This window comes from Pinus tabuliformis, chromosome 6 (assembly GCF_031772625.1).
Source record: "Pinus tabuliformis cultivar Carrire ecotype Pingquan chromosome 6, CPIR1, whole genome shotgun sequence".
In the NCBI taxonomy this organism is placed as follows: Eukaryota; Viridiplantae; Streptophyta; class Pinopsida; order Pinales; family Pinaceae; genus Pinus; species Pinus tabuliformis.
In genome coordinates, this window is record NC_142292.1 from 707,123,145 (window position 1) to 707,195,233 (window position 72,089).

The 72,089-nt window shown below is 38.5% G+C and overlaps 1 protein-coding gene and 1 pseudogene across 1 annotated transcript; both read left to right on the forward strand.

Annotated features, from left to right (window-relative positions):
• Positions 1-41,548: 41,548 nt before the first annotated feature.
• Positions 41,549-45,859, forward strand: LOC149260640 (disease resistance protein RML1A-like). Its single transcript, XM_089420924.1, has 4 exons — positions 41,549-42,147; positions 42,241-43,330; positions 43,437-43,709; positions 43,822-45,859. The coding sequence occupies exons 1-4, from the start codon at positions 41,549-41,551 to the stop codon at positions 45,442-45,444; spliced, it is 3,585 nt and encodes a 1,194-aa protein (XP_089277050.1). The 3' UTR covers positions 45,445-45,859.
• Positions 45,860-48,064: 2,205 nt separating this feature from the next.
• On the forward strand, positions 48,065-48,963 carry LOC149260641 (transcription factor MYC2-like; annotated as a pseudogene).
• The last annotated feature ends 23,126 nt before the right edge of the window (positions 48,964-72,089 follow it).

The following is a 72,089-nucleotide window of genomic DNA, read 5'->3' on the forward strand; positions in this document are numbered from 1 at the left end:
TGACTTACTGCAACTGTCACACCCTTGCTACCAACATGGACATCTTACATGCCTCTGTGCGAATCCACGGTCAAGGCGACACTACACAACCCATTATTGGGACTCCTACACCAAACAATCTGAGGTCTAATTGGGACTTCTTACCAGGGAGATCCCCTGACATGTTGTAGGGTCCAACATCGTCAACATTTTGGTGCTAGAAGGGGGGCCAGATGACAAACTAAGTCCTCGCATCTATTTTGAATCTCCACATGTCTATCATGACTAACTACAAAGTTTCTCTTCTAGAATGTATGTCTTATGGAAATGATTTCATTATCTCGGAAAATCTCTCGCATAACTTGTCACATAAAACATACGATGGTGGAGGTTAGGCACACGGTCAACATTTTAGACTCATGCGAAAGACATGGAATCTTTGAAGATTACATTACCTGCGCATTGTTTGTCTACACGCTTTGAGGGAACCCAATGCAATGGTGTGCCACACTACCCAAAAAATCTATTCATTCTCTTTCTCATCTGGTTGCAGAGATAGACCATGCTTTCAATCACTTTGACTGTAAAGCACTCAACAAAGAAATTCTGAAATTACAAAAAGCGCTCGATGAATCTATTGAACAGTTTCACACGCTTTTGTAATCTTACATACCGATTCCCTGAAGATGATATTGATTGGGAATTTCTTGATGGAAGATTTGAGTATCTTCTTCACATATCCGAACCTCGCTCAACACACTTCGGTGATGGAGCTGCGCAATCATAGGCAGGCACAGTTGTTGTCACAAGTGACTATCCACCTTCACCTCATCAAACAACTCCACCACCGTAGAGTGATGTGGGAGATTATGCACGCACATCTGTTGAACTGTCACATCCTCCCACCCCACCTGCTCTTGATATCTATGCAAATTTGGCTTGCAAGCCTATTTGCTATGACTTGGATTCGTTCCCTCAACCTTTGTCCCTATGTTCTGTTGATCCTCTGGATTGTATTTTCTTGTGTTCTTCCATTCCAGACTCCTCACCTGCTGTGAACAAGGATCAAGTGGTTGACGGAGTTGGTGTTATGCAACCAAGATACGCCATAATTCATGATGAGTGTGTGCGAGAGTATAAAGAAGAACTCACAGTGAAGGATGACTCCCTTCAAGACGTGCCTCACCTGCTTTATCTTGACGTCTCTTTTGATTTTTCCACTACTGATTTCCCCAGTGAAAACTTATTTCTGAATGTTTCTACTTCCGATCATTCACAGGAGACGTCGGATGTTAGTCTGTAATTACATTGTGGAGAGGACACATCTTCCTCTGAAAATCCATCCAATCTGTCATCTGCCATTTTTGAAAACACATAGGGTGAACATCCTTGCTTCTCATCTACCCCTCTTCATGGTTCATCAAATCATGAGGATGCCGACAAACATCTTGAATTTTTTGATCTTGGTTGTTGTGATCTCTCTACTTCTTCATCCGATCATGATGTTGATTCAATCGTTGTTAATCCATCTAAGACACTGGTCTACGATGATCTATCTCTCGAAGAATTTGAAACCCCACAGACTGTCGAGGCATTTCAGCTCGAGCTGATGGTTATGTCAAGCCCTCGTTGTCCCGAGGTTGGTTTCACTTTCGATTAGGAAATTGTTGAAACATGTAAGGCTCCTCATCACTCTCTGCTTTGCATTGATGATCAACCAAAAACCCATATTTCTCCTCCTCCACTCGAACTACACGACCCCATCACTCACACATTGGAGGAATCTTACACAACAAGAACACTTGCACAACGTAAGTGGTTTACCTTTCTCACATTTTCTTGCATGTCACAGTCAAGAGAATGCATACACTCAACATCTGCACGCAGTGTCATTAGGGGATTTTTGAGGTCTAAAATGGGCCTCCTAAGGAAATGATAAAATAATAGTGGAAATAATAAAATAAGATTAGATTACATCATCAAATTTTAGAGGCAAAAAAGACAACTACTTTTTCAACTCTTATTTTCAACTTATCTCCCTAAGTAATCACGATTTTCATGTATTTCTCATTTTTCATGTAGCAGGGTGCATCGAAAGTATGCAACATGGGTACTCCTTGGATGAGGAATTAATTTTTTCATCCAACGAGTACTCCCGCTCGAAATTTGAGTAAAAACGTAGGGAGATAAGTTGAAAATAAGAGTTGAAAACATAATTTTATTGTTTTATTATTTTTTAATCTTTGTACTTTTTTACTCCAAAAATGGTGAATCATCCCCCATGGTTGACATCATCATCTTGAATCTAGTTGGTTCTTATAAAATTTATTTTGGTTGTACATTTTTCTTAGGAGGCCCATTTTAGACCTCGAAAATCCCCTAATGAGCACAACACCATGGCAAGTCCACAAAGTGCTTGTCATGCACTTTCACTCATTTTTGTTATGTGGATGCTTGTAAACTCAGAGTGTGTTTGTCTTCTTTGTTATATATTTCATTCTTTCTTGTTTGTGCAACTATGAGGTTCGTGAACCATGCCTTCACCAACATGGGTCGACCAATGCGCCGGTGGCTGCATTAGAAGTATCACTTCACATGAGACGGCCCATGCACTGTTAGCTTATAAGCAAGAGTATTATTTGCTTCTTGAGTTGTTTTCTTGCATGCATGTTTACTTCTTTATTTGTGTGTTTGTTTGCTTACTCGCTTCTCTTTCGCATTTGCTTCTGCTTCTTGCTTTTCTTTTTGGATTGTTGCTTGTTTATGTCCGTAGGTTAGTTTTTCATGGACCGTGTGCGACTCTTAAAACAAGTTGGGTAGAGTACAATAGGACTTGTACAACTATCAACATTTGGTTATTTGTTGTCTGCTCCCTTATTTAAGAACTTTTTGTCTTCAGTCCATGATACATCAATGGAAAATACTTATTGTTCGAAGTGAACCTTGGTGAAAACACAACGCTTGCACGCTAACTAGTATCACCTACTCTAGTCCGTTGTTTTTGGGTTAATCCCTGTCATCTCGGTCAAGTAGAGAAAGATGAGGGGGAAAACCTTAACAAGCATGTTAGAGGTATACAATACACTACTTCTCTGAAGGAACAACCTCTTCTACTCTCAATAAATCGGGATCCCTCTTTCACCTCTGAAATGAATAACTGTTATGCACAGTTATGAAAATGAAAAAGTGAAAAATTTCTAGAAAATGAAAAATGAATAAGGTGAAAGAAGAGAAAGGCTTCCTGCACAGAGAGGTGATGCAAGTAACTCTGCTGGAGTATTGACTAGGCTCACTGGCAGCAGAGCAATACTTGTGTTCCTGCATGACTATGACGGGGTACTGTCTAGGCCTACCTGCAACTAAGCAACACCAGAGATGAAACTAAAACTCTAATGACTATAGTTCTTGTGCACCAATATACCCCTCATCCCTAATCGAAACAACTATGTTGGCTTGGCTTGGAATGTGTGTCGACTAACCAAGAGCTTGGCAAGATGCTACATCTTACAATCAAGCAAGTGTGGAAACCAATATGAACAGAGAACTCAACAATGTTTACGGAGGTGTTAGACTTGCTTTTCACGAACAAGGTCCATTCAAAGAGCTAGAGTTCTACCAGTGTGTCGCCAAGTGTTGTAGCGACTACAACTACCCTCCAAAAATTTTCCTTAGCTTTGTTTTGGAGGTTCCTTACCAACCGTCCTCAACAACATGTCTTGCACTATCAAGTACACAAGCTTCAGTGATTTTCTTGCAGATTGACAGCTTGTGCATGATCGCTTGTTACACCCCCCTCACAGATTATTTCTCCAGACTTGGTCCAGCTACAGGATGAGCAGCTCCCTCAAGAAATTGCACAATTCTGGAGGGTAACTAGTCTTCCCTCCATAAATTACACAATATTGTTTGGCAGTCTACTAGGCTCCAAAATTACGCAAATCTTCCTGTTAAGCTTCATTGGGAAAATTGCACAATTCCTCCCAGCAGGGCTGCTCAGCCCAGAAATTGCGTAATTCTGGGCAGTAGTCGGTTGCTCAGCCCAAAAATTGCACAAACCTTCTGGGAAGTCAACCCAGCTCCCTCCCAGAAATGTGCATTTTTTCCTCCCATTCAAGCTGGTTGTTGCATGTGCCATTGGTTTGACCGGTTGCCTTCGGGGTGGAGCAAAAATGATTTGCGTGCATGGATTGCTTCTCCCAAGGCAACATGCAAAGGAATCCCTTGATTCAAGGATCTATTTTTAGTAGCTGGAGGTTACATGCAAGGATCATTTCAGAAACCTCCCGCCAAGTTTCTCTTTCCCTAGATTTGTGGCATGTGCGTCACAACCTCGATTTTATCGAAACTCACCAATCAAACGCTATAGAGATCATTCCTCACATCGACCTTGTAGCTCTCACATCCCACATTTTATCTAGGATTCATTGGCGCATTCAACTCAGCTGTTTTGGGGTAAGCCCGCTTTTCATGTCTTGCATTGCATTTCTATCGCTTTTTGTGTTTCACTTTCTGTGTGATTTCAGTGAGTGCTTCCTGTCGTTTTGATGTTTGTTAGCTTACAGAAGCACCGTTTTAGTTTCATTCGCATCTCACTGTAGTCGCACACATGACAATGTTTTGCATGGACGGTCGTCATTGCGGCAACTCGCTTCACACACATGCATGCTTACCCATTTCCAAATCTTGCACTTGTTGTTTGCATGTATGATCATTCACTCTTGTTTGCACTCATCTCACTATGCATTCATACTTCTCATGTTTTCAGTCACTCGTCGGCCGGTCTGGACTGCCTTGGCCCGGATCGTGCCTTTCCATGCTAGCACTACACATTTATGGAAGTGAAGGCTCTGCCTTCCTTCCAAAAATTGCACAATTATATCCCATCACTGACCTCCATGCTTGCATTGCGCAATTCCTAGAGGCAATGTCCTGCTGGCCCTAGAAACTGTGCAATGCAGTTTGCTAGTTGCATGTCACTGCTGACTAAAATTGTGCATTGTGCAGTTTCAGTCCTTAGCGGGCTAGGATGGATTGTGCATTGCATAGTTCCAGCAATCATTCAGCCTCCTGACAACCTGAACTGTGCCTTGCGCAGTTTTGGCAATTAGCCTCCCAACCTCCCGACAGAAATTGCGCAACCTTCACATTCAATCACATAGGTATGTTGCTAGTCAATCTTCAAGTTTCTTTTGGTTTTTGACTAACAGATTTCTTGCCATGAATTTTTTTGTCTCCAGGCATCACAGGTAGTCATCTATCTCTTAGCAGCATAAGTACAACAGCTTCCAGGAGAGCAGAGTCAAAGACACTGTTAAGAGTGCAACTGGGGATGCAGTCAATCAAGTGTCTATGAACTTGCCTATCCACGAAGACATCAAGTTGTTCGTAGGCAAGGAGATCAAGATAATATGGCAGCGACATCACAACGAAAAGCACCATCAACAATAGCAGAAGGCAGCACACCCGCATGTGGCGAGTGCAAGAGGAAGGTTGTTGATACCATAGAGGTGAAGCAAAGTTGCAAGTTCAAAGTAGATCCACTCATGACGAAAGCAGCTTTGGAGATTGAGGCTAAGGTGATGGCGCGACATAGATATCACGTGAAGGCAGAGAGAGAAACAGAGAAAGAGTTTCATGTGCCCAAGTAGCAACTCAAGGAAGAACAGGAGTTGCATAGACGAGAAAATGAGTTGCAACAAGAACAGGTACAGCTAGGGGCGCACATGCCCAAACTGATGAATCTGCACCCATACAAGTTATTGATCCATCCTAGTAGCTGACACGAAGTAGAAAATGTGAGCAGTGTTTTTGATCACATGCAAGGGAATTCAATAACATGCATGTGATCCCACCCATTTGGCACACTCACCGATGCGAAGACAAGAAGCAAGTCTGACTGGAGCTAAACATGTATCTTGAAAAGTTGATGCACATGGTCACCAACACACACTTGAAGATCAACACAGACACTATGCATCAGTATGTTGCTGGTCTAGTTGCACTACAGACGATGATGTGCATGTTGTCGGATGAGTTGGATAGAGGAGCCATATCAGTGTACCTAGATGCAACGGAGGCAAGATTTTGCTTTTAGTAAGATGTCACCATTGAGAGCATGGACACCATCACGGATGACCAAGCTTGGCATCAGTTCGCCACCATCGACCATCATGAGGATGTCAAAGAGTTGGTCTCACCACAATGGTCTGAGTGTTAGTGATGTCTTGCATGGCTTGCTCAAGCCATTTTGTCTCACATGGGTGCATGTGCATTGTAATGTAATGTCTTTTCAAGTGGAAGTTCAAGTGTCAATAGTTGAATGTAATAGTCATAGAATAGTTGAAGAGCCATGAGGATAGATGAACGGTCACAAAGGGGAATGTCAAGGGTCACCCCACCCTTTTCTATAAATAGTCCCTCATAACTCATTGTAAAGGATTTTGGTTAGCCAAGTTTTCGATAGGACTATCTTAGAGAGAGCTTGGACAGTATTGTAATGAGCCTTGGTTTCTCCACTGCGCAGAGCTAGTATATCTCTTTGGAGGAATAGGCAGTTGTGGCTGTAACGTTCTACTATCTGAACTAGTGGTTGGACATGGATGTATTGTATGACTGTAATTTACACATGTTAATATAACAGAGCCATCACATTTCATGCACATTTCATATGTTGTATTGTATTTCAACTATCTTGAGTACTCTAAATGATATATGTATATGTTTGCTTACGCATGCATGTGTAGCTATTTCTGTATATGTATGTATGAATCTTTCTGAAATGTGTTGTTGGTTTAACCATCACTTTGGATTGTTAGCTAACTTTCCTTCCATGTTATGATGAATCTTTGCTCGTGTGTTCCCTTCTTAACTCCATTCTATCACAGATTTCCAAGGGGTGCACTCACTTCACCCTCCATGTGTTAGAACCGCTCATGCACCTTCCTTGACTTATAGCAACTGTCACACCCTTGCTACCAACAGGGGCATCTTACTTGCATCTGTGCGAAACCAAATGGTCTGAGGTCTAATTGGGACTTCTTACTAGGAAGATCCCCTGACATGTTGGCGGGTCTAGCACCGTCAAAACTTATGCATATGTGTGACCATATGGTTTCCTATGATGCCAAAGGGAGTCTAGTGTTTGAGTGAGAATGCAAATGCAAGATTAGAAATGAGTAATTATTTTAATAGTTATTCTAGTAGCCATTGTAGTTGTAATTAGAAAAGAGTAGCCATTGTAGTATGACCTTGTGGTATGGTATTAGTAGTAGAACCCTGTGGGGCTATGTTGGTGTTACCCTGAGGGTTGGTGCTAGTGGTACCTTGAGAGGAAATACTTCCTAAAAAATTAGCACCAAGGATGGATGTGCCTATCAAAGTAGCTAGATGTTGTCATCTACGGTGAGATGGCGAGAAACCAAGTACTCCTCTTAGTAAGGGTAGGAGGTCTTGTAGGAAATTATAGCGGCTAGAAACCCTTGGGTCCCCTATTGTGCCCTAGTAATTGTGTGAAGGATACTGTGAGGGGGGATGATAAGGAAACCAAATTATACATACATAAGACAAAGAGAAAAACAAAATGGTTAATTTTCCTTTAAAATATTAATGTGTGAAACAATAAAAGGAGAAAAAATTGACAATAGGTTTTTGTGTGTGAACAAAAGTCCTAATGGCCTAACCTCCTTCCAGTCAATCAATAATTGTGCCTTGCGAAGGTTGTTACAAGGGTACCAAGGCCATATTTTGAAATTGTTGGTGACATTTCCAGTAGCCAAAAAAAATCCAAGGTATGGAAGAGGGTTATAACAAGGGGTATTGGGGCCATGTCCTGAAGAAATTGACGACACTTCCAACAGTTATTCAAAATCACCTCTAGGTGTAAGTGTTCCCATACCAACCACCTATAAGAAAATCTTCTGTAATATTGGGCCTCTAACCTATCTATGCCAAGTGGGGATGAGTGAATCTCAACTTCTGGTTAATAACATTTGGACCCATATCCCCTACCAAGCACTAAGAGATTCAAGGGAGCCCATGATAATCCGTCGTCTGGGCCTTACCGCCTTCATAGGTTTATACTCATCACTGGCCTTTTGCAATGGGTTATGCAGGTGTTGATGGTGCTGGACCTGCCAATATGTCAAGGGGATATCCTCGGTAAGATTCCTAATTAGACCTCAGACCATTTGGTGTAGGAGTCCCAGTAGTGGGTCATAAGGTAATGCCTTAACCGCGATGTCACACAGAGGCAAGTAAGATAACTCTATCAATAGCAATGGTGTGACTGATGCAGAGAGTCAAGGAATGTGTACGAGAGGTTCCAACACTTCGAATGGAGAGGAAGGTGAAGGTGGATACCAGGTTGAAAGGGATCAGGCCCAACTCGGCTAGGAACACACCACACAAAGAACATGCACAGCTTCTGGCGAAGAAGTCCGATCTGATGCGACAGTCACAACATAAAAGGTAAGATAACATGAACAACACTGACATATCAGTTTGAGATGAGTGTGACAGTTGATATAGCAAGGTTCATGAGAAAGGTTTGTCTGATGTTTGGTATAGCAGTCGACACAGACGGTGATAACATTAACAACATATGCAACACATTAACAACAAGATTGATATAATTGCATACAAATTAGTTCATATACAAGTACGTAAGTTAAACAACATATATCATTAAGGCAACCAGAACAGTCTAACTACAATAACAACATATGCATGAAAAAGTGTTGGCTCTTATTATTAAATAAATGTAATTCACAATCATACAATACACCATGTAAACCTGCTAGCCCCAACAGTGGAATGTTATAGCCACATCCTCCGGCTCCTCCAAAGAGATGTACTAGCTTCGTGCAATGTAGAATCCAAGGTGCATTAGCATGCTATCCAAGCCTTCTTCAAGATAGTCTTAGTAGAAGCTTGGCTGACCAAAATCCTCTACAATGAGTTATGAGGGACTATTTATAGCGAAGGGTGAGGTGACCCTTGACATTCCCCTTTGTGACCGTTCAACTACCCTCATGACTTTTCACCTACTCTATGACTGTTACATTCACTCTTGACACTTGACTTACACTTGACATGACTCAACATTACAATGCACATGTACCCATGTGAACAATGGCTTGAACAAGCCAAACTAGACACCACTCTGACTTAGATAACTTTAGAAGTCCAACTGCTCTCATGACTTTTCACCTACTCTATGACTGTTACATTCACTCTTGACACTTGACTTACACTTGACATGACTCAACATTACAATGCCCATGTACCCATGTGAACAATCGCTTGAACAAGCCAAACTAGACACCACTCTGACTTAGATAACTATAGAAGTCCAACTGCTCAACATCCTCATGCTGATCAATAGTAACATATTGGTGCCAAGATTGGTAGTCTCTGATAGTGTCTGTGTGTTCCGCTGTGACATCCATCTGGAACCTGAACCTTGCCTCCATGGCATCTGGGTAAACTTCTCAGGATCTTCTGTCCAACTCATCTGAAAGCATGCACATCATTGTCCTCAATGTGGCCGGACCAACAACATACTTGCGCATGATTTCTACACTAATAGTCAAGTCTGGACTGGTGGAGATGTGCATCAACTCGTTGAAGTATGAGTCAAGCTCCTGTTAGACCTGCTTCTTGGTCTTTGCTTGGGTGAGAATCCCAAGTGATGGAATCGCATGTGTGTGCACCACAACCTCCATGATCTTGAATACTCATGCATGCGAAGCTTGTATGCTAGTGATGAGTTGTGGTAGGTCCTCATAGTTTCAAATTTGACTCTAGATACGTGCTTGTGGCTCAACCACATTGGCCCTCATCATCTTGGGCAAATGAAGCGGGGCTCCCTTGTACTTCATCATCTATGCCTGCATGTTTTCAACGACAGCATGTATGTTCTTCAAGATGCGAGCTCTTCTCACACATCGATGCTGCCATCCATGAATATGAACAACTGCTTGATGCACAGTACCAAACGTGGAGTACAATGCTCGCACGACTGTGTCCAAGGACAATAATTCATCTAGTATTTCCTTCTTCAGTCCTCCTCAAGTGGACATTGTCACCAAGTCTCCTCCCTACTTGGCCACCTGTATTTCCTTTGCCATTCGCTCATTCTCAGCTATGAGGAAACGAATGCTGGAGCTAGTGGCTTTGCCATACACTCTAGTTTCATCGACCAAAGCATCTAGGTTCTTGTGCACATCAATCATGATCACTTGTTCTTCAACTTGCACAGGGGATTTTTGGTCTTCCAGAGTTGGTACTTTGTCAAGCTACACAAATCTATGTTGAGATTCATCAAAGGACTTGGTGCGCATCTCTCCTTCCAGGTGACCACCAAGGATCTTAGTGCCTCCTTGGTCATTCGAGACTTGCTCATCATCTGGATGCATTGAAGTAGGTGAGTCGACCTCTCTATGGTGAGGCATGAGGTCGGTATCCTATTCCAACTCCTACTGCTCCATGTCTGCATCCAACTGTTCAAGATCCTATTCTATCTCATGAGCAAAGTCTTGCCCCTGCGAGGGCTCACCCTATTCGCCTGATGCCAGCTGTTCAGAAGAATCAACTACCTGTACAGGCGCTGCTTCGTCTGTCTACACATGATGTGCCCATTGTGGTGTTTGTTGTTGCTACGCTTCACTCTCCTATTGGAACAACCCTTGTTCTCTCCGAAGTTTCTCTCTCAACTCGTGCAACTCCTTCTCTGTTTCTTCCATTCTCTTCTTCTCCCTCTGCCTTCACGTGATACACCTGCCACATTGCTGGCTCTTTGCCTAAATAGAATTAGCTGCTTGTTCTACAAGTGGATCTTTTCGAAACTTGTAGCTTTGTTCCTCCTCCATGCGGTCAATAATCTTCCCCTTCCCTTTGTCGCACATAGGTATTTTGGGCTCTGCTTCCTTTTGTTGTTGCTACTGCTAGTATTCTCCATGATGTTGCTTCATGTTGCTGTCCTAACCACTCTACAGTGAAACTGACCTGTTCATAGGGACTGGAGGAATTGTAGAAGTACCTCCATGAGTCTTCCTCGGCCCAATGAAATTCCCCATGGATCCAGTTGAATTGAAATCTCAAGCAATGATCCTTCACAATGCAATGTGAGTCATACGAGTTGAAGATTTGGAGGTCGTACAGATAATTCTTCATCTGTTCTGCTTCGACATCCACCTGTTTGATGTTCTTGATCTCATATAACCCAATCCGCAACAGAAGAGTGGGCCAAGGTGCCTTATTCTTCCGCTGCAGTCTCGTTGTCAATCCTGTTGAGATATCATACGATACTTCCTACATGATAAGCATGTCCAAAGCAAACTTTGGCAGGACATGCGGAGGCTTCTCCACACTGAACACTCAGATGAACGTGCCAGTCGCTGAGGCATACCAATCTGAAATGACTAACAATGCCTTCATTGTTTCCTGTGACATGTAGGGTGGATCCTGTTCAAACATCAACCTGTACACTGGGGTGACAAAGTGGTCGGACAACCGTATGATCACTCCTCTCAAACTGCACTCGCACAATAACTTGAAATACGTGTTCACAACAGTCTCCATCGATGACCATGCCCACTCCATGCCCAGGAATTCATGTTGGGCACAAAGTGCATCTAGAATTTAGGCGGACATGTAAATAGCTGCATGCATGCCTTCAGGCGACTGTTGAGCCTTAGTGACTTACTCCTTCAGCTGATGAGCCAGTATGTCGGACCAATTGCATGATCTTCCTTCTCTAGCCAGTTGGTCCAGTGCAACCACCCGACTTTGAGGGAAAGTCTCAATGCTTTCTTGGCCACTCAGTCGACATGAGAATATGACCAAGTATTGGTATTCCTTCCTCAATATATTTGTCTTATAGACCTGACTGGGTGTCATCCTGAAATGAGTTGGCTCCTTTACCCAATCCTTCAAAATGTCTCTTAAGTGACCTCTATTATTGAGCAAGGTGAATGGAGGAGTCATGACAGTCATGGGCTCATTCATCTGATACATATCATCGTAGTTTGGTGCCCAGAAGGTTGCAAGCTTCATCCCACTAACACTGCTCAAGGTCATCATCTCGGGGTCAGTGTGAGAGACAATCCAGTGAATCATATCCGCACATGGGAACGCGGGTTGTCTGCATGCAATCTGATATAGGATGGACTTATGGATGTTCACGTACACCTAATAGTCTTCAAGGTCTTCCCCAAAAGTACCTACTAATGTTTCATTCACCTCTTGTCACTTCAGTTTGATTTTCTTGTCTAGATACAACTTCATATCTTTGTAGATCAGCATGCTAGAGGACACTTTTTCAACTGTTGTTCCAGCTGCAACACCATCAGTGTCCTGGAATCCTGATCTCTTAGAAGCCATTGAGATAGACAAACACTTGAAAGATCTGGAAACAAGAAGCATGCATGGCAATAAATATGTCAGTGAAAACAAAGAAAATCTGGGGAAGGAAACAACACATACCTGGGAAACTGATGAGCAAGATTGCACAAATTTCACTAGGAGGCTGAGTGACCGGCTACCAGAACTACAAAAAAGGCAGTCTGGGTAGTTTGGGAGGCTGGATGGCTACTGGATCTGTGAAATGCGAAATCCAGTTGGGCAGCTCGCTGCTGGGATTGCACAATGCACAATTCTAGCTAGGAAAGATTGCTGGCCCAGGGAAGGATTTGCACAAATTTTTTGGCCAAGCAGTCACTGACATCTAGAAATGCACAATTCAATCCAGGAGGCTAGTGCTGGGAAAGAATGCACAAATCTGGAGAGGAAGGTGAGCCTTCCTTCCCCAGATTGCGCAATGCAGTCTTGGTGGGGGTAAAGCTTGGTCCAAGGTTGGCCCGACTCGCTGACGGGAAACTGAAAGCAAGTGAGTCAATGAAATGCATGGTGACACTAAGTGATAGAAGAAGTGATAAACAGTGCATGAAAAACATGAATGCAAGATTCACCAAACATATCAACATGCATGTGGGTGAGGCCATTCACCGGTTGGGCAAACGTCCATGCAAAACGATTTCATGCATGCGACAACAGTGAGATAGCGATGAAAATTGAAACAGAGCTAGGAAAATCTAGAATATATGTAAACAACAACAAGCGTTCAAACAAATCAAGCAAACAACACTCACATAAGAGAATACACAGAAAGCGACAGAAATGTTGAAAAAGACAAGTTGAGGCCACGTACCCATGAATAGTTGAGCCGGATGTGTCGAAGAGTCCTGGATGTGTTGTGGGATGTCAGATCTCAAGATCGATGTGAGTGAATGAGCTTTGATGCATTGAATAAATAATTTTGGTCTCAAGACATGCATGCCACAAATCTAGGAAAAAGCGACACTTGGAGGGAAACTTCTAAAAAAACTTAACATGTAACCCCCGGCTGCTAAAAATAGCAACCTGAATCATGGGATGCCTTTTTCATGTTATCTCTTGCTATTCCGGGAAGATCAAGTCATGCATGCATGCAAGTCAAGTTTCCACGGTCCTGGGTGGAACTAGTCAACCAGACTCTCCATGCATGCCAGTGCTCAACTACTTGGGAAAAATGTACATTCCTGACTGTAAGTTGGGCTGACTACCCAAGGGGATTGTGCAATTTCTGGGTAATCCCTGACTGCTGCCCATATTTGTTCAAATCCTGGGTTGAACAACCTGTTGCTAGGAAAAATTGCGCAAATCCTTCTCGGAGGGTTGGCTGGCAGGATTGCGCAATCCTGATACCAACAGGTTGTTAGAGAGGATTGCTCAATTCCTGGAGGGAAGGTTGGTTTCCCTCCAGGACTACGCAATTTTCAAGGGGAAGCTGCTCAGCCTGCAGTTGGACCAAGTCCGGGTAAGGAGCTCGTGAGGGGAATGGATCGACTGTGATCAACAGGCTGCCTTTGTGCGAGGAAAACACTTAAGCTTGAGAACTTTACGAAGAAAGACAAAGTTCTATGTAAGGTTGGTAGGGGAGGCTCCAAAATAGGCTAAGGAAAATTTTTGGAGGGTTGTTGTAGCCGCTAGAACACTTGAAAACACTTTTAGAACTCTAACTCTCTGCATAGACCTTGTCCGTGAAAAACGAGTCTAACACCTCCGAAAGTATTGTTCAGTTCTTAGCTCATCTTGGCTTCATGGTAGCTTGATGTAAGATGTAGCATCTGCCAAACTCCTGGTCGATTGACACACATTCCAAGCCAAGGCAACACAATTGTTTTGATTGGGGTTGAGGGGTATATAGGTGCACAAGCAGTATAGTCGTCAGAGTCTTAGTTTCCTCTCTGGTGTTGCTCCACTGCCAGCAGGCCTAGACAGTACCCCTGTGGAGTCACATAGGAACAAAAGCATGGCTCTGCTGCCAACGAGCGGAGTTACTTGCATCACCTCCCTATGCAGGAATCCTTTCTCTTCTTTCACCTTATTCATTTTTCATTTTGATTTTTTTTATTTTCATTTTCATTATGCATAAAACTTATTCATTTTAGAGGTGGAAGATGGATCCCAACCTATTGAGAGTAGAAGAGGTTGTTCCAGCCGACAAGTAGTTTATTGTATCCCTGACGTGCTTGTTAAGGTTTTCCCCCTCACCTTACTCTACTTGACTGAGCTGACAAGGGTGAACCCAAAAACATTCAACTAGAGAAGGTGACACTAGTTAGCGCGCAAACATTGTGTTTACACCAAGGTTCACTTCGAACAATACGTATTTCCTTTGACATATCATGGAATAAGAGTAACAAGGTCATCATACAGAGGCAAGATGACAGGTAACCAAGTAGTGACAGTTCTACAAGCCCTCTTGTTCTTTACCTAACTCGTTTCACGAGTCACACATGATTTCATGCAAAACTAACCTACAAACGAAACAAGTGAATGAACAAGAAACAAAGCCAAGGAAAATCAAAAGCAAAAATGAGAGAAAAGCAAGCAGACAAACAAGCAAGCAAACAATCAAGCAATCAAAGCATGAAAGAAAACAAGCAGGCAAGCAAACAATTGAAAGCAAACACTACTCCTGCTCATACACTAACAGTGCATGGGCATGATCACGTGAAGTGATACTTCCAATGCAACCACCGGCACATTGGTAGACCCATGTGGGTGAAGGCTTAGTTTGCAAGTAACCCAGTCGTGTGGACCCTCATACAAGAAAGATATAATAGTGAAGATAGCCACACTTCATGTTTCAAAGTGCCCAAGGGACATAAGTGAGTGCATGTGCATGACAAGCAGTCTGTGGACTTATCATGGTGTTGTGTGACACTACGTGCAACTTTGAAGCAAAAGCACGCTCTTGACTGAGACATGCAAGAAAACAAAAGAAACCAACATAACTTGCATCGTGAAATTGCAATGTAAGACTCCTCTAATGCATGAGCAATGAGGTCGTGGAGTTCAAGTGGAGGAAGTGTGATCTGTGTGTGAGATGGATCTTCAATGTATACAGACGAGTGATGAGGAGCCTTGGGTGATTGAACAATTCCATGATCGGAAGTGAGACTAACCCCAAGAAAGCGAGGGCCTAACATAACCATCAGCTCGGGCTAAAGTGCCTCGACAGTCTTGGGTGTATCAACTTCATCATCAGGTAGATCATCATAAACCGATGGCTTCGAAATATCAACTGCAATAGATTCGTGATCATGATCAAAATTGGAAGAAAATGGATCACGACCGCCACGATCAGAAAAATCAATGAATTCTTCGGCATCCTCATGATCAGATGGATCAAACAGAGAGATAGATGAAAAGCGAACAAACTCATCATCTGTGTTTCTCGGATGAAGGATCAAGTGAATCTTCAATGAATAACTTATCCTCTCCATTGTCGAATGATGGACTAGCATCCGGTGAGTCCTGCGAGTGATCAACAATGGGTGCATCCATGGATGAAGACATACATGAAAAATCAAGGATGGAAAGTTCACCAAAGAAGCTAGGAAAGAACGGAGGGGGATCGGATGGAAGGGAGTCATCCTTCACCAAGTGTTGATGTTCAATATCCCACTAATACTCTTCATGAATGAAAATGCATGTTGGTTGTGCAACACCAACTACGTCAGTGGGTTGTTCCCCGCTCACAACAAGTGAAGAGTCCGGAATGGACAAACACAAGACAACATCATCCGGAGGAACACCTGAGTGCGGAGACGGAGGTCAAAGAAAAGAATGCATATGAGAACTTGAAGGACTCACAACCAACTCTGCGCTAAAATTGAGTGGAGCGACGATAGGAGGGTGTGAAGGTGAACAGATGTGCGAATAGGACCCTCAACATCATTGGGCAATGGTGGAAATTTTGAATGAGAGGGAGGCTGACAGTCCATTGAGACAATGCCTGCTCCCACATGGGATTGCGTAGTGCCATCAACGAAGAAGGTTGAACGAGGCTTGACATCAAGCTTCCTCTTGGGGCAGGCAGATTTCTTAAGACAGTGCTCGAACCAGTCCTAGAGATAAGTGAAATTCATCTAGCTCCTTGGAGATTGAAACTGCAAGTCACGGAAGCGCTGCCAAAAATCAATAACGGATTCATGTGGAGCCCTCCATTGCTATAACAGTTTCTGGTCAAGATGTTCTAGATCAAAATGATAGAATGTGTCTTCAATAAGATCATAGAAGTGATCACATGAGTTCACGGTGTTAGCCAGTAGGTTGAGCACCCAATTAAATGGAGATTCGTGAAGTGTGTATGCAAGCAACAACCCGGCCTATTCATCAGTAAACTTGTCTTCCTCATAAATCGTGGAAAGAAAGTTATGTAAGTGCTTAGGCCAGGCCACTTCGCCTTCACCATCATACGTGTGAGTGAATAAGAGATTGAAAAGCTTACCCAAGATGGAGACATCTTCATGATTCGAAAAACACCTGGGGGGAAGAAGAATGCAAGGCTCCATGAAAGATATGCAAAGGTTCAAAACTAGATGAGAGGACACTTCTTGTCATCAGGCCCTCCTTCTAGCGCCAGAAATGTTGATGGTGCTAGACCCACCAACATGCCAAGGGGATCTCCTCGGTAAGAAGTCCCAATTAGACCTTAGATCGTTTGGTGTAGGAGTCCTAGCAGTGGGTTGTAAGGTAATGCCTTGATCAACGTGTCACACAGAGGTAAGTAATATAACTCTGTCAGTAGCAAGGGTGTAACTGATGTAAAGAGTCAAGTAATGTGTACGAGAGGTTCCAACACTTCGAAGGGAGAGGAAGGTGAAGGTGGATTCCGAGTTGAAAGGGATCAATCCCAACTCGGCTAGGAACACACCACACAAAGGACATGCACATCTTTCGGTGGAGCAGTCCACTCGATGCGGAATTCACAACATACAAGGTAAGATAACACGAGAAACACTCACAGATCAGTCCGAGATGGGTGTGACGGTTAATATATCAAGGTTCATGAGAAAGGTCTATCTGATGTCCGACAGAGCATTCGACACGGACGGTGACAACATTAACAACATATGCAACACATTAACAAAAAGATTCATATAATTTCATACAATTCAATTCATATACAAGTACATAAGTTAAACAACATATATCATTAAGGCAACCGGAATAGTCCAACTACAATAACAACATATGCATGAAAATGTGTTGGCTCTTATTATTAAAGAAGTGTAAGTCACAATCATACAATACACCATGTAAACCTGCTAGCCCCAACAATGGAACGTTACAGCCACATCCGCCTGCTCCTCCAAAGAGATGTACTAGCTCTGTGCAGTGGAGAAGCCAAGGTGCGTTACAATACTATCCAAGCCTTCTTCAAGATAGTCTTAGTAGAATCTTGGCTGACCAAAAGCCTCTACAATGAGTTATGAGGGACTATTTATAGCAAAGGGTGGGGTGACCCTTGACATTCCCCTTTGTGACCATTCAACTACCCTCATGACTCTTCACCTACTCTATGACTGTTACATTCACTCTTGACACTTGACTTACACTTGACATGACTCAACATTACAATGCACATGTACCCATGTGAAAAATGGCTCTAGACACCACTCTAACTTAGACAACTATAGAAGTCCAACTGCTCGACATCCTCATGCTGATCAACAGTAACATATTGGTGCCAAGATTGGTAGTCTCTGATAGTGTCTGTGTGTTCTGCTGTGACATCCGTCTAGAACCTGAACCTTGCCTCCATGGCATCCGGGTACACTGCTCGGGCTCCTCTATCCAACTCATCTAAAATAATGTGCATCATTGTCCTCAATGTGGCCAGACCAGCAACATACTTGCGCATGATGTCTGCACTGATAGGCAAGTCTAGATTGGTGGCGACGCGCATCAACTCGTCGAAGTATGAGTCAAGCTCTTGTTGGACCTGCTTCTTGGTCTTTGCTTGGGTGAGAGTCCCAAGTGATGGAATTGCATCTGTGTGCACCACAACCCCCATGATCTTGAATACTCATGCATGGGAAGCCTGTATGCCAGTGATGAGTTACGCTAGGTCCTCATAGTTCTAGATATGACTCCTGATACGTGCTTGCAGCTCAACCACATTAGCCCTCATCATCTTGGGCAAATGAAGTAGGGCTCCCTTGTACTTCATCATCCATGCCTACTTGTTGTCAACTATAGCATGTATGTTCTTCAAGATGCGAGCTCTTCTCACCTTCAATGCTGCCATCCGTGAAGATGAACGACTGCTTGATGTACGGTACCAAACTTGGAGTACAATGCTCACATGACTGTGTCCAAGAACAATACTTCATCTAGTATTTCCTTCTTCAGTTCAGCTCGGGCAGACATTATCACCAAGTCTCCTCCCTGGTTGGCCACTTGTAGTTCCTTCACTATTCACTCATTCTCAGCTATGAGGAAATGAAAACTGGAGATAGTGGATTTGGCATACACTCTAGTTGCATTGACCAAAGCAGCTGGGTCCTTGTGCACATCGGTCACGATCACTTGTTCTTCAACTTGCGTAGGGGATGTTCGGTCCTCTGGAGTTGGTACTCTATCAGGCTACACAACTCTATGTTGAGATTCATCAAAGGAGCTGTTGCACATCTCTGCTTCTGGCTGACCACCAAGGATCTCAATGCCTCCTTGGTCATTTGAGACTTGCTCATCATTTGGATGCATTGAAGTGGGAGAGTCAACCTCTTTGTGGTGAGGCATGAGGTTGGTATCCTATTCCAACACTTGCTGCTCCATCTTCACATCCAACTGTTTAAGAGCCTATTCTATCTCATGAGAAAAGTCTTGCCCCTACAAGGGCTCACCCTGTTCGCCTGATGCCAGTTGTTCAGAAGAATCAACTACCTATACGGGCACTGCTTTGTCTGTCTGCATATGATGTGCCCCCTACGGTGTTTGCTACTACTGCGCTTCACTCTCCTGTTGGTGTCTTCGGAGTTTCTCTCTCAGCTCGTGCAAATCCTTCTCTGCTTCTTCCATTCTCTTCTTCTCCCTCTGCGTTCACGCGATACGCCTATTGCGCTACTGCCTCTTTGCCTAAATAGCCTTAGTTGTTTTTTCTAGAAGTGGATATGCTTGAAACTTGTAGCTTTGTTCCTCCTCCATGCAGTCGACAATCTTCCTCTTCCCTTTGTCGCACACAAGTATGCTAGGCTTTGTTGCCTCTTCTGTTGCTGCTACTATTGGTGTTCTCCGTGATGCTGCTTCATGCTTCCGTGCTAACCACTCTACGACGAAACTGACCAGTTCATTGGGCCTAGGGGAATTTTAGAAGTACCTCCATGAGTCTTCCTCGGCCTCATGAAATGCCCCATGGATCTAGTTGCGCTGAACTCTCAAGCAGTGATCCTTCACAATGAAATGTGGGTCATACAGGTTGAAGCTTCGGAGGTCGAACATATACTTCTTCATATGTTCTGCTTCGATATCCACATGTGTGATTCTCTTGATCTCATATAACCCAATCTGCAACAGAAGAGTGGGCCAATGTGCCTTCTTCTTCCATTGCAGTCTCGCTGTCACTGCATGATAAGCATATCCAAAGAAAACTTTGGTAGAACATGCAGAGGATTCTCTGCACTGACCACTCGGATGAACGTGTCGGTCGGTGAGGCATACCAATCTACAATGCTTAACAATGCCTTCATCTCTTCCTCTGACATGCAGGGTGGATCTTGTTCTAATATCAACCTGTACACTAGTGTGACAAAGTGGTCAGATAGTCGTATGATCACTCCTCTGAAGCTGCACTCGGACAATAACTTGAACTATGTGTTCACAACAGTCTCTGTCGGTGACCATGCCCACTCCATGCCCAAGAATTCATGTTGGACACAGACTGCATCTAGAATGTAGGCGACATGTAGATCTCTGCATGCATGCGTTCGAGCAACTGTCAAGCCTTCGTCACTTGCTCCTTCAGTTGATGAGCAAGTATGCCGGACTAGTTGTGTGGTCTTCCTTCTCTAGCCAATTCATCCAGCGTAACCACCCAACTCTAAGGGAAGGTCTCAGTGCTTGCTTGACCACTCATTTGACATGCGAATATGACTAAGTATTGTTATGCCTTCCTCAATATCTTTGTCTTATAGACCTGATTGGGTGTCATCCTGAAGCGAGCTGGATCCTTTACCCAATCCTTCAAAATGTCTCTGGAGTGACCTCTGTTGTTGGGCAAGCTGAATGGAGGAGTCATGACAGTCATGGGCTCATTCATCTGATACATCTCATTGTAGTCTCATGCCCAGAAGGTTGCAAGCTTCATCCCACTGACACTGCTCAAGGTCATCGTCTCAGGGTCAGTGTGAGAGACGATCCAGTGAATCATATCCGCACATGGGAACATAGGGTATCTGCATGCAATCTAGTACAGGCCAGACTTATGAATGTTCACATACACCTAATGGTCTTCAAGGTCTTCCCCAAAAGTACCTACGAATGTTTCATTCACCTCTTGCCACTTTAGTTTGATGTCCTTGTCTAGATACAACTTCGTATCTTCGTAGATCGGCATGCTAGAGGACACCTGTTCAACTATTGTTCCAGCTGCAATACTATCAGTGTCCTGGGATCTTGCTCTCTTGGAAGTCATTGAGACAGATGAACACCTAAAATATTTGGAAACAAGCAACATGCATGGCAAGAAATATGTTAGTGAAAACAAAGCAAATCTGGGGAAGGACACAACACATACCTGGGAAACTGATGAGAAAGATTGCGCAAATTTCATTGGGAGGCTGAGTGACCAGCTATCATATTTGTGCAAAAGGAAGTCGAGGCTGTTTGGGAGGTTGGACTGGCTGTTGAATCTGTGAAATACGCAATCCATTTGGGCAGCTGGCTGCTGGGATTGTGCAATGCGCAATTCCAGCTGGGAAAGACTATTGGCCCAGGGACAAATTTGCACAAATTTTTGGGCCAAGCAGCCACTGACCTCTAGAAATGCGCACCTCAGTCCAGGAGGCCAGTGTTGGGAAAGAATGCACAAATCTAGAGAGAAAGGTGAGCCTTCCTTCCCCAAATTGCATAATGTAGTCTTGGTGGGGGCAAAGCTTGGGCCGAGTTTGACCCGACTCGCCGATGGGCAACTGAAAGCAAGTGAGTCAATGAAATGCATGGTGACACTAAGTGATAGAAAAAGTGATAAACAGTGCATGAATAACATGAATGGAAGATTCAACAAATATATCAACATGCATGTAGGTGAGGTCGTTCGCCGGTTGGGCGAATGTCCGTGCAAAACAATTTCATGCATGTGACAATAGTGAGATAACGACGAAAATTGAAACAGAGCTAGGACAAGCTACAATTTATGTAAACGACAATAGGTGTTCAAAGAAATCAAGCAACCAACACTCACACAAGTGAATACATAAAAAGTGACAGAAATGCTAAAAAATACATGTTGAGGCCACTTACCCGTGAATAGCTGAGCCGGATGTGTCGAAGAGTCTCGGATGTGTTGTGGGATGTCAAAGCTCGAGATCAATGTGAGTGAATGAGCTCTGATGTGTCAAATAAGTAAGTTTGGTCTCAAGACGCGCATGCCACAAATCTAGGAAAAAGCAACACTTGGAGGGGAACTTCTAAAACAAATTAGCATGTAACCCCTGTCTGCTAAAAATAGCTCCCTGAATCATGGGATGCCTTTTTCATGTTGTCTCTTTCTATTCTGGGAAGATCAAGTCATGCATGCATGCAAGTCAAGTTTCCTCGGTCCCGGGTGGAACTAGTCAACCAGACTGTCCATGCATGCTAGTTCTTAACTGCTTGGGAAAAATGTGCATTCCTAACTGTAAGTTGAGCTGACTGCTCAAGGGGATTGCACAATTTCTAGGCAGAGCAGCTGACTACTGCCCAGATTTGTGCAAATCCTGGGTTGAACAGCCCGCTGCTGGGAAAAATTGTGTAAATCCTACTGGGAGGGTTGGCTGGCAGGGTTGCGCAATCCTAGAGACCAGCAAGTTGTTCGAGAGGATTGCGCAATTCCTGGCGGGAAGGCTAGTTTACCTCGAGGAATGCACAATTTTCAAGGGGAAGCTGCTTAGCCTACAGCTAGACCAAGTCTCAGTAAGCAGTCTGTGAGGGGAATGGATTGACTGTGATCGATAGGCTTCCTTTGTGTGAGGAAAACACTGAAGCTTGAGTACTTGACGAAGCAAGACAAAGTGCTGTGTAAGGTTGGTAGGGGAGGCTCCAAAACAGGCTAAGGAAAATTTTTGGAGGGTTGTTGTAGCCGCTACAACAACAATTTTAATTTCCCTAATAAGGACTACTTATATGTTTCAATGTAAATAACCATGATGGATTTTGGGATTCCTACACTCCTGGTCATAACCTGAACTATCAATTATTTTGTGACCCCTATGGGGAATTTACTTGGTTCAAGTTAGGGTTGTTTTTAAAGTGTCTTACTTTTCTTATGGTGTGCCAAAATGTAAATTTTAAATAAACTAAGCACAAAGATTGCAAGATAGCATAGTGGTCATGTGTGCATAGATAACAAAGTGGTCATGTGGTCATGTGTCCATTCACCAAATTTTTGACATTATAAACATGTGCATGTAAGGGACACTGACTCCTAATTAAAAAAAGTTCTCTAATTATCATTGATGTTGGAGCATCGACTCAAACCCAATTGAGTTTGATTCTAGTAGATTCCAAATGGTATCATTGCAGCCGTTGAGGAGGACACAAAATTTCCTTTTTTTATGTAATTGTAAATGTTTAGAAGCTTCTCAAAGGCTATTGTGGAAATATTCTTCCCTAGGAAGTTAATTTTCCATCTCGTTTTTATAAGAGTTGCTTCTAAACTATGTCAGGGGAAGCCATATTCGATGTGATATTAGGCCAGAAAGGGCCAGACAATTTTGGGTCAAGCTGAATGGCATCAGGATGAGAGGCCATATATATGTAATCATTTTTTTTCTTTTTTAATATATAGCTTGTGTGTTTGTACCAAATGTCTGTTTGTCCTTAGTGTGTTTATGGTTGTTTTGTTTTGTTAAGGGAGAAATCCACATGGATTTAATATTGTTTGCATGTTCAAGCCTCCTACTTTTATATTTGGGTTCTTGAAGAGCTTGATTCTAGAATCCAGAAGATTAAAACCCTAGCGTAGAAGGAAAGGTAGACATAGAGTATGTTGTTCTAGAATTGTCTGCTAACTTAGAGGGAGTCGGAACTAGCAGGGTTACCCGCAATGTAAAATAACACCGGAGAGAAGCAAACTAGCTCGACCTCGACTTAGGCAGGGCCCAGTCAAGTGGTTGGGCCTGCTCCAAATTGGTGACAACTACGAAGAGAAAAATGAGAAGCTTGACCCTGACCTATGATGAAACCTACAAGGTCATGCTTGGAACTAGTCAGAAGCCATAGAAAAAAAGGAATGGTGTGGAGTGTGGGGTGTGAACTAACCCCCAAATCATGGAGGAGACAACGACCTATGACACCATTGTAGGAAACAAAGCATGGATGTTTTTATCGGGGTTTCACGGGAGTTCCCATCCCTTTGGGGATTTAATAGGAGAATGAGCATCATTGTTGCATGTCAAAAGTCAAGGAATTAGCGACCAAAATTGTTATGATTCACTTGAAAAGGTTATATTCTTGAATTTTTGCCAAGGTTGTAAGTGGTCAAGAGAACCAACAAGTGATTCCCACGACAAAAATATGAATGTTGACATAAACATGTGTTTATTTGTTGATAAATACGACCATTGCAAGGGCCCTTTCCAAATATGTAGAAGATGCCTTGCATATGTTATTAGTATTTTACTATTGGGGTTATGAGATACTTTGTTGGTGTTAGGGTGCCATTTCTTCATCCTTGATGTTACATATTGAACCAAGGGAGAAAGGGTTCTTCATCTATGAAGCAAAAAATTCAAATTAGAACATGAAAAAGTTTGTTTGATTTACAAGGAAGTTAATAAAATTTGGAAGGCTTAGGGTTTGTAAACCCTAGAAGACTAGAATTCTTAGACGAGAAAGCCCTAGGGTTTATGGATTAAAATTGAGATCTAGGCCTAGATCAATGATCTGTGCTCAAAGGAAATTTAGGCATTTAAGGACCCTCGACAATTACAGAAGTATGTATAGTTGCATTTTTCATATTATTCATGAATCCTATCTTTAATGCCACCTAATTTTTTCATATTCCATGGCATGAACACATATATCACTTAGATTATATAGATGTACATATACATTTTAGGTTTCCATCATATGATATTAAAAACATTTGCACATTTTAAATAGCAAAAAACCATGCCAACATAAGATCAAGAAAGCCCTAGGGTTTATGGATTAAAATTGAGAGCTAGACCTAGATCAATGATCTGTGCTCAAAGGAAATTTAGGCATTTAAGGACCATCGACAATTACAGAAGTATGTATAGTTGCATTTTTCATATTATTCCTGGATCCTATCTGTAATGCCACCTAATTTTTTCATATTCCATGGCATGAACACATATATCATTTAGTTTATATAGATGTACATATACATTTTAGGTTTCCGTCATATGATATTAAAAACATTTGCACATTTTAAATAGCAAAAAACCATGCCAACATAGGATCAACATTCTAACAATCTTATGACATATAAATGTATATCAATACATTTATAAACATGTATATAACATTCGATGACTTGTACAACATATTTACTGCCACAAATGATGCCTATTGTCCTAATATACCATAAACATGTATATCCTGGGTAGGGGGTATCTATTCTTGAGCGTGATTTTATTCAACACCCTATAATATATATATATACATCCACCAATTCCAATCCTTTTTTGGCACAATTATGATGGGTGACCCACATGGTGATATACTCAATCGAATGACACCCTGTTCCAGCCGCTGCTGCAATTGTTTCTTCACCTCACTTTCTTCTATAATAGATTGCTTGTACAACCCAATATTTGGCAATGGGGAGTCTGGCAATAGCTGGATCTTGTGATCCACTTATATATTAGGGGGTAGACCATTAGGCTCTCAGAACACGTCCTTGTATGCTTGTAAAACTCCTCCATTTTTTATTTTTTTTTGTTTCTTAGGGCACCCCTCTATGGATGCCTTGCCTCTTATTGACTCCTCTATAAACTGATGTTCTCTTAAAAACAATAAAACATACTTCTTGATGGAACTGATCAATTTCTTAGCTTGGTTGGCACTTACCAGTGAAATTTTCGACTTTCCTTTGTGCGTGTTGATGATGAATGATTTTCCATCCTTGATGAGCAGGTGCTGGTTAGCTCTCCTTGTGAATATTGCATCAAGCATGTACATGTATGGACTCCCAAACACAACTCCACATACATAAATGGGAGTCACATCTAGATCTACTTCATCAATAAAATCAACACTAATAGAAAATCTAATTTTACAGTGTTTTGTTACTTTTAGCTTTGCATCCTTATGTACCCATCCCAGTGGATATGGGTTTGGATGATCACAAAATTAAAGCCCCAACTTCTTGACTAGATCTATTGCAAGGATATTTTCCTACGATTCTAAGTGAAACAGAGCATCAATCTTTGTCTTCTTGACCTGTATCTTTAGATGGAATAGTTTGGTCATTTCTTTCTCTTCCTGCTGCTAAAGGCTACCCAGATTCCCCTCCTTCTGCACTAATGTACAAACGATCTTCTCATCCATGTCTGAGTTTCTTTCAACTTGGTTGCTCGAATCAGTGGCCATGAGATTCTTCTTCTTATTATCTTTCTTCTTGTTCTTCGGGTTTAGCTCTAGATGCAAATTTCAACACTTCTCCTCTGTATGGCCATCAATGTTGCAGTGGTTGTAGTGGTTGCTATGATCTTTGCACTAGTGTGTTGTGGCTGTTGTCTTTTTATCTTTCCCCCTTTTTCTTCTTCTTCCCCTCCTTAGAAGCGTCTTGTTGCTCCTTTTGCTTCGATCCACTTGATTGTGCTCTTTTCAGGCCTATGTTCTCCAGGTACCGTGCCTATGCACAAGCCTCATCCACTATTTTCGACTTGAACAACATCACTTGCTCACGCAGATGGTAGTCAGACCCCCTAAATACTTCAGGAGTAAATCTGGGTTCTTTTGAGAAATACCCAGCATTATAGCCATCTCTCTGAATTATGTGGTGTACTCCTGCACATTTTAGCCTCGCTTTTGCCTGAAGTAATGCCACTGGATCCATTAGTCTTCCACGTAACCAATGGGATAAAATTGTGAATTAATGAGGGTTTTGAAATCCTCCCACTTAGTCACTGGAGGTTATCCCTCTAACCTCAAGGTTTCTGTGTGGCTCTCCCACCAAGTCAATGCATGGCCCTCCAATTTCAGCCACGCGAATGAGATCTTTTTCCCTTCCTTGATCTGATGGACATTGAAATAAACTTCTAGTTGCTGCAACCATTGGTTCAGCTTCAAACTATTAATCTTGTTGTGGTATGGCTTGATATCGAATTTTTCTTCCACGTTAAAAAAGGATTGATTCACGACACTTGAACTGGGTTGATCTTTTCCGGGTTCTTTCTTCAGCTGGTTATTTGCATCTTCTCGATCTCCTGATCCCCCTTCTGATTTTTCCTCTGCATTCGAACCCCCTTCTTCTCCAAATATCCCTAGATTATTACTTAGGGTCGCCATGAGAAGGTTTACATTGCAGTTTATATCTACAACTTGTTCTTTGAGCCGTGAAAACCTCACCTGTGCAAGATCACGAGGTTCGTTTACAAGTTCATCGCCAATGATTAGAGTTTTATGATTTTCGGCCTCACTGATCTAGATCCTTGCAATCTCCACAAAATACCCAAATAAACCTACTATGATACCAAATGATTCGTAAACTATCATGGATATTCCATTGGACAGTTCGTCACAACAGATCTGATAATATTATATTAAAAATATAGGATTCTACACTATTACAGTTTCATTTAATTTCTAGATCTGTAAAATTAATTGTAATTAGTTCATGCATGTAAAAATAAATAAATATGAAAATTAGAGAACAAAATAATCTCACACAAACATAATACACAAGGTATGCTCTCTGGGAAACCCTTTCGGGAGAAAACCCAGCTGGAAGGTGAGGCCGCTTCGCTCTATTTCTCTGTCTGGAAATATGGTTGCAGAAACAAAGAAGTAATGTATGTGGCCTGTGGGCTACTACAGTACAAAAATCCTCTCTGTGTGCTCTACCTCCTAAGCCTCTTGACTATCTTTTCTCAACTATGGAACAAAATTCTCTCGAAAGAATGGAATTCCTCTTCCTCCTAGTGGCTCAGTTATAACACAACCCGATAGCCTACTAGTGGTTAAGTTTGACTACATCAAATCTTATCTAGAGTTAAAAAATATTTTACATCACAAACACGTGGCTATACCCTTTTCCATGAATAATGGGGGCTGACAAGGCATCCTCCCAAACTATAAGTGTGAAAATAGGAAGATCAACTTCTGAGTGGAATAACTTTTGTATACGGACTCTGATTGACGTGATTCTTGCATCGTTGGAAATATTTTTGTGTGTAGAATAGCATGAAAAGGTGTTACAATTAATCATTAAATTTTTACCCCTAAAAAACATCATTTGATGCCTCAAAACACTTCGGGAAGGTTTCAAACCTCATTTTGCCAAACTGGGTCCTGCCGTAAAAATGGTCTCGTGAGCTAATTCCTCCACTTTTTCCACTCCAAATGCATCAATATAGATGAAAAAAACATAATGATCCAATTCGGATCACACATATATAAAAGGTGTGTATATATGGAGGTTGAAGTTGTGCACAACTTTTGCATATGCGCATATATGGAAGTTGCACATATATGATAGATGCACATATATGGAAGAAGTGCATATCTTCCGTATATGTGCATATCTTCTATATATGTACAACTTATGTTTATTCACATATCCTCTGTATATTCACATACCATGGCTACACATATACAAAAGTTGTGTGACACTTTCGTAATATGCATATACGACAGTATCCAGATATACACAGCTTCCATATATGCACATATCTTTTGTATATGCATAACTTTAGTAAATGTGCATATATTTTTTATATGTGAAACTTTCGTATATCTGCATAACTTCCATATATGTGTAAATTTCATATATGCACATCTACTATATATGTGCAACACAAATATGAGCATATACCGAAGATATGCACATATACAAAAGAAAGACAAATATGAAAGATATGCGCATATATTGAAGTTGTGTATATACGAAAGACATGCACATATATGGAATATGTGCATATACAAAAGTTACACAAATTCTATATATACACATCTTTTGTATCGCATATCTTTCATATATTCACAACTTCCATATATGCACATATCTTTCATATATACACAATTTTCATATATGAAAATTGTGCATATACGGAGACAACATATATATATAGTTTGAAGTTGTGCACAACTTTTTTATATGTGTAGCTTATGTGTATGCACATATGGAAGATACACATATACATGGAAGATACGTATATGCACAACCTCCATATATGCTCAATTTCTATATATGCGCAACTTCAGCCACATATATGAGTGGAAGAGAGACTCACCCTCCTCTAGATATTTGGGCTCAATATTCTTGACCTTAGTGGTGGAAACGCTGGCACTAGGTTCTACATCAATAATCTGCTTCACCTTTTCATTCCCCTTGTCAGTTTCTGGCTCAAAGTTGGAACATGCATCCGAATCTGAAGATCTTAGCTCAACCACTAATGACTACTTAGTGCAACACTCATTTGTGTTGTGGGTGGGGCTCTTGGGGCTTATGCTCTGGAAAATTTAATGATAGATAGATCATGCTTATGTATCTCCCTGTAGCATTGCAATGCCTGGTAATAAAGCGGGAAGTCCCATTTTTTTCTTCTGTGGGGACGAGATCTTTGCATTAGATCTTGTTTGTTGTAGCTTGTGTCCACATCCTTGTGTTCCCAACAAACAAATATTTCATACAGGAATCAATTGCAGGGAAAACACAATATTCGACGAGCTTGACAGTGCCTTCTATGTGATTCATTGTGAAGCTTACTTCAGAGAGTTAATGGTGATAGGATCATAGAGCATTGTCAGTTGTTCCTGCAAAGTCTTGAGAAATTGACTCTATGTCTTGTTGAAACCAAAATACAGTGCTTATACCTAGTCTCAAGTCATGACAATTGGTCAAAGAAATACATGCAATCGTTGAATGCAACGTAATTGTGCTCCATTACAAGCCCTTTTGTAGTCTTGTTTGTTTGAGCAGGGAAATTTTTCATTCCATTTCAAGATTAGTTGTAGTATTTTCTTTTACATGTAGCGATGGAATATTGCAAGCCACACTTAGACTAGTGTTTCAAAGAAAGTGGAAGCTTCATCTTTTTGGAAAGAAACATATGGTTGATAGTTTTACTGAAATATTTTATCACGGTTGCATCCACGCATAGAGAGTTAAGTGACTACAAAATTTTGGGCTTAAGTGATTGCTTTGTTTTAGAGCTATTAGTGGTGATATGAATATAGTATCGATTGTGTGTGCTATATTGTAAAATAAAAATTAATGAACAAAGAAACATAATTAAGTTAATGGTTCTCAACATTCTTTGGTGCCGAGAGAACACATTGTTGACCTTGTTAAGTGAGTTTGTAGTATGTTGATGGGCCTTGTTGTGCTTTGGGCTTCAAGAGCGCCAATTATAGGTTATAGTATGAGATCCTTGTGTGTTAGTAAATTCAAGTTTTTTGATAAACTTCTACACACATTCAGTATTGAGACTACCTTCCTAACAACTGACGGATAACCGAAAGTGAAATATCTGACAGATGGAGGTAGGTCTAAAGAGTGGTTCATTACTTAAAAATTTTTACCGCAGAAGCCGCAATGAGTCAAGCATGCCAATATTATTGATCTTACAAGTTCGCTAATGATGGCCAGAGATAGTTGTACCTTAAATGAATCAAGTTGGAAGCTCGAACATTGTGGTGGAGAAAGAGTGTGGTCTGTGAAATTTCAAAGTGTGTAGAAGTGCAAGTGAAGACCCTATCAAATAGATGTGACGTATATGTGAACTCTAATTTATGATTCTTATTTGTAATGTAAACATTAAGGGAGGGAATTAGAGATAATTCTTATATGATAAGTTTAGAGTTAGTTTGGGATTCAGTTCAGAGAATATCTCAATCTCGATATTTATATTTGGAATTAGTTTGATCTACTTCCAACTATAAATATGTATCACATATGTGACTGAATGAGTGAAAAAAAAAAACATTTTTTGTCTTGTATTCTGATTTCTTTGTCTCTCAAAGACCAAAAAAATTTCATTTTTATGAAGGATGACCCATTTAAGAGCCATGTTGTTTAATACCAACTACATAATTAAAAAAAAAAAAAAAACTTTGTTGAACATTTTAGTTTCATAATATTTTCCACCATAATTCAATAGTTTATTTATTTTTTTTCTTAGCAAATTCTTTATAACCCACTTTTAAATACTTTTAAAACCATTTATTAAACTAACATATGTATTAAAACATAAATAAAGATACAATGATTATTAGTCCCTACCAAGGCACGACTCTAGCAATCGATTTTCCTCTTGAGCACTATTAGTTTATCATTGACCAATGCAACTTATAATGGTTAACTTTGAAAAATAAATATTTAGTTTTCAATATTATTAAAAAAAATTACACATTTGATTAAACCATAACTTAAAGGTATTATTGTAGTCTTTGCACAATACAATGTCATGTGAATAAATGCCTCACATATTTTATACCATAATTTTGGATATAGTTACAATATTCATGCCATGACATTTAGATATTAGTGTAATAATTTTTTACTCTTAAGCTTTGGATGCAAACAATCCAAAAAGAACTCATACTTAGATTAATAACATTTATCATGTGTTACTTCTCGCCATAATTTATGTAAATCTTTTCATACAAGAGTTACTTCCCACCACTATTTATGTTTTCTTTATGTAGGAGTAAAATTGTTTATGTCTAGACTTACTAGTGGTTACTATCCATCAAAACTCAAAACTTTTGTAAGTCCTTGTACCTAAGAAAAAAAATAATTTATCCCCTTCACATCTCAATATATTAGATCATGCCAAAGCAAGATTTGACTCTTAACCACTATTAATTTAGCATTGACCAATGTTGGTTATAATTTTTTATGCGAATTTTCCTAGAAAATATTTTTTAACTTGAGTGACAAGCCCACCAGACATAGAATAAACTGTGATAGGGTATTCTATTAAGGCACTCGGTGTAAATGTCACACCCCCTAGAAAAAAATCCCGCCAACATAGAATAGACGGTGACATGTGTTTTGTGCGCACTCAGTGGTGTAAATATGATGAGTTCCAAACTCCCTAGGCAAATAGGCATTGGTGTAAATGTCACTAGTTTGAAACTCCCTAGAAAAAATCCAACCATGCTAAGGGTTAGTGTAGCATAGAACATTTTTTTATAAACATATAGATGATCACATATTGTAATTTTTATGGATTCATAATGTATATTTTATAAAGATTTATATCAAATTTAAATTATTTTATTTTATGTTATATATTAATTACTTTATATTAAATAATTAAAAATATATATATTTTAAGATTTTTGTTTTTCTTAATGTTAAAATAGATTTATTGTGCTTTCATTTTTAAATGTTTATACGTAATTATTTATTATTTTTATATAATATTATGTTATAAGATAATAAGTTTCACAGCTATATTGTAAAACAATTTATTATTCCTAATTATTTTATTAACACAAAGATAGTGGCATAGTATAATTTAGAGACTTGATCTAATAGTGTACCTGTTCTTGCAATTCACTCATGACAGGACGAAATCAAATCCAAAACCTCCTAGTTTAAGAAGATGCATTGTTATCCATGGACTGGGCCCGGGACGGATGACAAGCTGGGAAGAGGGCCCATCAACTACGCATTGTGTAGTTCTAGGTGACAGGGAGGGAGGTTGGTCACTGAGATTACGCAGAGCACAACTCAGGCTTGGGCTAAGGAACTCCTAAGCAAAATCTTCACTGTTGGGAATAGTTTTGTAGAGGCCACTGGGAGGTATGATTGCGCAGTTGAGATCTCCAGTGGCAATTGCAAGGTGAGACCCGAGGAGGTAGGTCTGCGCAATTTTTTGAGGGAGGATAGGACAGGGTAGTAGAGGGACTAGATAGGACGGTTTTGTGTATTTTTTCGGAACAATGAGTCCTGAATGAGGGACGAAATTAGGGGACACCTCTGCATAGTTCTGGGAGGAAAAGCAGGCTCAGGTCTCTGCACATTGCGGGGTTCCAGCAAGAAGGGAGGAGACTTGATGACTGATCCTGAGAAATGCACAGTTCAGATCGGACTTGAAGCAGTTTCTGCGCAATTCTGGGAAGGAAGGCGAGCTTCTAACCTCCGGGATTGTGTGGTGCAACTTTCCTGGAGGATAGTCTCTATGCAATGTGTCATTCTAGGTAGCAGAGCAGCGTCACTGAGGGCTAAGACTATGCAGTGCAACTTGGTTGGGGTCCGGTGAAGTGGAGTTGTCCGGTCTGAAGGATTTTCAAGAAAACGGCTAAGTGTGGGAGGAAAGTGACCTTTTGAGTAACTTGACATTTTGATAAGACACTTAGCATACTTAGACAACACGACAACATAGATCGTCGGACAACAAGACAAATCATTTCCCTCTATGAGACTGTCTAGAACTAAAAGTGACAAGTGCGACACTTGAGATAGACCTTAGGACGACTGTGATGACACTTGTGCGACAGTGCTTAAAACTTTGTGTATGAATGCGACAAATGTTTACATGGTTAGGACAACTTGTATACACAAAGACCAACCTTCAAGGTCACCAGAAAGGCTCGCAAACATGACATAAAAACCAAACATGCCAAAAGATGACAATTGATCCAACAAGTGAAAGGGAGCAAGACACTTAGAGGAAACACATGGAATGATTGTTAGTGCTTGTTACCATGCATGTCATTGAAGACATAATGATATGACAATGATAAACGATCCTTCAATCTACACTAAGAGGCATATTTCAAAAGACGTGCTTTGTTTTCTATACCTACCCTCCAAAGGGTTGCGCATCAGATGGAGTCTTCATGTGATCCTGATCTTCTCTCATACTTTGGGTTCCTTGGTCTACTTAGATTTCTCCTTATCTCCTTGAGAGTCACCTAGCATGTCATCCTTCTTCGTGGCCACTGAGACACAATTCCACAGTTTAAGAAGGCAGTGACTGCTACGAGATAAGGCCCTGGGAGGACACATCTACGCAGTTTCAGTGGGCAGTGGTTTCTGCAGGATGAGGACCTGGGAGGACACATCTGCATAGTTTCAGGACGCAAGGCATACTAGGCAGCTGAGATGCTTGAAGGACAAAACTGCATAGTTTTTGGAGATAGTGGGTTCCGGCTAAGGGAAGAACACCAAAGGAAACCACTGCGCAGTTTTGAATGCTAAGGGAGGTTGGGCTTTTTGTGCATTGTGCAGTTCCAGTAGGCAAGGGAGAAATCTTGAGGGTTGTAGATGCGAAGTGCACAGTTCAAGAAAGCTGGACGAGGCTAGGTTGCTAGGGAAATTTTGGAATTTAGTTAAGTGTGGGATCAGTGGAAATGATGTGAACAGTGATAGAACATGACTATGGTCACACACTTGAACACTTAGTGACACAACATAGATCATCCGTACATATAAAAACATACTTCGCTTAATGCAACAACCTTTACAGTAGCTTACGACAAGTGCGGGTCCAATGATAGACTCTGGGAGGATAAAGGTGAAACTTGTGTAAGAGTGTGAAACATGTATATGTGATGAGGAGAACCCATTCTCACAAAGATTTCCCCTTGAATAAAAAAAAACTTCCCTTTGCATGAAAAGCGATAATCCCCATGCCCAAGGATGACACATACTATATAAAGATAAAAGCGTGAATGACTCTTAAGATCGAAGAGGGGAGCTTGAGATCATCATCTTACCAATAAGTGACATTGGAATGATCGATCACATGGTCCACATTAGGCTTCGAAATTTTAGCATAGGTTCCTCGAAAGATTCGACATCAACATAACCATTTGTGACAGGGACCTGTTTACCTCTATTTCATTGGGACTGGGCTATTTTATGATCCATTTGTTTACTTTTAATTCGATACTAAAGGTTCAAACTCATCTTACTATTTTATTTCTTGTGTGCAGGTCGAAAATGGCCAGTGTAGTCCAACAAACTGGGCTCAAAATTATCGTTGAAATTAGGTTGCAACTCAACATGTTGAAACCCTACTTTCTTTTCCATGTTACGGGTTCTATGAGAAGGTGCAGAACAGGGAGTTTTACCCATTGTTTCCTCACATAAATCTGATTCATCTGAATGAAAAAGGTTACTAGGGCTTGAATTATCATGATCGTGAGACACAAAGGGTTCTAAATTATCTTCTCGAGAATTAAGTGAAACCCTAGGAGGGATTGCTTCTATTTCATTGGCATGAGGGTTTTCAAAACCATTACGGAGAAGAAACAAGCCCTAGGAGTCCACAAACTTATCCAAATGATGTTTAACAAGTATGCATATTAACCCATGGTGGAACAGGGAGCGCTTAGGGATTTTGTGATCCCTTTGATAAAAATTATCCATTTTTGAGAGGTTTTTATGTAGATAAAATGGAAGGTTTAACATAAAACCCATAAAAACCACCAAAGGATGTATGTGATATAGAAACTCAAAGTCGTATTGACCCTCGTAGGTAACTAATTTCCTAATGAAGTAAAATAAATCCTTGCATTTATTTTAGAGGAAGTGAACATACATACCTTTTACATTGTAGGTGGTAGCCTTCGAGACTAGAAATTACTGCCAGGGGATATTTTGTACCAAGCAGTTCTTTGACCCATTTTCACCCTCAATGGAATAGTTAGTTGCCTCAGCTATATCCAATTTTGGATTACAACAATTTTAAGTGGAGGAAAAATCCTTAACTACATCCTCATTATGGCCCTAAAATGCCTCAATAAAATTCCATCATTCAGCTTCCTAGCATAGGGGGAGGTACCCATCATAGGCTTCGACAATTTCATTTCCGAGAGGACCTATTCTAACCATAGGGGCCATTGTAAGATGGGAGGTGGAATACAGAGGTACTTTCATGCACTAGAAAGAGCACACAAGATGGGCAGGGTTTCATGAAACCAAACCCTAATCTTGAATGACAAAGCACAAGAAAAGAGTCAAGGCTTGAATACAGAGTATGTGGGAATAGAACCATAAGTTCGGGATAACACATTAGCAGATAGGACTAGTAGTACTGGACTAAACTGATATCAATTCATATCAATAATAAATGACAAGGCTTGAGGCCTTTCGATCATATGACAAATATCCATGTGTTAAAATATACAGTTTCCAACTTGGATGAGTAAGTCCATATTATCACATAAACCTCTCATTCATTTGACACCATACCCTGTCGCATGGATATACATGACCTGTTATTGTCAAGTGTTAACTATATGAATTATGGCCTATCCATTGCATATGTGTATAAAGATTTACCCCATTACATATATAATTATATGAAAATAATTGTTGTTCATAATGTTAGGTTATACCACCTTTGGCTGTAATAACAACCACCACAACATATGTATCAAGATTAATAGTGCTAGGTGATTTTAAATAAGTCAAGGTTATACATTTATGATAGAACATGGAGTATTAAATGCATTGTAAAATATCCTAATAAAGTCCAAAATAAATACCTAAATCTTTCATATTCCAAAACCATATAACATATATAAATACCATGTCATAAGTATAAGTTCAATCCATAATTAGAGCAAAGTAAATGTGTAAGAGTACTATTCAAAAAATCACGTTTATATGTGGACTTTACCAAATAAACCTCTAATGTTATCAAGTTTGCTCATAAAAAACAAAAGGAGTGTGATGCCTATAACTGCATGAGTATGATGTTGCATAAGTTTATCTAGGCAACAAAATACATAGATCAACCAATTAATATTAATATTTAGTATATGCCTTAGTAATTTCGTTCAATATCACCATTAGAATAATAGAGCCAATGAAAAGAGGATTATGTCAAAGTTTAAAACCAAATTACCATAATCATTACACAGAAATAAAAAATTCTACTCGAAAATAAAATAAAATAAAATGAGTCATCATTCCAGATCACTACGAGAAAACAACAAGTTTAAAAACATAAAAAGAAAAAATAGAAAGAGGGGCCAATTTCATTCTAAAAATGTAAGGGGAGTTTGTTGGGTGGCCAACACCATCCTGCCAACTAGGAATGTTTATCTGACTTCCTAGCCCATGGAACCTTCATAGGTTCCCTAGCCCTCTGAGCAAAAGTCCAATAAAAGTTGTCGTAGTGTGTCTAAAAAAAATATCAAATACTCTCCAACCACAACGAAAATCAATATCACAATCAAAACCGGTTCCTTAATTCTCCTTCCTTCCTTTCTCATCCAATTATTTCCTCCAATGCCAAAAAAAATAAAGACCAAAGATCTCCCTTGTCCTCTCATCATCCTTCCCTTTATGTATCCCCCACTCATTCACCTTAAAGACCTACCAATAAGGCCATGAATACCCCTCCATCCTTTTAATTTAGTGACCTTGACTTTCCCCCATATATCTAATCTTAAAATAAATTTAGAGGTAACTTGTCAAACTTTGGGAAATGAAATAATAATAAAATATTAATATTAAGTTATATCAGGTATAGATTCACAAGAATCTAATATGTTAATATTAATAATTATATACTAATATAACTTAATAATTATAGGCCAAGATTTTAAGATTAATTAAACGCTAACCAAAATTAGTCATTAATCAAGCTTAACCATTTATTTAATCATCTAACATTTTAAACTTAGGATACTAGTGAATTCATGCAAGGTGTGGGTATGTAGCTAGGTGATTTATTTATAATTTTCAAATAGGTTTAACACAGGCGTGGGTACTAGTGTATTTGTACAAGGTGTGGGTATGTATCACATTCATCGAGCCGATGCATATTCAAATTCAATATGTATTGCTCATAAAATCCAAAATATGTATGAGAAATATGATCACATGCATCGAGCTTTACCAGGTACTTAGGTCAAATGAAAACCCTAGCTTTCTCTAGCATCACATAGAAGACTAATTCATAAATAACTAGCGCTTTATAATGGATATCGCAAGAAACCCTACAACAAAAATCTCGAAAAAATTCAAACTAGAAAAGATTGGTGATTCGATGTCAAAGAAACACTAGTGGCACGAAAAGTTACACAATTCGAAAATGATGGCATATAAGACTTTTTCATGCTAAACGTGCACGAACTTGCAAATTGGGACTACTTTGTAAACCTTTCAGGCCTTTTAAAAGCTTATCTTACACCATCGTTGGGATTCGATCTTTGGTTGTGCAGATATAGTTAGTGTTTCAAATTCTTTGAACTTTTTCTGCCTCTCTCCATTTGCTTCTCTTTTTCATTGAGCAATTGAAAGGGATTGTAGGCAACCAAGCACACTACCCCTCATCGAGTCCTTATCATTCCACGTTCAACAACGTTGTCTACTTCTTAGACATTTTGGTATCCCATCATCCATCATCGACGGTAGCGAGGGCTTTGATTTACTTGAATGGCTAGAAAAGAAGAGGGTGGCCTTGGTGGTACTTGTGTCATTCTACAACGAGGCATTTCTATTGAGAGAGTGAGCTTGTGAGTTGGCTCTTGGCTTGGAGGTGAGTAGGCTCCCAAGTTTCTCTGGTAGTTACATGGTTTGTAGTTTGTGGACAATCCCTAATGTGCCCTTCCCATGTGGTTCAAGACTGGTACCCATGACTAGGGGCAGATGGTTTGGAGTTGGGTGCTACAGGTGCAGATTGTCTCACACCCATCAATGGGTATCTAGGCCATGAAGGGTGGAGCTCTATAGGAATAACCATGGGACGGTGGGTCTGCAGAGAATTAAGAGTGGTAGTTTGGGCAACCTTGTTATTACAAAATTCAAAATTCAAATCAATGATGTATATGATGGTATGGGATGGGACGTCAGACACTTGGCAAGTGAAAACATCGAGGCAACGAGAGTGGTGCAAACAAAAACGGTGTTTGGATGCCTAATAGATAGACGGAAATGAGATCATGAATACAACATTGACACAAATACTAAATGCCAGAAATGTCGAAAATACGACACATCGGATCGATGATTAATCCGAAATGTATCTTATATAGACTACGCCTTAGAAAACCCTTGAGACACCTACAAATAATAATTTATATGTTATTATCTCATTTTTTTAGTTTAATACAAATAATATACATCATCATGGTTCTTACAAAAATGAATCTAACTATAAACATGTTACATTAAATATATGGAAAGTTGTTCCCTATAATTTGTATGTTAAAAAAAACTATTTGACACATAAATATGGATAAAACATAAAACCATGTTACATTAAATATAGGAAGTGATTGACCAAAACTTTCTTATAACCCAAAAAATTGACATTTATGAATATGCAACAGAGTTGACAAAAAAATACAGTTGAAATTCATTTCCAATGGTGGAGGCAAAAACATAAATCCAAGCACTTGATTTGTTTCAATCAATCAAAAATCATAGCCTCTGTACCATCCTACAACTCTCGTATTATTCGAGTAGCCCTCGAAATCGAGAAAAACCCTAATAACATTAATAGGGAGGATGGTTTACAGACTCAACCATTCCTGGAAACCTGTCATCCACCATTTCACCCAATGACTCTTGTCTAGAACCTGATTTCCGTTCTTCCCTTTATCTGAAATGTTTTGGTCTTCTTATATCATTCTTAACTTTATCTAATATCAATAAATTCTTATATGCTTCATCATCTTATTTGATTTTAATCTTTAACTACTTTTATAAATTTTACTTTATTTTTATTTTTTGCTTTAATTCTTAGCATCTTCATTTTTCTAGCTATATTGTTGACCATTGACTATAAATTAAGAAAGTTCTTAATAATCTCTGTTTCATCTATTTACGATCTACAATCAAATATAGATAAATATGTTTGTTAGTAATTTCAATCCAAAATTTTCAAACAATTTTTAATCATAAATAATTCATAAATAAATAAAAAATTTACTTTTGAATTCCCATCTATATCTTATACGAACAATTTTTATTTTTCAATTATACAATAAAAATTAAATAAAAAAATCTAATTTCTATTTCTAATTTCCATTTTTAATTAATATTATTTGATTAAAAATTAGTTGTTCAAATTATTTAAAAAGTGTAATTGGTTAAATACGATTTATTCAATTAAAATTTGATGGTTAATTCAATATTCAATTTTTGCAATGATTTTAATAAAATCTGGTGAATTTTTTTTTAGAAATCCTTATTACAGTGATTTTGAATGTTACACGAGTTTTAGTAATATGTCTAGCAACACTAATTCATTTTTACAATAAAAAAAACACACCATTCAAATACTCGTAATATCCCATTTTTTGAAATAAAAAATAAGATTTTAACCATTTTTAACTATAAAAGCCAAAGCTGTAGACAACGGCAACGTAAAATGCGGGACGACAACACCAAGAAATGCTCGGGCATTGGATTCGATTCCCACTCATCTTATTTTATAAGGCGTTCCACTTTCTTGCGATGGACATCCACTTCCATATCTTTTTATGTGACTGGAATCCACCCACTTTAAATAAAAAAAAATTGATGGTGTCCTAACCAGAGCAATTATAAATGTGTAAACAGCTGTCAGTAATATTTAATGCTAAATTATTATTAATATTAATATGAAAATGCATATTTGCATTATAAAATATTTAAATAATTCGCTTTTAATAGTGCTGAATAATTGGTTTTGAAATAAAAAACCCGGATTCCAACCATTTTTAATTGCCAAAGCTAAAGCGGTAGAGAAGGCCAACGTAAAATGCAGGACGGCAACAGCCAGGAATGCTCGGGCATTGGATTCGATTCCACCTTCTTGTGACGGACGTAGATTTCCACTATCTTTTTATGTCAGTGGAAACCAACCATCTAAACTTAAAAAAAAAATTGATGGAGTCCAACAAAAGCAATTATATATGTGTAAAGAGCTGTTAGTAATATTTAATGTTAAATTATTATTAATATTAATATGAGTATGAATAATTATATTATAAAATATTTAATATTATTATTTAAATGATTTAGGATTTCTTAATTTTGGTAACATTAAATATACCTTATGACTGTTGTTGCTCAGTTAATAAATAATTCTATAATGTTTACTTATTGTTATTGTTAGTAAATAATTCTATAATGTTTACTCATTATTCAATACTGGATAACCGGATAAATGATATTCACCATTGACACTAACTTAATTCTTAATCTGCACTCTGCATATTGTTCGCGGTTGACTCCCACTAGTTGGTGTTGCGTTAAGAATGGGTCCCAACTAAAGCAATCACATGTGGAGTTGTCTATAATACGGCGGAAGAAATTGAGGTTAAATCTTGATTTGTTGCAGTTAAAATGGTTTTTTAACTGCATATTTGGATTCAGCACCCTCGAAAACCCCTGGGACGCTTTCATTGTGTAGAAACAGTTATCAAACTTGCGATTCCAATAAATTCCTGCCAGATTTCGACCGAAAAACCGACCGGAAAAGCTTTCAAAAAATCGCGTTATAGACAACTGCATCACATTTGGGGAACAGCGATTTCCGCGGAGAAGATATGGAACTCTGCTCACTGGTCCGTGGCAATACTCAATAATACAGTGACAGGTGGAAATTCCAGGAACTTCATACTTGGGCCGTTCACATTAGTACCTTCTCTGAATTCAGTTGAAAATAATAATTTAATAATATGAGAAAAAGATTATAAATTTCGTTCAATTGCGACTTCGTTTGTTCAATGAACGGCTAAACTCAGAAATCCACCAGATTGATTTCAGTGCTGTTTTGTTTTCAATCTCACTTTCTTTGTGTTTGTGAGATCATTCACACAAAAATATTGAAGTGGAGCGCGCTTTCTCTATCTCTGCAAAACATCTTCGATCTGCTTCTTACCTCCAATGGCACACGTTACCTTGACCCCAGCTCGTGAAGCTACATCCTGCGCATCCTCCACATCCCACTCACTCGACAATAACAACAGATATGTCTATCAGGTTTTCATTAATCACCGCGGACCTGATGTGAAGAAAGGTCTCGCCAGCCATATTTATCATCGTCTTAAAGCCCTTGGAGTAGCAGCATTTTTGGACCAGCAAGAATTGCAACAAGGAGAGAACATGACTCCTCAAATCGAAGGGGCTATTCGAACAGCCTCGGTCCATCTCGCCATATTATCTCCCACATATGCCGAATCAAGCTGGTGCCTCAACGAACTCGTATTGATGTTGGAGTCCGGCGCTAAGATTATCCCGATTTTCTATAATGTCAGCCCTGGGGAACTTCGGCGGACGCAGGCCAGAGATGGGGTGTATGCTCGACTCCTGAGCATCCTCCAGTGTGTCTTTCTATGTGCGCGGGACGAAAGTGGAGGGTATGCTCGAGCCCTGCGGATGCTTGCAAAGAAGCCACGGCATGACTCCAACACTATTAACAGATGGAAGGATGCCCTTTTCTCTGTCGCAGAAATAAGCGGTTTTGAGCTCAACGCGTGTAACGGGTAAGGGCGCCTCCACTTCTTAGTTTTTTATTTGCTGGATTAACAGCAATATCATACTTACTAGTCATTTTATTGTGAATTAATATTATTCAGTGCCGACGAGGGGCAGCTCGTGGAGGAGGTCGTCCAAAAAGTTTTGCAAGAGGTTCGCAGGCCCCCTCTGGATGTAGCTAAATATCCAACTGGCCTGGGCAAAAATGTAAAAGGCTTGGATGATGTCATTGCAGCCGCGAAGGGGGAGCCTCGCATTGTGGCAATTGTGGGTCTTGGCGGCATTGGAAAAACGACTGTCGCCAAAGAAATTTTCAACCGTGAAAGGGAAAAATTCAATCGATCTTGTTTTTTATTTGATATCAGATCCAAATCTTTAGATTCCCTGCAGAGTAGCCTTCTTGAGGATTTGGGTGTACCAAATGTACAAATAAAGAATGTTGACGAAGGCAAATCCAAGATCAAAATGCATCTATCATCCTCTCAGCAGGCCCTTGTGGTTTTAGATGATGTGGATCATATTGATCAGCTGGATGCATTACTTTTTCCGCTTAAAGATGTCATTCATCCAAAGAGTTTGATTTTAGTTACGTCTCGCAATAAAGATGTCCTTAAAAGCTGGGGGATAATAGAGTCATCCATTTACACCATGCAAGGCCTCAGTCCAGAACACTCGGAAGAGCTCTTTTGCTTGCACGCTTTCGGTCAGCCCCATCCTGTAGTAGGATTTGTGGTAGTGGTTCAAAAGTTTTTGGAGGTATGCAACGGATTGCCATTATCTCTTAAAGTACTTGGGGCGCTTCTTCGTGGAGAAGATGATTTAGAGTACTGGAATGAACAATTGCACAAGACTTCGGAAATACTTCCCAGTGATATACAGAGAACACTTCAGATTAGTTATGATGCTCTGGATGAACAGGAGAAGCATATATTCTTAGACATCGCCTGTTTCTTCATAGGGGAAGATAAGGATACTGCCATAGGAGCATGGAGCGAATCTCGCTGGTCGGGACGGTCGGGTTTTTGGAAGCTGGAAAATAGGTGCTTGGTGGAGGTGGACTTGAAAAACTGCCTGAGAATGCACGACCACCTTAGAGATCTTGGCAGATATCTGGCGAAGGATTCAATATATCCGCGTCGACTTTGGCAACTGACGGAGGACGATCTTTATAATGTGTCTGAACAATCTTCTGTGAGTATTTTGAAGCTTTCGGCCGACTTTCTAAATAACGTTGTGTTATCAGTATTTTGAAGTTTTAAATTCTTAAAACCCTCCAATATGGTCAATCTTGTTTCAGGTGCGTGGAATTAGCATGGTTCATGGAAATGTCCCTGATCAATCTTTCGAAAACCTTTCTGGCATTTGCAACCTAAGTGACTTGCGGATCCTTAGGGCTGAAGGTTATTTTGTTGAACGCGTATTCAGCAGTAGAGAGCTACCGAAACTAATGTTTCTCCACTGGGAAAACTGTCCGAGCTCCTCGTTACCTTTCTCGCTTCCAATAAAGAATTTAAGAGTGTTACATATAGAGGGGAGACAACTGAAAACACTGTGGCAACATGAATCTCAGGTAGTTTTGTTGATTTATTTACACGTCTCTTTACTTTTTTCTTCAATTTGTAGAAGGTTGTTTGAACTTAAGAATTCCAGAGTGTCAAACCAACTGTATGTAAATGTTGCAGGCACCTTTGCAGTTAAGGAAATTGTATGTTGATGGTCCTCTTTCAGAGGTTCCAGAGTCCATTGGCAAGCTGAAGCACCTAGAAGAATTTGTCCTGTACAAGAGTGATCATGAAAGTTTGCCAAAGGAATTTGGTAATATGCATTCCCTGAAACATCTCAGCTTCTACCATTGTTATAAGATGAAGTTGATGCCACAGTCAATTGGGAACTTGACGGGCCTTGAAACGCTTCACCTGATGAACTGCTCCAGCCTGCAGATGCTCCCGGACTCGGTTGGGAACCTGACGGGCCTCCAAAGCCTTCACGTGAGAGAGTGCGAAAGTCTGCAGATGCTCCCGGACTCGGTTGGGAACCTGACCGGCCTCCAAAGCCTTGACCTGGGAATATGCTCCAGTCTGCGGACGCTCCCGGACTCGGTTGGGAACCTGACGGGCCTCCAGAGCCTTCACTTGGGCCGGTGCTCCAGTCTGCAGATGCTCCCGGACTCGGTTGGGAACCTGACGGGCCTCCAGAGCCTTCACTTGGGCTGGTGCTCCAGTCTGCAGATGCTCCCGGACTCGGTTGGGAACCTGACGGGCCTCCAGAGCCTTCACTTGGGCTGGTGCTCCAGGTCGCAGATGCTCCCGGACTCGGTTGGGAACCTGACGGGCCTCCAGAGCCTTGACTTGGACTGGTGCTCCAAGCTGCAGATGCTCCCGGACTCGGTTGGGAACCTGACGGGCCTCCAGAGCCTTGACTTGCACTGGTGCTTCAGTCTGCAGATGCTCCCGGACTCGGTTGGGAACCTGACCGGCCTCCAGAGCCTTGACTTGCACTGGTGCTCCAGTCTGCAGATGCTCCCGGACTCGGTTGGGAACCTGACGGGCCTCCAGAGCCTTGACTTGGGCTGGTGCTCCAGTCTGCAGAGGCTCCCGGACTCGGTTGGGAACCTGATGGGCATCCAGCGCCTTGACTTGGGCTCGTGCTTCAGTCTGCAGACGCTCCCGGACTCGGTTGGGAACCTGACGGGCCTCCAGAGCCTTGACTTGGGCTCGTGCTCCAGTCTGCAGACGCTCCCGGACTCGGTTGGGAACCTGACGGGCCTCCAGAGCCTTGACTTGGGCTCGTGCTCCAGTCTGCAGACGCTCCCGGACTCGGTTGGGAACCTGACGGGCCTCCAGAGCCTTGAATTGCGCTGGTGCTCCAGTCTGCAGAGGCTCCCGGACTCGGTTGGGAACCTGACGGCCCTCCAGAGCCTTGAATTGCGCTCGTGCTCCACTCTGCAGAGGCTCCCGGACTCGGTTGGGAACCTGATGGGCCTCCAGAGCCTTCACTTGGGCTCGTGCTCCAGTCTGCAGATGCTCCCGGACTCGGTTGGGAACCTGACGGGCCTCCGGAGCCTTGACTTGGGCTGGTGCTCCAGTCTGCAGATGCTCCCGGACTCGGTTGGGAACCTGACGGCCCTCAAACGTCTTCTGTTGAGGAGGTGTTCCAAATTACAGATGTTGCCCAATGTGGAGCATTTGAGCTCGTTGGAGAAACTTGATGTGTTCGAATGTCCCAACCTGCAATGGAGTGAGGGAGTAGTCGAGCAGCTGCGCCAACGACTGGGAGAAGACTTCGTGGAAGGGAGAGAAGACTGAGGAAGAGAGCTTTGAAGGATACTCTGATGAAGAAGAGAATTCTGAGGAAGAAGCATACCCTGAGGAAGAAGCGAATTGTGAGGAAGTAGCAAGCGAAGAAAGCATGGAAGGATACCCCGAGGAGGAAGCAAGCGAAGAAAGGTAGTAAAATATGAAAGCATTTCATAATTACAGTATGGGTAAGTGGCCACAGTGCTCACTGCAGGTTGCACAGAGGTTTAAAGGCATGTAACAAGTAAGCTTTAAAGGCATGTAATAACAAGCCTGCAAGATTTGTTTTATTAATTAGGTGTGTAAAATAGTGAGACATATTTACGTCATGTCCCTAATCTCTTTCAGTGGCGTGGCGTCTGATTTGTTTCATAGTATTATCCTCTTCCTTAGGAAATAAGACGTCTTATGGAAATGTATTACAGGCTAATTTACATTATATTGATGTTTTTAACTGAACATTCTAAACTGAAGGAATATTGGTGCTTTTGAGCAGAACTTTGATCTCATTGCACACAAACTTTAACTGAAACAAACTATTTGTGTTTGCGTTTTCAAGCCATTTTAAAAATGTGTGCAGCTTTGTTTCTGGAAATTAAAGTTGATTAAGAACTTTTTGCAATGTTGAGAATAATTTAAATATAACATCAAAATGTCTCTTGCAACACACATTACACTAAATAGCATTCTGAGTTATGTTTCTTGCAATACATTACTTTAAACAGCAATACATTACTTTACATAGGAATATTCTGCGTTAAATATTAACATTTTGAGTTAGGTCTCTTGCCATACATTATTTTAAATAGAAATATTATGAGTTATGATAGGGTTTTCACTATTTTTTTCAAATAATGAAAAGATTTTGAAAGTGTATTTTAAAATTCTTTTAAATATCTCATGTTTAGGTTTATTTTTAATTGATTTATATGTTTAATAATATATTATAAAGTAAAATAATTTCCATAATACAATTTTTTAATTTTATAAAATTTAAATTATATTTAAAAAATTTCATTATGTATTTTAAATCTACATTAATAGGCATTCCTTTACGGGGCTGCATTGGACACATCTAGCAAATTAAAGAGACTTATTTTCGTCATCTTCCCTTCAATAATAACTTGACACATGGATGCTAGCCCATGAGCATGATGATCGAAGAATTTGTCGGATTATGCTTCAATGGGAGATACTATACGTAGACCCTATGCGTTGCAGCAAGGCTACAACATGGCCTGCTCAAAGCCACCAAATGCCAGAAACTACTATTGGAAATATCTCTGGAAACAACCTTCTGAGTACAAATGCCCCCCCTTCCAGCTCGTGCTTGCACTTACAAAGGACCGATTTTCTAAAGCAACGGGTCCTTCTTCTTAACAACAATAACAACAAAAGGGTGTGCCCATTTCGCATGCTTTGCACTTACGTTATAAGAGGCTCATGAGACCTGTTAACAATGGTTGAAATAGAAGAGTCCCATGGCCTCAAAAAAAAAAATGAGACTTCTCAAGCCCTGTGCGACAAGAAGACGAGGACAACGAGGATGAAGAGGAGGATAATATGTATTTCACTACTTGGCGAGCCTAACCCACCAGGCATACTTGGATCTGAGCGAGCATTACATCCAATAATACAAGATGGGCATTGACCCCGCTGTGACAAAGGACTCTCTCTACTTGTTCTATTGGGTTTAGGGGGGTTGGATGTGAACTGGGTTGAATTTAGTTTGGTGAGAGGTGGATTAATTTATGATGGGTATAACTCCCACTTCCTCACCCTTAAACCCTAGCAGTGATATTATTCCTTGGATGTTCTGCCATGTTGTGTAGCAAATGGAGATGAGGTTGTGTGTGTGATGTTTGTTGTTATATATTCTTGTATGACATTTGTCGTGAATGAATCACCATCTTTGAAACCCTTCAAAGCAGGCTCTTAATTCACCCATTTATGAAGAGTTGTTCTTTGCACACATAATCAGAGGATTGTCTACTAATTAATGATTTTCTTGCTATATAAGGTGAAAGCAAGTGTGCTCTTATATATGGTCAAATTAATGAACCACTTGGTGCTCGTGCACTTGTTGGGCTTACAGGATTGACTGTTGTAGAGCATTTTTGAGACGTCGAAGGCCAAGATGTGTTACTCTTCATTGACAACATTTTCCATTTTACACAAGTATGATTGACATTGTATTTGATATAATGATTGTCTCTATTTTAGTTATTTGGGGAATTTTAGTTTTAAAAAATTGTCACAAACTTTTACAATCTTGTTATGTCATTCAAGAACCATTGTATTTAAATATCACCATCACAAACTAACAGTTTTACAAAGGATTAGCTATGTCCTAATGAATTTGACATCAACGCTGACATTCGCATAACAAGAAATTGTTTTCATCTTATTTTGTTTAACAAGAAAACTCTCAAGTGTCTGCTTTGCTGGGACATATTCCTTCAACTGTTGAGAACATTTCGCGGGCCTCCACTACATTATTATATGTGACAAGCAAACAATAAGAATTTGTGTTATCTGTGAGAAGCAAACAAAAAGCATATGTGTTATCTGTGACAAGAAAACAAAAAGTAATATGTGTTCAATGAATAAAGTTCTTTAGTGGTTAAAAATGACAAATAATTTTTGCATACTCTTAACTCAGGAGATTGAAGCCCTTGAAGTGCCCGCCATCCATATTACAGAAACAATAAACGGTGCAGAACCACAAACCCACACATTGGGTTTTAAAGGCAATGAAAATAACTTGATAAAGCCAACAATAAAAGAGGATACCATTGGTTCACCATCTAATCCACCTGATCCAATTGCTCTAGGAGGCTTGCGCTCTAGCATTAATTCAGAGATGCTTGATGTAGAACCCTCTGCCTCAATTAAAGATTCAATGTTTGTTGTGGTCAAGAGAAAGCCACATAAACGTGGGAGAAAGCATGCAAATGGTCGTGAAGAGCCTATGAATCACGTTGAGGTTGAGCGACAAAGGCACCAGAAATTGAACCAGAAATTTAATGAGCTTCCTACCATGGTTCATAATGTGTCAAAATTGGAAAAAGATTCTCTACTCGGTGATGTTGTTGCTTATATCAAAGCACTATGTTCCAAACAACAAGATTTGGAGTCTGAGAAGGTTGAATTGTAGGTTTAAATTGACACCATAAAGAAGGAATTATTGATGAATTTTTTGAAGTTGGTAGGTAAAGAAACAAAAGATATTTCATGCATTGACCTTAAAGGTTTTAACGAGGGGAAATTCCTTGGCTTGAATTTAGAAGTCTGCATTGTTGATCGGGAGGTGATAATAAGAATTCAATGTACTAAACATAACCATCCTATTGCACGATTGATGACAACACTGGAAGAACTTAATTTGGAAGTCCTCCATGCAAGTATTTCTACTATGAAGGATTCTTTAATTATCCATTCAATGTTAAAATGACCATAGGTTTGTACATGGAAGGCCACCTTCATTATTTCATGCTTTCTAAGAAAGTAACTAAATCTTTGAATTAAGTAGTGGAATATCACTACAATATTGAGAATTTTCCTTTGTGTGCTTCATTGTGAATTATGTTTCAAACAAGGAATGGTGATGGTGTCCTCCAACACCATTTTCCTAATGAAAACACCATTTTGTAATATAATTCAAGATTTTTTTATAGAATTAAAGGATAAGGACGGTTTACAATATCATAGCTTAATGTTGCTTATTCACTCAAGCAACTTATTATAACATGTATTTTATTCTTAAAGTGACAAATTATGGTGCAAAGAACATTGTGGTGGTCTTTCCAAAACAAAGTTGACTTCAAAAGAGTTATTATGAAATAGTCCCCTCATTTTTATCATGTGAAAAACAACTCCAGACGGCCACAATGTATCGCCAAGGTGGTTTTACAAAGGAAACATTGCAAACACAATTCAAAAGCAAAAATGTCTTTTCTATGGACTATTCGTTTTCAAAGCCGGGATCTGAAAATTTCTTGACTTTGTAGAGTTATAATTGTTGGACAAACATGGTGGTAGTTTTTCTTCTTTGTAAATAATTTTATTTGCTTTGGTCACAAATTGGTAAATGTTTTACATGCATATGCATGCATCACATTTGTTTTTTTTTTTTATCCATATCCTTGTGATAAAGCAACCGAGATTTCCTTTAGTTCATAAATCTTCTTAATGCAAAGAAATTACGATCTATTCTTGACTGTGTGCAGGTAATGAACTACTCAAGGGTTATTTTAGAATTTGCATTGGTCTCAACATGATGTTGGTAATTTTTCCTATCTTTTCCCATTATCTAAATATAAAATTAGGCTTAGTCCTAGGCATTTCAAGGAATGTTATCCTTTGTAAGGATATAAAGTATCCAATTTTGTAACTTATTTTAATCATTGAATAGTATTGATTTATAGCTTAGTGTGATTGTAGTATATATTATAGCTAAGGAATTTTGTTCACAATTTTAATGTTCTGGTCAGTGTCCATGAAATCGGATTTCAAAGAAGTTGGAAGTAAGCTAAACCCTAACTCTGTTTTGTAAAAATGTTCTTGAATATTTATCATAGTATCCTTTGATTTTTTCTTATTTTCCCATTTTTAAATTATTACTCGTAGACTCTTCTTGTAATAACTACTCCGCGAAAACAGAATGTGAATGAATCCATGATAGGAGAAACTCTATCAAGAGGTTTCTTTATCATAAATGTTAACCAAGGGAACTGTGGTGCCTAATGTATCAACACATATGTTCATAATTTAAATGCTTGAATACTAGGTTCTTGGGTTCATATGGTACTAATGTTGAGATTGCAATGAGGCTATAAATAGAAACGATAACTTGGCAAGTTGGGATTTATGCAACTACTTTCAAATTGTACTATGAAATTAGTCTCTTCAACTAGATTATTAATAATAAATAATCCCTAGGGATGCTTATTTAGAATAATACTCCTTTTTAATGAATAGCATACTGAGAATTATTAAAATGCGTTATAACTGTAGAATTAAAAGACTAGCCTCTCATTTAATAAGAATGTGCAAATATCGTATACCAAAAAACTTGAGTGATTCCATGTGACATTGGGTCATTGTGAGATTTTCTTGGCATAAACTTCTAAGTAATTATGATTGCATGGTCACATGATGTTGTGGATTTTACCTTTTAAATGATCAATTAAGCACATCTACTTGTTTAATAGCCCATCCAAGACAAAACAATTTTACCCATCCAGAAGTAGATCTCGGGGTGCATGTCCCTAGATGGACTTGCTAGTATTTTTTTTATTTCTCCATCTCCTTATGGGATCGTGCAAAATGCATGTGTATCTGCTCTCTCCATCTCCTTATGGACTCGAGAAAAATGCATGTAAGCATTAGCATTCATTGTTTTCCATAAAAATATAGTAAACTAGTCAAATAAATGAAATGCGAGCGTGTAGTGGTTGACTTACCATTCACAAAATTCAAAGTGCAGTAAAATTCAAATGTGAAGGAGAAAGAGTCAGATTCGGAAGCAAACAATCAAATTTGAAGTGGTCATAGCACTGAAAAAGGCTTAAAAATAGAGAAGTAGAGTTGGAGCTTGTACATCTAGAGGAGGATTTTCAAAGATGAAACTTTTCAAGTGCAAAATCATGGGAATGAATCTTTGGCAATCCTGAGAAAAACAGGCCCAAGAGATTAATCAAATAACATAGTTACCGATCAAACGAGAACTATTACCTCAAAATGGGTACTCGAGCCAAAAAATCCAAAAAAAACATGAAAAAACAACCCCAAAATAAAAAGTGTTGCTTTTGCATCTATTTTTTTTTCAGAGTAAATTTTCAATATTTTTTAAAAATAACAGTAAAAAACAATAAAATCCATTTTGTTTGGTGCAAAAAACACCTTGAAATTGAAAAGTGTTGCTGCCTGAATAACGTCTTTTTTGCAAGGTACATTTTCAATATTTTTTAATAATGACGTTAAAATTAAAATGTTGTGACTCTGAAAGACTTTAAATTTCCAATGATTTTCAAGCATGACATTAAAGATAAAATATCACATCTCTGAAAAGCCTTAAAATTCCAACGATTTTTAAGCATGACAATAAATTTAAAATATCACTGCTTTGAAAAAACTTAAAATTCCAACAATTTTCAAGCATGATGCTAAAAAAAAAAATTATAACTGTTTTCAACCATAACATTAAAGATAAAATATCACAACTTAGAAAAACATTAAAATCTTGACAAATTTTCAACCATAGAATTAAAACCAAAGATTATGACTACAAAACAATCTTAAGTATTCAAAATATTTCAAGCATGACATTATGAAAAAAAAATTATGACTAGAAAAACTTTAAAAATGAAGCCCTGAATGAAAAAGTTATTATACCAAGAGTATTTTTTTTAAATGCTAAATGTATAGCAATTTTAAAATCTTAGCCTAAGACAACTTGATGCATTGCAATTTTTTTTTAAAATCAACTACCAAATTGACACGCAGTGTAGGTCAGCTCAACCCATTGTAATGAAAACTTAAAGACCAACCATGAAATTAACACATTGTGGCGCTGACTCGATTCATTATAACAAAAACTTTAAAATCATCTAACAAATTGCACATTATGGGATCGGGTTGCTAGACGAGCATTGCCATGGACCTTAGAATACCTACATATATATATATCTATATATATATATATATATAAGAAAACAAAATTCAAATATTGAAAAAAAAAACAAGTAATAAAACATTAAAAACGTGACAAAAAAAATCAAATATAAAAAATATATAGTAATGACATAAAAAAAAAAAAAACTGTAAAATGTAAAAAAAATTAAACATACCATGTAAAATTTAAAAGAAAAAAGAAAAAAAGAAAAAAAAAGAGTAAAATAAAATAAAAACCAAATAAAAAATAAGGAAAAAAAAATTACAAAAATTAAATACAACATCAAAAAAATTTAAAAACTTCACCCAAAAAAAAATAAAAAATCCCCGACCACCCGAGGCCCAAATGGCCAGGGGTGGCAAGGGGACGATTCATGACAAAATATCATAAAATATATAATAAAAAAAATAGAATTAACTGTAAAAATGAAAAATTTAAATAAAAATAAATAAATATAAAAAAAAATACAAATAGAAAAAAAGTTAAATATATATATATATATAATTAAAAAAAAAAAAAAAAAAAAAAAAAAATCAATTTTATTTTTAAAGTTAAAAAAATAAATAAAAACATCATTTAAAAAAAGTTAAATAATTACCAAAAAATTAAATTAAATTAAAAAAAAAAAACAATTAAAAACAATAAAATTAAAAAAATGACAAAAAAAAAAAAAAAAACCTATAAAAAGGTAAAAACAAACAAACAAACAAACCAAAATTAACTCGCAAAGACTATATATATATATAACGAAAAAAAACAAAAAATATCAAAAAATAAATTAAAAAATGATTTTTTTTTAAATATATAATTAAAAAAAAAACAAATTAATAATATATATATATATATATATATATATATATATATATATTAAACAAACAAAAAATAAAAACCTCATTAGGAAAAAAAAAACTTAAAATAATTACCAAAAGAAATTAAAATTAAAAAAAATCAATTAAAATTAAAAATTAAAAATATTTAAATAAACAAAACAAAACAAAAAATAAAATAAAAATTTAAGAATTGTTTTTTAAAGTTAAAATTATAAAAATAAAGAAATAACATAAAATAAAAAAAAAATAATAGAAATAAAAAAAAAAAAAAATTGTAAAAAAAAAAAAATTGATTTTTTTTTTCAAAACAATTAAAAAAAAATCAAAACGTTTAAAAAAAATAAAATTAAATAATATCAAAAAAGAAAAATTAAAAAATACATATTTAAAAATAATAAATTAAAAAAAAATATAAAAAAATAAAAATAAAAAAGATGAATAAAAAAAAACAATTAAAAAAAATAAAAATATTAAAATAAAAATATTAAAAGAAAACAATTAAAAAAATATAAAAAAATAACCTCCCCCTTAGCTCTGCCTCAGCCCCTCTCCCCTCCCGCTCCTCCCCTCCCCACCGCACCCTCTCCCCTCTCCCTGAGGCCCTCACCTCTCCCATCCCCTACCCGCCTCGGCCCTCTCCTCTTCCCTCCCCTGCCTCCCTGACCCGTCCCACTCCCGTCCCGCCACCCCCCTCCCTCACCCTCCTCCCCTCCCAACCTGGTCCTCCCCACCTACCCAGACCCCCAGCCTGCGGCCTCTTGGCCGCTGGCTGGGGGTCCGAGCAGGCGGGGAGGGTCGGGTTGGGAGGGGAGGGGGGTGAGGGTAGAGGGTTGGGGACGAGAAATGGGAGGATCGGAGGGGAGGGAAGGGGTGGGGTGTGTGGGCGGGCGGGCGAGCGAAGGGGTGGGGGCACAGGGTGTGAGGGGGGAGGGAGGTTATGCTTTATATATATATATATTTTATATTTATTTTTTAATTATTATTATTATTTTATTTTTTATGTTTTTTAATATTTTTTTAATTGTTTTTTTTAATATTTTTTTAAGTGATTTTTTTTTTAAATTGTTTTTTAAAATATTTTATTTATTTATTTATTGTAATCGTTTTTTAATAATTATTATTATTATTATTATTTTGTTAAAATTTAAATGTTTTTAAATTTTGATTTTATTTATTTTTAAATGTTTTGAATTTTTTTTTTTAATATATAGAGTTTTTTTTTTTAATTGTTTTGATTTTTTTTTCCCAATTTTGTTTTTTTTTTTTTTTTTTTTTTATTTTTTTGTTATATTCTTTTATGTTATTTCTTTATTTTTATAATTTCAATTTTTTTTTTTTTTTTTTGAAAGTCTTAAATTTTTATTTTATTTTTAATTTTTAATTTTGTTTATTTAAATTATATATTTAAATTTTTTTTAATTGATTTTTTTTTAAATTCTTTTTCCTTAATTTTTTTATTTTTATTTTTATTATTTTTGTTAATTATTTTAAGTTTTTTGTTTCTAACGAGGTTTTTATTTTTTATTTGTTTTTTTAACTTAAAAAATTGTTTTTAGATTTGTTGAGGAATCTTCGGTGAAAATCACATAGAAAAACTTTTGTCGACGCGTTTCGAACCAGCCAGTGTGGTTCATCGTCAGGACAAGTGGAATGAGCAGATCTTACTAAGCACATTAAATAGATAGGGCAGTGAATCCCATGACTTAATGGTTAACAACCAACAGCTAGAATTGACTGGATAACGGCTAGATTGACTCACATAAAGGGTCAATTAATATTAATATATATATATATATATATATTTTTTTTTTCTTTTCTTTTTCATTTTATTATTTTAATTAATTAATTATTATTATTATTATTTTTTAATTATTTTAATTTTTTTTTTTGGTTCTTAATATTAAAATTAAAATGTAAGGGACAATGTTAGAATTAATATATAAACGCTGTAAATATATTAATGAATATAAATTAAAATGAATTAAATTAAAAGTTTATGTAAAATAAATTAATTTCAAAAATATATTACTTAGTAATAAATAAAAAATGGAGTAATAGTTAATTATATTATAGTGTTATAATATTAAAATAAAAATAGTAAATTAGCTTTGAATTATAAAATAGATTAGTTCTAAATTTATTTTATGTGAATTAAAAATAAAATTAATAGACCAAGAGTTTAGTTAAAAAATATTAGTTAGTAATAAATAGAAATGGTTAATAATAAAAAATATATATATATTTATGAATATTCGCCCAAGAAATATTATAATATTAAAAAATTTTAAATTAGAATATTAGTTTAAGAAGAAGAAGAAGAAGAAGAAGAAGGAGGAGGAGGAGGAGGAGGAATAGTTTAAATTAATAATTGAAATTAGTAAATTTATAAATAAATCAAGTTTAAATAAGAAATCACAAAAAAAAAAAAAATCACAAACATAACAAAAATAAGGGCGGAAAAGAAAGAAGACGACTAGGAGGAGAGGGCTGGGACCCAACAACTGCTAATCTTCCATCCATCTTCTCTATTAAGATTGTTCAGCCTTTTTTCAATCTCAAGGGCTTCTCTAAATTTCCGGTGATGGAATTGGGACACTCTAGCAACCACACCAGCCTCCTCAATGCAGACATGATGTTTGGTTTTCTCCACATGTTCTGCTAACGCGGAAGTTTTAGTTCTCATATGCTTGAGGTCTGCTGTGTGCTCACTAATCCTTTGATTAATGGAGCGACCAGTCTCACCAATATAGGGGGCCCCACAAGAACAAGGAATAATATAAACTCCTTTCATGTCCTTGGGGTCGACGGGATCCTTAACCGTTCTTAGGGACTTACTAATGGTGTTAAGAGGTCTAAACGTGGTGGGGATATTATGCCTTTTAAGAACCCTCACAATCTTATCCGTGGTCCCTTGAACATATGGAAGAAGGACACCAGGAATTCGTTCTTTAGGCCCCCTTCTCGTTAACGAACTCTTAGCTGCTCTGAGGAAAGCCTTTTGTCCCAAGTGTCTACTATAACCATTCTCGACAAAGACACTAAGGAGATGGGATTTCTCCTCCTCTAAGCTCTTTTCATCAGAGATCCTCAAGGCACGAGTTGCAAGGGTGTTGAGAACCCCCAATTTCTGGGCCGGGAAATGGTGGGAACTAGCATGAAGATACTGCTCTGGTTTAATTTGGTTTAATTTGTTTTTCTTTAAATTATTTTTTTTTTTGAAAAAAAATCAATTTTTATTTATTTTTTGATATATATATATATATATATATATATATATATATATATATATATTTCTTTTGTTTTTGTTTTTTTTTTACGAGTTTTTTTTTTTTTTTTTTTTACATTTTTATAGGTTTTTTTTTCTTTTAATAAATTTTTTTTTGTCATGTTTTTATATTTATATTTTTATGTTTTATTGTAAAAATTAAGCCCTTTAAACAAAAAGTGTTGATGCTCATCAGCACTTTTCAAAATCAAGATGAAAATCACTAACAAAAAAAAATGTTTATATTTGATACATAAAAATAAATAAAAATTAAAGTGTAAAAAATAAGCCCTCTAAAAAAATGTGTTGATACTGCATCAACACTTTTCAAAATCAACATGAAAATCACTAACATTTAAAAAAATTGTTCATACTTGATACATAAAAAAATTTAAAGTGGCAAAAATATGCTAAGAAAAAAAGGTGTATTCTGAATCACCATTTTTCAAAATCGAATGATTTTTTGCTACCTCAAAAAAAAGGAGTACTAGGTCATTTTCTCATTTGATCGGTAACTATGTTAAATGATGATATGGGCATTTTTCAGCGTTTTATGTCTCACCGAAATGACCTTCTCCCAACATATAATCTCAGCACAAAATCTTGAGACATTTTTTTACTCCCACACAGGGCCTTCCTCCTCCTCCTCCTACAAATCATCCCTCATCCAGCACACCAACATATTAAAACCAAAGCCCACCAGTGTCCATTAATCCTCCTACTCTCATAGATATGAAGAGTTCCACTTCCTCAAAAGGGATTATCACAACGATTGGAGTTACAACAACAACAACCTTTACTTTTAGTATACTACTCTTTTGTTTTTGTTAGAAATGTGTCCATGCTGTGCACAGTTCCAATAATGAGATAGATGTCAGGCCACTTAAAAATTGATCATGGCTTGCACAGTTCCAATAACGAGATATATGTTAGGCCCCTTATAAATTGATCATCTAATAAATCATAGGATTCTATGCTTAATGCCAATAATAAGAAATTAAGTGGCCATGAGATGGAGATGTGGAATTACTTGAAAGCAATTGAGGGGGTTTCGAGTGAGAGAACCCCTTATTCAATACTCCCAAAATCAACAGTGAGTCTTTTGTATCACATCTATGGATGAACAAAGAGTCCTCCTACACTTCACTAACCGAGACTTGGCCTTTCATTTGGAATCATCACCATTAAAACTTCTAAACCCTAAAGTAATTTAGATATGAGAAGCACATGGGAACTGACCACTTTTCAAAAATGCATATGCTAGAAAGAAACCCTAAAATTTCTATGCCTATATGGTTGCATGGACTTCAATGTCCTATGAACCTTCAATTCAATTCATACCCAAATTCAAAACCACCTGAACGGAATTTCTCATTCCTGAATTCCTTCTTTTTTAACTTTAATACTTCTTGAAATGTGATTTGATTTGAGGATTGAGATTAGAAATGAGATTGATTTTGATATGTTGCATTTCTTTTCCTCAAGCTTTCTTGATTGCCCACTACCATGCATTTAATCAATAGATAGTTTATTTTTGTTTTGCATGAGAGGTAGGAGAGCTTATCAATCCTCGCTTGATGTTTTTTCAGAAATCGAGGCCTAGATTTACGTGATTGTGACTGTGAACATAGTGTTTCAAGAACATGTTCTGCACCTTCTTGAAATGGGTTTTTCAGTGATGACCTAATTAAATATTTTTTTTAGGTCCAAGAGAATTGTTTACCTTTCTTTTACGTAGGGGAAACATATTTAACTATTCCTAGCATAACATATCAATCTTGATGTTTAGATAGAACATTCCTATGAGTCAATATGGGATACCTACTAAAGAAGATATGTGACACAATTCAAAAGTTTCTTTTTTATCACAATGTTGTATTTTCACATTGATCACATGAAGTGATTATTCTTTGAATGTTATTTTATTAAGGTATATGGAGAGATCCCCAGGTCAACTAAATCGCCTGGTACATTTGTGCCTGAAGAATCACACCTTGGTTGGGTTCATTAGATCAATAAAGAGGACTTGGTAGTGTAGAAAGTGCAGATTGATCAAGAATAGCCCATCCTTGTGATACATGCAACCTAAAACACATCTATATAGAAGGGATAACACACCAGGTAAAGTCATTTTGATACATCAGCAATGTCTCTATCAAAAGCTTTTATATTCTATATGTTTTGCTACAATTTCAATGTACAATGAAATTTTGATGATGAAACATAGCCTTATGCTTTGGAAGCCCCCTTATTGTTCATGTAGCTAAAGAAGTTAACTTTCTTCTTTGCAATCCCCAGTAGGAAAAATGGGCAGTCAATCACCAAGAAAGCTTAATTGTTGTTTTATTAAGGATGTTACTATCTGTGATGGACCTCAATTAGCTCCAGGTGATTCAGATTTATGAAGGAATGAAATGAAATACAAATTCAAACCAAAACATAGAGATACAATGAAACAAAACTTCAATTAATAAATAATAACTATTGAAAACTATTTACATACATAAGAGAAACAAAATAGCTCAGGCGATGGTAGCTTATCTCTGAGAAGAGATGTGACGACTACATGCCTTCTGAACTATATTAAAATTATAATTAAGAAATAATGTAAAATCATAAACATCCAAAAGCCTAACCCTAGGATATGAAGCGCCAAAACTTTGTGGGCCTTGTTGGAGTTAGTTGATACATCAACTTTCTGGGGTCGTAACTTTGGCATACGATTTTCATTTGGCGCGTATGATACCTTGTTAGAAATATCTATTTGAGGACAATTAATTTAAGCTACAAAACCCTACCATAGGCTACAGATCTTCCTTTTTCCAAAATTGAATCGTTTAGGGCCTCAAAACAGTTCCATAATTTTAGGACCAGAAAAACTGCCAAAAATAGTAAATTGTGCTAGAAGTTTGGAAACTAAAAGGAAATAGTATTGGGGGTCCAAATGGAATAGACAAGTGACCACCAATATCCACCCGGATCAATACTCCCCCCTCAGGAAGAAATGGTCCCCATTGCGTTATGTGCCTCCATGAGATAGGGAAACTTCTGTTGAACTTAGTCCATGGTGAGCCACTTGCCTTGGTGCAAGAGTTGGAAAGCTTTGACAACCCGATACAGTTGGATCCTCTATTAATGAGTGTTATTAATTTTTATTTCCATGATTTGATCAGTGATGGCATATTTAATGCAATTTGGGTTAAGCTATGTTGGTGTCAGGTGCTCAACAATGTCTGATGTGTCCAACAATGGTGGAAAGTACAAGTGAAGGTAATCCACATTTAACAATGGGTGTTTGCCAAGGAATGAGGGAATGCTGAGATCGAAAGCATTGAAATCCACATCCTTGGTGACGGTGTAAGGCCCATATCGGAGTGGTCAAAGTTTTTGATGGCTCTGGTAAGGCGTTCCTTCTATAAATGCAACCAAACTTTGTCGCCCACTTGAAACTTATGTGGCATCCAATGTTGATCATGACGTTGTTTGTACTTGGCATTGGATTTATCTAGGATATCATGAACATGTTGACAAATGTGTTGGATGTGTTCAATAAACCTGGTGGCTTTATTAGCTTCATATTGAACATGTGAAAATTATGCCTGTGTAGTTGCAAGAGGTATTGCAACATCAGTGGGACACAACGGTTGAAATCCCATGCCCATTTGAAAGGGGTTGTGGCTAGTCGAGCTATGGAGAGCTATGTTATAGTTGTGTTGCACATAGGGAAGACTCTCATCCCATGCTTGTGGATGCTTGGAGTTGTACATGCGTAGTATATGCACTATAATCCTGTTGAAAACCGTTATCTAGCCATCAGTCTAAGGATGGAATGCAATCGACTTAGTGAGCTTAGTTTCCAACAACAACCATAGGCTCGACCAAAATGCACTCAGGATCCTGCTATCCTGATATGATCTAATGGTCTGTGGAATCCCAAAATGTACCCACACTCATTCGAAGTAGAGTTTGGTAGTGTTTTTTGTTGTGATTCTCTTCTTGAGGGCCATCAATATAGCCATCTTAGAAATTTATCAAGGACCACAAATAAAAATTCGTTACCATTCTTGGTAGAAGGACATCCTAACATATAGTTCATGGATATGGATTCCCACATTTGGATAGGAGTACACAGAGAAGTGTACAAACCTTGCTTCTTAATGGTTGGCTTGGCGATGACATAGGAAGTGCAGAATCTGATATAGTTTCCAACATATAGTCGAAGTTTTAGCCAATAAAAATACTTTTATAGTACTACCACGATTTTCCCCAAACCAAAGTGTCCTACAACCCAACTGTAGTAGCATCCCAAATCAGCTTGGCATGCTCGCTTGAAGGAACAAAAATATGCCCCAGGTAGCATAGAAATGCATCATGGAGGTGGAAGTTTGGTTCTTGCTTGCTATCCATCAACATCTGGTAGATGTTGTGAAAATTTCAAGTATGAAAATCTATTGCAACAACTAGAATTAATTCTTCTATAGGTTAATTAATTTAACAGTCTATTGCTATGGAAAAAATGAATTAATCGCACTGCAATCTTCACAAATAAAAACTATGGAAAATAATAGCATTGGAAGCTGAGAAATATTCTAGCACACACATGTAAAAATTGACACAATTATTTTTGGAAAAATGTTCCTAGAAAAACCCAACTTGGGAAAACTAGTGTAGCAGCTGATGGTTTTTTATTATTATGCAACAATGAAATAATCTGAGTACAATTTGGATGTGGAAAACTCACAATACTATAGAGAAAATACTGAGAAGAAATATCTTAAGGAAATTACCCCCACTCTGAACAGTCCCGACACTTGACTGCCTCTTAAAATCTAGTTGTCCAAATAGGCCTCCGCAAGCTCTGCATCACTCTAGAGACGTGCACCGCACATACTGCATGAATCAACTGCCAATCTAGTTGTCCTTCCTGCTACTGACTAGGAAAACACTTCTCTAGCACTCTGGAACTCCTTCATGGCCTCTGGAAATGAAAACATCTTCTTCCTTTAGCAAATCAAATTGCTCTTTGAAGCTTTTGTGCTGCCTCCTGGAGAAATTTCGGCCTCTCTGTAAAGTACTCTTTGGATCTAGAAAAATCTTCCTTCGGCTTCACTATCCTTGCCTCTCTCTGTATTTTCTTCCTTTATGAAGCTTGAACTCTTCTAGAAACTGTTGGCTCTCTGGAAAATCGAACTCTCCAAGAATCGATCTCTGTGTGTATGTTCTCCATCTACCCATCAAATTCTTCTTATAATTGTCTCTTGGACCTCCAACAAGTAACATTAAATCTTAATCGATGGCTAAGATCATATCAGAGTCAATTTGCGTGATTTTATAGATGATTCACACCTTATCTCAATTACTACTGATTAATTAACTAGATTTCCTAAGTTTAGACTTAGGAAATATTAAAAAATAGGTTAATAATCTAATTAAGACACTTCTAGGTGCAATTTCCAGAAAATATTTCTGGGTTATGGATAACTAAATCTAATGCTACAAAAAATAACATTCCCTCTTAGTGAAGAAGGTGTTCTAGTGCTGCACCACTATTACAACACCCTGTCTCTGTATCACCCTTTATCATGCTATTGATGTCTCACCACTATGGATGACTGCTACTGGGGCACCAACCACTATGCAACTCTGATGTTGCATTTTTGCTACTGCTGACATTGCTATACTGCTACCAACTATGCATCTGCACTACAACTCCCTCTCATATGTTGTTGCTGTAACTGCAATTGAGAAGCATCCTAAATACTAAATCAACTGTGTTTGTTGATTTTTTCTCTTGAGACTTGACTACTACTAGCCTCTGCACTTTCCACTAAAGAATCTACGTTGCTGCCAACTCTACATTGTGCCACTCTGCACTCCAACCAACACTGACCTGCACTCCTCACCACCTGACTACTACTAGTCTGCCACTGTCACTCCGGAACTGACTGTATCTACTAAAACTGATCCATGCTACTAATGAATACTATGGGCCATCGTAGAAGGGTAATGATCCATGAGGAGGACACCTAAATGAACCCTACCTAAACCCTTATAACTCTGGGACTATAACTCCATATCGCCCCACCTCTCTCCAAGAGGTATGGTTGTAAACATAGCGAAATATTCCTCCAGTCTGGAGGGAAACTTTTCTATCTTTGTGGAAATTGTTTCATGGTCTTGCGTCTCCCGCTTGACCTTCTTCCTGATTGGACATTGGGTATTTCAATGGCCAAAATCGCCACACCTATATCACTTGACCTTAGATAGGTTCTTACTCTTCTTCTTTCCCCCTATCCTTGACTGGGACCCTTTGATGCTAGGGCTACATTCTCCTCTTCCTTCTCACCCTTCATGCCCTTATTGCTTCTACCACTGATGGTACTCTTCAATAGAGCATGCCTTAACTCTTCCTATTGTAAGTCATACCACATCCTGTCCCATCTAGGTAATGTGTCTCTACCCAAGATACTTTGGACAAACATCTGCCAATCCTCTGAGACATTGTTCAGTGCCAATCACACAAGCTCTATTGGTTTAGGTGCCTCCCCAATGACTACAAATTGATCTCGAACCTCCTGAATTCTAGTGAGGAAAGGATGTATGCCTTCACCCTTCTACTTCTTTATGTTTCTCAACTTCTCCTACAAGAATATCTTTCACTACTTGGAAGAACTCAGATATAGCTGGTTGAGAGCATCCCACATTTCCTTGAAAATATTCTTTCCATATGCATGCAAGACAATATGGTCCCAAACTCCATCTAGGATCAATCACTTCACCTTCACCATTTCCTTCCTATACTCCTTCAGTCGATCTACATCTTGGGGTACTACTACCACATTGTCCACATAAGCTTTTAGGCTATGTTCATCCAATGGGAAGGACATCCTAGCATTCTAGATGACAAAGTTGGAGGCTCCCTCCAACCTATCCTGATCTCTAAGCCAAAATGTGGCCATCTCTAAATCTAGTCGAAAATCTCCCTCTTTCCCTCTGCTTGGTTGTTGAATCTGCTACTTACACTTCCTTCTGGAGTGAGAAAAATCTGCTCACATCTCCTGCCAATCTACAACTGAAAAAATTATATCTCTAAAACTCAAGATCCCTTGAGAGAAAATTTCCCTCTGTGTGTGCCTTTCTCTTCCACTAGACGTTGATTTTTCTACTGAAAAAACCTTTTGTATCCAAGTAAGGAATCTGCTTAATAAAAACATGAGCTACAACTGCCTTTCTACCTACTGGAATCACTCCAACTAGTAATATGAATTTTTCTGCTCACCTGCACTAAAAAATTGAACTTGCTCAAGCAACTCGCACTAACTTGTTGAGGCTATGTGCTTCCCTCAGAATTTCGTGCTGCTTCTCCCTATGAACAACGAATTTCTACCTCTGCTTTTGACCTTCCCTATTTGATCAATCACACTCTAATACTGTGTGAAAATTTCAAGCCTAAAATTCTATTGCAGCAACTGGAATTAATTCTTCTAACTATTAATTAATTTAGCAGTTTATTGCTATGGAAACAACGAATTAATCAAACTGAAATCTTCACAAATAAATGTTGCATAAAATAATAACATTGGAAACTAAGAAATATTATAGCACACACACCCAAAAATTGACACAATTATTTGTGGACAAATGTCCTCGGAAAAATCCAACTTGGGAAAACCGATGCAACAGTTGAGGGTTTTTATTATTATGCAGTGTTGAAATAATATAAGTACAATATGGATACTGAAAACTATCAATCTTGTAGAGAAAATACTAAAAATAAATATCTGAAGTAAATTACCCTCACTCTAAGCAATCCCAACACTTGACTGCCTCTAAATAGCTAGTTGTCTAACTAGGCTTGTGCAAGCTCTGCATCACTCTATAGCTTCCTTCCACACGTGTTGCCTGAATTAACTTCCAGTCTATCCATCATTCCTATTGCTGACTGGGAAAACACTTCTCTGGCACTCTAGAACCCCTTCCTAGCCTCTGGAAATGAAAACATATTTTTCCTTCAGCAAATCAAACTTCCTTCTGAAGCTTTTTTGCTGCCTCTATGGAACCTCCTAGAGAAAATTCAAACTCTCTTCAAAATACTCACCAGATCTAGAAAAATATTCGTCTGACTTCATTGACCATGCCCCTCTCTGTATATGCTCCTTTCTAAAGCTCAAACTCTTTTGACATGTTGGTTCTCTAGAAAATCGAACTCTCCAAGGAAATTGATCTATGTGTGTATGTTCTCCATCTATCAATTGACTTCTTCTTATAATATTTGGTTGGACCTCCAATGACCAATATTAAATCTCAATCGATGGCTAAGAGCATATTGGAGTCGATCTATGTGAGTTTATAGATGATTCACACCTTATCTCAATTAATACTAATTAATTAACCAGATTTCCTTTAGACTTAGGAAATATTAAAAAATAGATTAATAATCTAATTAAGACACTTCTAGGTGGAATTTCCATAAATGATTTCTAGGTTATGGAAAAATCCTGTGTTTTAGCCTCTCCATAAAGTTTCGATACTAAAACGCCTCTGATGCTACAAAAACTAACACTCCCTCTTAGCAAAGAAGGTGTTCTAGTGTTGCACCACTTCTACAACACCCTATCTCTGTATCAGCCTCTATCACGCTGATGATGTCTGGTCACTGTGACTAACTTCCACTTCCCACCAACCACTGTGCAAATTTGATGTTGCATCTGTGCTGCTGCCGACACTGCTATACTTTTGCCAACTCTATGTTTTCTCTGCAACTCCCTCTCATCTGTTGTTGCTGCAGCTGAAACTACTGCAATTGAGAAGAATCCTAAATAATAAATCAATTGTGTTTGTTGCATGTGTCTCCTAAGTCCTTACTTCTACTAGCATCTGCACTATCCACTGAACAATCAATGTTGCTGCCAACACTGCACTGCGCCCCTCAACACCTGACTGATGCTAGTTTGCAACTATCACTTTGGAATTGGCTACAAGTCTTGACATTGATCCATCATACTAATGAATACTATAAACCACCGTAGAAAGGTAATGATCCATGAGGAGGAGACCTTAATAGTCCCTTCCCAGACCTCTACAATTTGGGACTATAACTCCATATCGCCCCACCTTTCTCATGGAGGTATGGTTACAAAGATAGTGAAATATTCATCTAGCCTAGAGGGAAACTTGTCTATATCTGTGTACATGGCCACCTGGTCTTTCTTCTCCTGCTTGTCCTTCTTCCTGAGAGGACATTGAGTACTATAATGGCCAAACTCACCACACTTGAAGCACTTGACGTTAGATGGGTTCTTCTTCTTCTTCTTTTCCCCATGTCCCTCACTGGGACCCTTCGATGCTAGGACGACATTGCCCTCTTCCTTCTCACCCTTCATGCCCTTGCTGCTACCACTGATGAAACTCTTCAATAGAGCACAACTCAACTCTTCCTATTGTAAGTTGAACCACATCCTGTCCCATCTAGGCAATGTATCTTTGCCCAAGATACTTTGTAAAAACACCTTTCACTTCTCTCAGACACTGTTCAGTGCCAACCATATAGGCTTTGTTGGTTGAGGTTCCTCCCCAACGATTGTAAGATGATCTCGGACCTCCTGAATTCTAGTGAGGAAGGGATATATGCCTTCACCCTTATGCATCCTGATGATTCTTAGCTTCTCCTATAGGAACATCTTCCGCTACTTGGAAGAAATTTGATATAGCTAGTTGAGAGCATCCCACATTTTCTTGGTAGAGTTATTACCAGCTACATGCGAGACTATATGGTCCCAGACTCCATCCAAGATAAATTGTTTTTCCTTCGTCATTTGCTTCCTGTAATCATTCAGTTTATTTGCATCTTGGGGTATTGCTACCACAATGTCCATGTAGTCTTTCACGCCATGTTTATCCAATAGGAAGGACATCCTAGCCTTCTAGATGACAAAGTTGGAGGCTCCCTCCAACTTATCCTAATCTTTAAGCCCAATTGTGGAAATCTCTAGATCTAGTCTAAAATATCCCTCTTTCCCTCTGATCGGCTGCTGAATCTGCTACTCACACTTCCTTCTAGAGTGAGAAAAATATGCTCACAACTCCTACCAATCTATGACTAAAAATATCATATCTCTAAAACTCAAGATCTCCCCCCCCTGAGAGAAATTTTCCCTCTATGTGTGCCTTTCTCTTCCACTCGACGTTTATTCTGCTGTTGCAAAACCTTTCAAAGTCCAAGAAAGGAATTTGATCAGTGAAAATTTGAGCTACAACTGCCCTTCTGCCTATTGGAATCACTCGAACTGGCAAGCCGAATTTTTCTGCCCACCTGCATTGAAAAATAGAACTTGCTTAAGCAACTCGCACTGTCTGGCTGAGGCTCTGTGTTTCCCTCAGAAATACGTCATGTTGCTCCCTCTGAACAATGAATTTTTTCCTCAGCTTCTGAGCATCTCCATCTGATCAATCACGCTTTGATATCATGTGAAAATCTCAAGTTTGAAATTCTAGGGTAGCAACTGGAATTAATTCTTCTAACTGTTAATTAATTTAGCAGTTTATTGCTACGACAACAACGAATTAATCACACTGCAATATTCACAAATAAAAACTATGGAAAATAATAGCGCTGGAAACTGATAAATATTATAGCACACACACACAAAAATTGACACAATTATTTTTGGACAAATGTCCCCGGAAAAACCCAACTTGGGAAAATCGATGCAACTACAGAGGTTTTTTATTATTATGCAATAGTGAAATAATCCGAGTACAATCTGTATGCCAAAAAATGGTGATACTGCAGAGAAAATACTGAAAATATTTACCTGAGGGAAATTACCCTCACTCCAAGCAATCCTGACACTTGACTACCTCTAAAAAGCTAGCCATCCAACTAGGCCTGCGCAGGCTTTGCGTCACTCTAGAGATGCCTACCACACGTGCTACCTGAATTGACTGCCAATCTAGCCTTTGTGCCTGTTGTTGACTGGGAAAATGCTTCTTCACCATTCTAGAACCCCTTCCCATCCTCCAGAAATTAAAACATCTTCTTCCTTCAACAATTCAAACTGCCCTCTGAAGCTTTTGCGCTGCCTCTGAAAAACCCCCTGGAGAAATTTTGGCCTCTCTGCAAAGTACTCATCAGATCTAGAAAAATATTCCTCTGGCTTCACTATCCCTACCCCTCTCTAACTTTACTTCCTTTCTGAAGTTCGAACTCTTTCGGAAATTGCTATCTCTCTAGAAAATAAAACTCTCCAAGGAAATCAATCTCTATGTGTGTGTTCTCCATCTACCCATCGACTTCTTCTTATAATATTGTTTTGGACCTCCATTGGCCAAGATTAAATATTAATCGATGACTAAGATCATATCAGAGTTGATCCATGTGAGTTTCTAGATGATTCATGCCTTATCTCAATTAATACTGATTAATTAACCAGATTTCTTAAGTTTAGGCTTAGGAAATATTAAAAAATTGGTTAATAATATAATTAAGACTCTTCTAGGTGGAATTTCCATAAACAATTTCTAGGTTATGGAGAAATCATTTTTTAGCCTCTCCACACAGTTTCAAGACTAGAACACCTTTGATGCTACAAAAAATAACAAGTGGTGGAAAATTTTGGATCATTGCTGTACAGTTGCGGCCATCCAGAAGTCTCATGCCCACAAGAGTTGAGAACAATGGTGAGTGCCACAACTGAGGGTCAACTAAGGAAATCTGCAATGTTATTGGTGCTACCCTTCTTGTATTTAATGTTCAAATGGAATTGTTGCAGGTATGTTGACCATTTATAATAACGCTCATTTTGCAACTTCCCCTGTGTCTGTATTAACTGAAGAGGTTAGTGATATGTGTGAATGATCATCTCCTTCCCCAGAATGTAATGTTTCCATTGTCAGTAAGCTTTCACAATGGATTACATATCCTTATCATAGGTAGGGTAATTCCGAATAGTATCTAAGAGTGTATCACTATGAAAGGCCACCGAATGACCTTGTTGGGTGAGAAATGCACCAATAACATAGTTAGAGGCATCTGTCTCAATTTCAAATGGTTGTTACAGGTCTGGCAATGTGACTACTGGTGCAGAGAAAAGATGATTATTCAACTCAACAAATTCCTTATGTTGTGCCTCATACCAAAAACAATTTAATTTCCTGTCTCTTGGTAACTTGACTTAAAGGCCAAGTGATATGAGAGAATACCAACACAAACCTTCAATAGAAATTGGCAAAGGCCCAAAAAGTTACGAAGCGCAATGAGAGTTGTTGGGGCTGGCCAATCCTGAATGACTTATATATTAGTTGGATCTACATGCATTCTTTGCTCGTCAATTGTGTAGCCTAGATGTTGGACCTAGTTCATGCCAAAGTATCATTTCTCCAAATTGACACATAGTTTTTGTTGTCGCAGGCTTTGACGGATCTGTTGAATATGTTGTAAGTGCCTTGCCGAACTCTTGTTGCAAGTGCTCTGCTCAACTCTTGTTGATATGTTGGTTTAGATGATGCAGGAGACGCAAATCATTAGAGCAAAGTTGCAGCATTGGATCTTGGGGTAAGAGCAGATCGTTATACAAGTTTGTATATTGGGCATGCAGGTATGTTGGTTAATGGTTGATATGTGCATTATGGTTATATACATGCCTGTCATTCTAGTGTTGTTTTGGTTACATGAATGATAGATGTTAGCTAATCAGTGTGGTCATATGCACATGCGTTAGAAATTTATGAATGATATTAACTTATTTTCATATGCCTTGCAGTTGTACACATGATGGTTATGATCATTGCATTTAATATCTTTATGTTATAGGTAACATGCTAATTTGGAGTTCCCTGTGCAGATGGTTAGGGTTATGACATTCAGGTATGAGTTGATATATTGTGATATTATGTTATACTAATATGGATTGATTTGTGTAGATGTGACAGTCTCCCCTCAGATACATTAAGGTATGAGTTTGATTATGTCATCTATTTCGTTTATCTAACATGGTATCATTATAGATTTTCTGAATGTTTGATTAATTGCATGATATGTGTATGCGTCTATAAGATTGCATGAAGGAATGATCTTAGTTTAAGATGGTTGTACTAACAAAATACGTGCTGAGACAATTGATATGCACTTGCGTGCAACTAGGTGCTAATTGTAGTACTATTATTAATGACTGTGATTTGACTATTGATTATGACATTGTTGATTTAAAATTAATAGACATGATGCCTTTATCTTTGGACCATGTGGCTGACATGAATGAACAATTGTAGGGAAACATGCTTGGTATTAACATGACAAGGTAATAGTTGATTTGTTTATATAACTAACATTTGGGTGAATGTGATAGCGCATAGTAAGACTCAATTGCAACAAGGAAAAGATAAAAGAAAAGAATTGGGTGAGAATTCCTTTGGTTATGTTTGGAAACTGCCATTCCAAATGAATGAGTACTTTGTATGCATACAAGAAGTCTTCTTAACCTTTATTTTCGAGACATTATGTGGATATGTGATATATTCATGAACATGTGTTTGATAGGTATAATAGTTGGTTTCTAGTTGTAGTTGGATTCATTAAGGGAATTGGAATTCCTTCAGAGATGGAATATATGTGTTTATTTACAAGGCAATGTGCTTGGCACAAAAAGGTAAGGTACCTATATATTGTTATGATTATTTATACATTGACAATTATATGTTTATGGAAGTATGATGCAGGGGATTGCATGGCAAAAGAGACTATCATGAAATTTTGAAGAAGGCTTGGGTTAAGATTTCCCTTCGAAGCGTTGGGAACCATGGGGTTGATTCATGGTGTTTGTTGCTAGTTTTTTGTTTTTGGTGCTTTGTGATTTGTTTGCGCTTGATTTTCGGTCTTGTTTATCATGGGTGCATGGACATGCCACTTTAGTTGTGGTGTCATATTGTTATTGGCTTCCATGGTTTTCTCTTATTTTCTTCTTGTTCCTTCCTTTTATGATTGAGATAGCCTTGGGAATTGGTTTGGGAAAGAGGAAGTTAATGGAGCTCAGGGGGAATTGAATGAAATCCAATAGGTATGTGAAGACTTGGATGAAGCTTGATGCATGTATAAGGGAAAATGAAGCTAAGAATATGAAAAACAGTCAGGCTGATTGGGTCCATTGGGACAAATTGATAGCGGCTAGGGTCATGAGAAAGGTAACAAGAAAGGTAAACAAAATGTATTTGAGGCATCAAATTCCTTTCCTATTGCATTGTGTACATGTAGTGTGTGTGCATGTTGCATATGTGGTGCTGGGTAAAAATGGTGTTATGTACATGTCGTATATGCAATGTTATGTACATATGGTGTTATGTACATGTTGTATATGCGATGTTGTGTACATGTGGTGCGGTGTACATGTTGTATATATGGTGTTGAGTACATGTTGTACATGCGGTTTTGTGTATGTTTTGTTCTATGTACATATTGTACATGAAATGTTGTGTGTGTGCGGTGTTGTGTACATGTTATACATGTGGTGTTGTTTACACGTTGTGCAGGTCCTGTTGTGTACATGTGGTGTTGTGTGCACATTGTGCAGGTGGTGTTGTGTACATGTGATGTTGTATACACATTATGAAAATTGTGTTATGTACATGGGGCGTTGTGTACACATTGTACAGGTGGTGTTATGTACATCTAGTGTTGTGTACACATTGTGCAGGTGGTGCTATGTACATGTGGTACTGTGTGAATTCTGTACATGTTGTGTTGTGTACATGGGGTACTGTGTTATGTGCATTATGTACTCATTGTATCATGACATGTATTCGTTGTGTTGTACTTTATGTACGTATACATATTATGTTGTACACTGGGTGTAGGTGTATGTGTTGTACACCGGGTGTAGGTGTATGTATTGTGTTGTGTTTTACACTAGGTGTAGGTGTATGTATTGTGTTGTGTTGTATATGAGGTGTAGGTTTATGTGTTGTAGGCTAGGTGTAGGTGTATGTGTTGTGTTGCATGTTGGGTGTAGGTGCATTTATTGTGTGGTGTTGTACGTCATGTGTGGGTCTATGCATGTGATGTACATTGTGTATGTGTAAGTAATTGAAGAGAGGAGAAGAAATTGGATGATTTCCCCAGTGTGGCGATTGATTCAATGTGTGTATGATCCAAGATGGATCTTGATTGAGTCTAGTCATATTGGCTATGTAATGTTTTGAGACCAGGATGGTCATGGATAACAGCAAATCCTCCAAATGCACCAAATTTTATAGTTCTCAGATGCAGTTGAACCTAGGCTCATTGTGCAGATACCGTCGCTATGAATCTAACACAACTTGAATGATTGAAATCCAACTTCGTACGAAGAAGTTATGCAAAGTCAAAGTTCAGGTCAAGCTGGGAAAAAAATCAAATTCAACTGGTCAAAGTCAACAGTCTCATATGCTAATGAGACCAACACCAAGTAGAAGAGCTCATCGCACTAATTCCGATGGTATATTCGGTTTCCAAAATGGCCTCCGTATGAAGGACAAAATCCACTCTAAAATTTTGTTCCAATAAGCAAACAATGGGACAAAGCAGGCCAAGTGGCAGTGTCTTAGAAAGACACATGGCAGTCAAACAATAGGACACGTGGTAGGGTCAACATACATGGCAGTCAAAGTCAAAGTAGTGTAGGTCAACTGTTAAGTTGTGGGTCGAACCCACGACCCAATCCAACATCACAAAACTATACCAACACTCCACAAAATTATATTTATTAACATTGGTGCAAATGGTTATATTTAAAGTCATGTTTATCGCTATAGTGCGGGGGGTGGTGGTTGGTGGAGCCCGCCATGTCCGGCGGCCTCCCAAACCTTGGTCATGTATTGGCGCTGCAAACAATATAACTTAACCTCCACATAT

Coding starts and splice junctions, on each gene's coding strand:
- LOC149260640 (XM_089420924.1), top strand. CDS start 41,549: ATGGCACACGTTACCTTGACCCCAGCTCGTGAAGCTACATCCTGCGCA. Junction 42,148..42,240: donor GAGCTCAACGCGTGTAACGG/GTAAGGGCGCCT, acceptor AATATTATTCAG/TGCCGACGAGGGGCAGCTCG. Junction 43,331..43,436: donor ATGTGTCTGAACAATCTTCT/GTGAGTATTTTG, acceptor ATCTTGTTTCAG/GTGCGTGGAATTAGCATGGT.